A 60,948-nucleotide genomic window follows, 5' to 3' on the forward strand; every position below is an offset into this window, starting at 1 on the left:
TTTCCACTAAATTATATCCTAATTTAACACTAGACTCTATGTTTTTCCATGTCCTCTGAATCACTTGTCCAAATTTACTATCAAATATCCTCTATGTTTGTTTTCTTTTGAACCTTTCCTTTCAATGCCAAGCCTTTTTGACATGAATATTCTTTTCCTATTAAATTATTGAATTGAAAATTACCACAAATCGCTTAATTTCAATAATTAACCGAAACCTAGCTATGATATTATATCAGATGCTGGGATCCAAGTGCAAACAAAGAATCATTGAAAAATTAAGTACATGACAATTTAATCAAACAAATAAAAAAACATGAAACTTCGAGTAGATACAAAATTAATGTGGTTCGATTCAATTATTAAATCTATATCTATAGAGACAAAACTCTATATGTGAGAAAAATAGAAAAATCTAATTTAAATCCGACGCAATCGTATGATGACATTTCTCACGTAGCAGGAAGCCTTTCCCTTAGTCTCATTACATGTTACCACTTAAAACAAAAATAAGGCAATTTTCATAACAAGGTAAATTTTATTTCGTCCGTACACCACCTTTTTAAGAAGAAAAGTATAAGTATGACAATTGGTAAAGAAAAGTGTACGTAACTTGAAAGCTGGTGGCAACTTAAAAAATTCTTCAATAAACCAAACTCGTTTATTAATTTTTTAACACATGCCAAGCGTCCACCAACTAAGATACCCATAATGAAGCTATCTTGTGTGGGGATTTTAGCATTGCATGATTTATAATTTGCTTGAAACATATTTTAAGCCATTAAAATGAGAGAGGTAAAAGGATAGTGAGATCTTTTTCTTTTTAATTTTTTGATAAATTCTTCTGATGAGTTGCTTTGTTTTGATCAATTATTCATTAGTACTTGGAAGATTTTATCCTATCATCTTTTCGCAAACATTTTGATAGTTATTTATATACAATCAAAATTTGGGCAGACTTAATTTTCAGAAGGGATAATTTCACAAACCTCCCCTGAGGTTTATGACAATATCACTTGACTCCCCTCAAGTTTTACAGATTACACTAACCTCCCTTGTCACAATAAAATAACTATAGTGACCTTCACTTAATAAATAATTCATAGTATAATGAAATGAGATTAAAAAGAAAAGAAAATTGACCTCTTCGGAACAAGTTACACAGCCAATGACGATTCTCTTTCACTTATTGTCACTTCGTTCTCATCCATCAACCCTTTCCTTCTATAACACGTTTTCAAATTACCACCAATTATTGCTTATAATTACTACCAATCACATCATAAGTGATCTCTCAAACTCTACTATATATTCACATTCCTCCTTTCTTCCCTTTAAAATTGTCAAATCACAAGTTTAGTTGAGAGATTAGATTTGATGGTTGAAGTAAAATTCAATTTTATGGTCAAACTAAAAGGACATAAAGAGGCACACAATAATAATGGAACAAATAATGCAATCATTGGCCGAAAAAGGAAGAGGGACTGAAATTGGTAAATTTGCTAATTTGTCTATTATCCATTTGAAAAACTTTTTAAGATGTTAATAAGTACATTTATATTTCTTTTTATACTTGACAATTATTGGTTATGATTTCACTATGGAAATAGAGTTTCTTCTCTGTATTTAAGATGTTAACACGTTTGGAGATTTGATGGTAGGTCAGATTATTTTGTTTTGAGAAGGTGTGGGTATTGGATTTGAAGTTTGGGCTGTGATTAGTTGTAAATAGAATTTTGATTTTTGACAAAATGAATTTTTTGAAAATCTCTATAATCATAATGATGTCATTCCTTCCCTTAAACTTGATTAATCCCATTCATGCCTAAATCTCTCCTAAGAATTTTCTTCAAAGCCATAATTTGGCTCATGTAGTAGGAGTTAAGCCACTTATATGAAACCAAACCATGGCATCCTATGTTGAAAATTATGCAAATATAAGGGTAGTTGATTATGAGTTTGACCATTCCATGGAATCATATGGTAAGAATATTTCTGAAGGATGGAACGAATCTTCAAAATTGAATGCATGATTTGGGAGAAGCAATTTTATGACTGTGATGATAGAATTGCCTGGATTTAGAATTTGGAATTATATTGTTTGTTAAGCTAATTTGTTAGTATAGTAGGTTATGCTGAAATATGGAAGAAAGCAATTGGTAAAATAAATTTTGTACAAAAAAGGTAGTTTAGGACTTTTGAGAAAATATATAGCCTTTTGGACTTATATTGTCATATAAACAGTAAAAGTAAGAGAGGTAGGTGTAATTTAATAAATTTGAGGGGAGCTCTTTGCAATTATCAGTAATCTCAGGGGAGATTTCTGAAATTTTCCCTTTTCAAAATTCAATAGTTCAGATTACGTTACGCACCATTCACCAAGTAATATAACATAGGGCCTGTTTGGAACCTCAATTTTTTAGCAAGTTTGTATGCTACTAGTTTTTTAACAACTTTTGCTACAGGAATCTCAAAAAACTTATCAAAGTTTTTAACCTACACACTTCAAATCGAATACACAAAAAATTTCCCTTCAACTTTTCTTCTTTTTCCTCCCTCACCCAACCCACCACGTCCTTCGTCGCCAGCCATCACCTCCACCACCGCTCCTGGCGCCGTCACTTATTCCGGTACTGAAATCAGTGTCGGCCTTCCTCTTTTTTTTTTTTTTTTTCTCTTCCTCTCCCTCATCAGTGCCACCACCTAGAGGTAATCTCTAACTCATAAAGATGAGATGGTGACCTCTTCTACTCGTTACAAGTCTTCCGCTCGTATAATCAGCAACTGCATCAATAAACTAAGAAAAAATGGGAAAATACTACTTCTTGGACTGTGGCCGACACCCGAGAAGACTAGACAGAGATTTGCTAAGTCGAATGCCCACACCATTACAACTTCAACCCTGGGTACAGATTCGATTAGCTGCTGGAATGCGACCTCCCCGACCATCAATTCGATTCTACTATGTGCCGGTCAAGGTGTTCAGATCAATGCCATCTAGGGTTCGATCAGTGGTAGCTGGGGTCAAATTAGGGCATGCAGAATTGGGGCCAAAGTTTGCTAAAAGAACATTAGGGGGGACTGCGATCTGGTCGCCAAGGGAAGGAGAGGGTGGCGGGGGAGGGGGGAGAGAAAAAGCTAAAAAAAAAATCCATGGCTTCCATTACTTTGGCATCGGAGTGCAAGGGGGAGGGGAGAGGAGAGGGAGAGAGGGAAGGGAGAAGAGGGGAAAAGAAAGGAAAAAAAATTGCAGGTTTCCAATGGGCGACCAGATCGCAACTAGGGAGAGGGGGAGGGTGGCGGGAAAGGGGAAGGAGAGTGGGGAGAGAAAAAGGAAAAAAAAAAATCCATGGCTGCAATTCTCTGGCGTCGGAGGACGACGGGGAAGGGGAGGAGAGGGAGAGGGAGAGGGAGAAGAGGGGAAGAGAAAAAGGGAAAAAAATTTTCCCTTGGCCGGTGGCTCTGGAACTTCAGAGGTAGAGGTGCCGGGGGCGGTAGAAGGGAGAAGAAGAAGAGAAGACAGAAAAGAAAAAGGAAAGAAAGAAAGAAAAAGAAAAAAAAAGTTTTTCATCCTAAACATTTTTCTTACAACTTCTACAGTAATCTACAGTAAAATTTTAGATAAACACCCAAAAAACTCACCTTCCAAATTAGCCATAATTTGGACCATCTTTGAAACCTGGAGCTAAGTCTTTTATTTTATGCCGCTTTATAGTAAAATTGTATCGCATGAGTTGGCAAACAATAATGACATTTGTGTCGGTGAGGAAAGTTAAGGGTCTGCTTGGATTGCATTTTCCATCCGAAAATGCTATTTTCTGCAGAATGGGTCCCACAATTTTTCAATGGAAAGCATCCAACATTTTTCACAGCGTCGGAAATTACTCACCAAAAAACACTTGAACATTACAACTGTAGCAGACAAGACATATAACTGTGAAAGCCTCACTTTATTGCCTTTCTGCTAAACGGTCAGGAATCTTGCAACATCACCCATTTGGCTTAACTTTTGAATCAAAAGATAGCCTTTGAACCGTATTGCTTCTCCGCATCTAATTACTTTCCTCTTTGGAGATCTTGGCATCATTCACATCCCAAGATTTGCCTATCATCTTGCATCAGACTAGCAACCATTAAGCTTGGTCGGCTGTAGATTGTGCCGGGGGGAGCGTATTGAGCTTGGCGTGCGCTTGCTGCCACTGCGGCTCAAACGTTGCTACGTGACGGCGGTGGCTCAAGGCTGTTTCTGTGGCGGAGATACTACATACCAGGTAGGTAGCCCTTTTACTTCCATTAGATCGAAAACCTTCATTGTTGTTGAAGAGAATTACAACACTGCTGCACAAAGTGCATTCAGTAATTGTGAAAATTGAATGGGGGTGTAATTTGGGGTTAGGTGTACGGAACCACCGAAATTGAAGGCCATGCTTACCTTGGTTGTTTGGCTGCAAAAATTGATGATCCGTTTAACCAATGCAATGAGATGAGATCTTTGTATTTGTGGGTAATTTGGAGTGCACATTGTACTGAATGCACCTACATTTATGCTATTTCCCTATTGGTTCGTGAAACAAAGCTCCCTACCCTGCTTAATCCCCCATAATTTTTGGTTAGTTTGTCGATTGGCTTGGGTGTACATATCAAACTGTGGGAGGGAAATTTGCTGGTTTGCTCTGTAGTAGCGCACGATAATACTGAACCTATGTTTTGTTGTGGCCATGGGCTCTGACATACGAGTACCCCTTACGCGAGTGTGGTTACGGGTTGCAATTTTGTCTATGCTTTTCAGTACGAATCTTTTTATTACAAAACACAGATATGAAGCTTGATACGTAGAGTAGATTTGATGCCTTTGTTTGCCATACTCTTGCTTCTGAACACTCCAGTTAATGAGGTAAATCATGTTTTGTGTATTATGTGTGCCATGGATGTCCATTATTACTATCAATGCTTGTTAGCAAGTGTAAAGTAATACAACATTTTCATATCCTGAAATGTAAAAAAAAAAAAATTTATTCCATTGAACTGTGGATTCCCTTAGTGGATCCAGTTTAAGGTATTTTACAAAGTTTTTGGTTTATTTATCCAAACCACTGTGTAATGCATATCGAAACAGGCCAGATGGTTGGTTAATACTACCAATGACGTCTTTTGTTTGATGCCTTTCGGCAACAGAAAACTTTTTTGCAACATCCTTGTTTTGGTTGCATTCCTTCCAGGCATTGGCATACCCTCTGATCTGTGCTGCATCTATTTCGATCGCCTGTACACCGTTTGATGTCTTCGAGTCCCTATAAAATAAAAGGTGAAATACTTACGTTTGCCTTGTATTCATGGGATGGGATAATTAGTTTGCTTGTATATAAGTCACTGCTTTGGGTCATATTTACACGTACTTAACCTTATTTTTTCTAACAGTACCACCTATCATTTAGGAACCTCCCCTACGCCGTGTTCTAGTACGAGCATTTCTTGTCAATCAGAGAGTGGATCAAACGATCTTGACGGGTGCTTGAAGTACTATCACAATCGTACTTTAGTGCAGGTGTTTCAAAGACTGCCCTATTTGTTGTGTGGTTTTTTAATGCCTTTGCATATTGCCACTAATGGTCGACTGATTCAGCTTTATTTGGAAATTACGTGTTAGATGGCCCGAGGCAAGACTAATGATAGTGGGGGTTCTAGTGCCATTGCCAAGTGGGAATACGAAATAGAGTGCTATTATGTTCAGCTGTTGCAGGAACACAAGGAAGTTGGCAACTTGTCCAAAAATAACATAAATGCCTGTGTGTTTGAGGATGTCCGGAATAGACTGAACATGAGGTTTTGCCATAAGTCATACGACTGTGACCAAGTCAAAAGAAAGTACTACAGTTTCATGAGGGTTGCACGGCTATTCAAGGAAGTTGGTAACCAAACTGACGTAGGGTGGAATGAAACATTAAAGTGCTTCTCTGCACCAGATTATGTTTGGAGATACTATGGCCAGGTTAGGGACTTGCACTTAGTCAATCCATTTTATCAAATTGGGCAATTCATCGTCTATGTCCTGTCCAGAAGTGTCTTAATTTGATTAATTACTGTTTACGCCTAAGTTTCCACTTATATTTTGTTTAGGAAAAAGATATAAGTCTTATCAAGAATCGGCCCAGCGAACATTACTGGAATTTGGTTGAACTTTTTGAAGATATTGGTGCCCTAGGAACTTACGGCCAGTCTTCCAATGACCTACCTCTAACTGGGGAAGAGGCCCGATCAAGGCAAATGAACTATGGTAGAAATGGGGGTGACTGTACAATAGGTACTGAGGGGTCTACGCCAGGGTTGGAAATTCCAATTGATGTAGACGCTGAGAACTGCGATGCGGTCTCTGACGAGGAGCCACAACGCCGGGGTGGCAAGAAGGGGAAGCAGAAGAATAGTCGAGGTACCTCTTCTGTGCAAGAGGGTTCAAGGTCTTTGTCTGAGAAGAGAAAGCGTGATGAAATATATGATCGTGCTTACGAGGAGTTTGGCCTTGCAGCTAAGGCAAAGCGTGAATACTACTCCAGTAAGTCTGGATCATATAATTCTCCTGACCCCAATTCTCAGCACTCCGCCGCCAACTGTGTAAAAGAAGTGGACAAATTACAAACCTTCCTTCTTGAAGGCCAGGCCAATAAGGCATACGCTTTCTTTAAGGAAGATGTATGGAGGCAGATGTTTATAGCAATGTCCTCTGCCCAGAGGATTTCATGGATTAATAGCCTGTAACGTGATAGCCTGTAACGTGATCTTTGAAATCATGTTATTCTCCAGACGGAACCGATGACCTTGTACTTGAGAGCACTTGGTCTAGTTTTTAAATAGTCTGTTGTACGCTTATGTAGAACCGTCCCACGTACTAATTGTGGGTTTAGTCCAAACTTAGATGTTGTCCGAAGTTGTTGTTCATTGCTTTGTATGTCAAAACTGAAGTTTTAGAATTGGCAATGAAAGAAACAGAAGGATGGTATCTTGTGGTTAACTTAATGGCATGGCATGTTACACAATAAGTACTTCTATTACTAATGCGCAGCTGGCCTAATGAACTGGAGATGTAATGAATTTTTTCTTTTTTTGGAGTTGAAAGTCCTTTCAACATTGTAATCAGAATATTATACAACAGTAGGACTTCCTACGTCTTCTCTCTTCTTCTGGTTTTAAAAAAATCAGATGACTTCTAGCTCTCTTGCCTCTAGCTCTCTTGGCGCCGGTACTTTATGCTATTAAATCACCCAAAACTTTGCTGAAGCTGAGGAATAGAAAGTAACTATTGTTACTATGAGCATGCTAGTGCTTAAGTAAAGCTCAGAGAGTTAGTAAGGATATATCCCCTGCCGTACAAGACAAACAAGAAAAACTGGTCCTACCATATGAAGTCTGGGCAAATGCTGATATAGATCCAGTGATTTTAAGGCCTAGCATTACAAGCTTAATATACTTTTCAGACTCTGTATACAAACAACTTTAAGGGATATAAAATAGTACTAGTTTACATGAGCTTGGTTGGTACCTCAATTTGCTCGCTTCCATGATTTCCAGGTTAGATTCAGTAGTCAAAACATTGTTAGATTTAGTTGGAATTAGGGACCCCGCATAGTTTATTTGGGTACTTAGGTAAAGACTATCAATATGGCCAAAAAGAATAAACTTAGGATGCAACCCTAGTGTTCACAAATGGGTCGAGGAAATAGGACAAAACAAACTGAATAAAGGACTATATAACCGACTAAGGGTTGCAAGTTAATTTTCTTGTAAAGGACCACAGATAGTACATTTCACAGTTAGTGGCAAGTTAATTTTCATCCGAGCTACAACTATATAACTAAATGTGCAAGCTGTTTTCACATGTTGTTGCCTCTAGCTCTCATGGATTGCAATGTCCACATGTTGTAGGTTTAACTTACATATAAATAAATGTCCCACGAACTTGTTTTTATGGATTTCAGCATTGTCAGCTTGTACACTGGGTTTCCCTTTGTGCCTTATTTGTCCACCCAAATACATCTTTTGATCTCTCTCGGTTGGATATCCGTCATCTGTTGAACCTTCCAACGCGTGATGTTTAACTTTGTAGATGATAATCGGAGACCATATTGTTTGCAGATAAAAGCCACAATGCAGAATATAGTTGGAGAACAACATAGTGATTCATCGTCCGATGATGAAGAACTTGAGTTCTTAGCTTTGTTTGGTGTTAATGCACCTTTGAATGCACGCTACAATGTAGCTGGTGTGGGTGGCGAAAAGCGTCGTTTTTATGACGGTGCAAAAAGTGGACAGGACTGGATCGATGACCTTAAAGCAGGACATCATGACAGAATGCTAAATGCCATGAGGATGGATGTTCCTTCTTTCTTAAAGCTATGTGAAATTTTAGTCAACGGAAATTTCATTAAACAAGATTATCGCAAAAGGGTTCAGGCTGAAGAGGCTATAGGCATGGCTCTACATTGTGTGAGCCATGATGAACGGCATCGAAATCTTGCCGAGAGGTTTCTCCACTCCACTGAAACGATCCACAGGAATATTAAGGAGGCATTGCAAGCTATTGTGCGTTTAGCCCCGATTCTAATACGGCCGAGGAATGAGACTGGTGTGCATCCCAAGATATACAACAGCAATGCCTTTTATCGATGGTTTAAGGTTAACAGCTTCTATTGTCCTTCCAAGACCTTTTGTCCGTAGTCTTGCAAGCAATTTAACAGGATACTAGATTGTGTGGTTGTTCCCCGCTTCTAATACTAATATACACTTAGTTGTTTTCACATGGTAGGACTGTGTTGGCGCTATAGACGGAACTCTGATTCCCGCCAGTGCGCCACTAACTCGGCAACGTGTTTTTCGTAGTAGAAAAGGTGAAATTTCACAGAACGTGCTAGCTGCTTGTGACCACGACATGCGATTCACTTATATTTATGCTGGTGTTGAAGGGAGTGCTCATGATGCTAGAGTTTTTCAGCATGCTGTGTTGTCCCCTGATTCTTCATTTCCAATGTCGCCTGCAGGTTAAGTTATCCTTCCTAATGTTTTGTCTTTTCACAATTGTGAAACTGGTTTAAGTTCAACTGATTGTGTAAGCTCTCCGGGCCTAAGTAACATGGTTTCCCTTCATCTATGTCCTCAACTAGGTAAATACTATCTTGTTGACTCGGCTTACAAGAATATGCCTGGTTTTTTGGCCCCGCATAAGGGCCACAGATACCAACGAGACCAGTTTGGCGGGGGATCTGGTGGACCAAGAGGCAAGTATGAGCTTTTCAATCACCGTCACTCGCAACTCCGCGATGTCATTGAGCGGACCTTCGGCGTGCTAAAGGCTAGATTCCCAATCTTGAAAGGGCCAATGCCAAACTACTTGATGAATAGACAAGTAGAATTGGTAATTGCCTGTTGTGTATTACATAACTTTATCAGGGATGAGCATCCGCATGATGAGTTGTTTGCAAGGGAGTCCGGGGAAGATGAAGAAGATTATGCGGATCCGGGTGCACAACCCCAGCAAATTGACTTATCTGCTGCAGCACAGCGCAATTGGAATAGTTTTCGGATGGCCATAACTGATCACATGTTCGACCACCGGAATGGGAGATATGTTCCACACTAGTATGCCTGTGGTGTGCCAGTTTGATGCTCAAACTTAGCTTCAAGTGTTTTTGTACTATATGAAATATTTGTACGTAATGGCTAAAACTGTAGCGGGGAACTGATGTACCTTTTGCATTCCAATTTGCCTTTATTTTGGATATTCTGGACTGATCGCTATGTAACCTTGTGCTAAGATATGTGTTTTCTCTGTTTACACATGGCCCTAGTATTATGGTTTTGCATAACCAGATTTTATTCTCTGTTCGATTGCTCCACCTTTGCTCGAAACTGATTCAACAGTGTTAGGTCTCTTTGTCCTACTGGTAAACCTCGGTGCCTGCAAAATTTGTGATAGTGAATCTGTTTGAAATAGTGGAAATATGAGGGATATAATGAGTAATGCATCAGACTTACATTTGTAAATTTTTTGGCCATGTGATTCTCTACGCCACCAAAGGCCATTCATATTCCCAGACAAACATCGGCTCCGGTGTTTCATTTCGGAGTTGCGCCAGTGTTTCCCTGGAACGCAAAAGGCCATTCTTATTCCCAGTAAAACACCGGCGCCGGTGTTTCGTCCAGGAGTTTCGCCGGTGTTTCCCTGGAACCCAAAGGCCATTCTTATTCCCAGACAAATCTACGGCGCCGGTGTTTCATTCCGCTGTTGCGCCGGTGTTTCCCTGAAACGCAAAAGGCCATTCTTATTCCAAGGAAAACACCGGCGCCGGTGTTTCGCCCTGGAGTAGCGCCGGTCTTTCCCTGGAACCCAAAGGCCATTCTTTTTCCCAGGAAAACACCGGCACCGGTGTTTCATCTGAGGGTCGTGCAGGTGTTTCCCTGGAACACAAAGGTCAAAATACATAAAATAACACCGGCGCCGATTTTACTCTTCTTAAGATGCGCCGGTGTTTCTCTGACATACAGATAATGAACTTTGGCTTTCGAGCATTGGCTTTTGACCGAATTTCTAATTTCGACCGCAATTGTCTAAACCAAACCTTCAATATACTCTTCGCTTCGCCGCTTCAGTCTTCCTCGCTTCAGCCCAATTCATTTGTTTTGATTGTCATTTCTCAGCTGCTACCGATCAATTCAGCTCAGCTGGGTATTGGTAATCCCTTTTTCCCTTTTTTTCCTTTCATCTTCGCTGCTTCACATTTGGTTGCTGGGTTTGTAGCCTTCGCCGGTTCATAGCCTTCTGTCCTCTCCGCCCTCTTCCGTCCTCTTCGCCGTCGCTTCATTTCTCGGCTACTACCCATCTCAGCTTATACCAGGTTTGTTTATCATTTTTCCCTTTTTTTTCCTTTCGTTTTGGAATACTGGGTTTTGGTTGCCCTTCCGTCCCCTCAGCCCTCTGTATAATGTTTATGTACTGCTGTAATTTTTGGGCATATGATCCTTATTAACTTGTCATTGCAGCAGCAGCTAAAAGATTATATTGTAGGCTGATCTGCCTAAATCATTTTTTTTTTGGTTTGTCCTAAATTAGATAAGCTGATTAACCTAAATCAAATTAGATAAGCTGTCAGCCATCTTGCATCCCTGCAATTTTCATTTTTTTTGACTCGGTAGATAATTTGGTTGCCCTGTTGTTGAGTTGCGTCGTTGCTGAAACTGGAACTTAACAGGGAGGTAGACTCCCTGTTAATGTTTTTGGCTGACAATGAAAAATGTCAATTAATTGGTGGTCAGGTATTAGATGTTGGTACTAAACTGTTGAATTCCCAGTACTTCACTGCTAAATTCCACCAACGGCCTCAGTAAAAGTCTTTTTCTTTTCGTATTATCTGAAAACTGGATTAAAAAAAAAGGAAAAAAAAGTCCTCGGACTTTCAGTTGGACAGCCTATCATATGGTCCCTTGTGTCACTTAATTCAGTAATTGCTTTCCGTAGGCATTGTGGAGTTGTATTATAATTTGATATTGAAGCATGTAGAAAGTTTAACTCTGATTCAAGAACTTCCATTTGGCGAATTGGGATGAATTTTTGACACGTTTGATTACTTGGTGAAGTGAAGTGAGAATTTGACAGAAGCTTCCAAAACATGTTTTTCAGTTGTTGAACAAATCTTCTTGTTTGTCTTGTCAGGTTAATATAACAGGTTAACATAGATATAATAACCATGACTCTTTCAATAATAATCTCATACTACCATTTATCATAGTTGCCAGTCTTTCAATCTTTAGCTAATATAGGTAAACACTTAATCCTATAATTCGAAAACTGTAATAACCAAAGTGCAGTGACACAAAGATTCTATGATGAAACAGAATTTGATTTTCTGTACAGCGAGGTTCTTTTCTTTCTTTGGCCAAAGCTTTTTCTGCTTCTGTCTATAAGACAAAATGTTTATACATATCCGGTTTCTGTCCTTTTGGTTTATATTCTTCAAATCATCTTTTCTACAATCCAGCATTAGTGTATTTCACAGAAGCTCAAATGCTAGTCCACTTATTAAATAATATAAGTCCCTTGCTAGGCTCTTGCTACTAAATCGTTCCGTGACGTCCTGTTTCTGAAAGCCCTTTTACTTCCATTAGATCGAAAACCTTTTGTCCGTGGGTCACAATCGAAAACCTTTTGAGGAGATTAATTAGGTGTTGTTTGATTTAATCAGTTTTGGTCAACGAAGCAACGTAGCAAACTTGAGTCAGTTGACAATGCCACCTAGGAATACAAAAAGAGGCAAATGAAAGAGGAGTCGGGACCAAAACAGCGGTGCTAGCACCAGTGCAGGCCCAAACTTCGATGTTAGTAGGTTCAGTTCAGTTGAAAATCAAGATTGGTATGTCGTTCGTGCTAATAATACAGTTCTAGTTGAAGTGGACCTTGATCCTATCTTTGATGGGAAATTTCACTTTCGAGAACAGTTTGCAACAATGGGGTGGGACTGTATGTTGAATCTACCTCGACGGTATTACCTGAATTTGGTGCTGCAATTCTATGCTAACATCTCGAATAAAGGCAGTGTCAATTCTGTAGAACTACAGAGTTATGTGAAAGGGGTACATATAACTCTAACGAGACAGACTCTGTCTGAGATTTTAAGAGATGATGACGAGGGTCCCGTGTTTGAACATGGAAAGTACATAGTCCGAGGGGATCCAACATGGCAATTCGAGGTCACTCTCCCTAAGTATACCAGTAGCTTTAATTCTTTTAAAACCATAGCGGATCCTGTCACGGGGGACTTAAGAATGGAATTAGCACCTATTCCCACTAAGAGTCTTACGCTCCGGCACAATTTATTGGTATATTTGTTGAACCACAACATTCTGCAGGCTTCAAGCAGCAAGAATGAAGTCCGGGTAATGGATGTGTATTTCCTAGACAAATTAGAGGCTGGTTTAGGCAATGTATCAGGGATTCCGATATCCGCAATCATACTCGGTGCCATGTCAAGAACTGCAGTGTTTAAGGGGGCTAAGAAAGCACTACCCTATGCTAGGACACTAACGCGTATCTTTGAGCACTTCGGTGCAAATTTGATAGGTGAATCGTACAACACTGCATCAGCAATAGTGAACCAAGCCACAATCAACCGAATTGCCTATCGCAATGAAACGGAATTGGGTGAGAAAGAACAACAAGAAGAGGGCGAAAACAGGCAGGCCGCAACTGATGCAGGGTCTTCTCAGGCTACAAATGGGCGAACGATTCATGACATGATTGAAGCTGTGATCACTGAGATGCGTTCAATGCGTGAAGTGGTTGATCGGTTGGATGGAAGAGTAAATGCAGTCGAGGGGCGATTGTCTGCGATCGAAGACAGAGTGGAGGCATGGAGTGGCGGTCAAAACACAAGCCGAGTGGGGCGAAATGAACACGAAAATTAGTCACAGGCTATAATCTTTGTTTTTAGATTATTCTTTTGTAGCTAATGTGCTAGGCATATGTTACAAGTCTAACACAGTTGACATGTCAATATATTGATTTGCTATATGACATTAGGGACTAAAGGAATGTTGGTTATGAGCTGCTGCATATCCTTGCTTTCATTTGTAGCCTTATCCGTAGGTTGCAATTTTACTCCGTACTATGGCCAGGTGTAGAATGTCATGATGAAATGGCTGAACCTGAGGTATGAATAACAGACATTGTTATTTCAATGTAGGACTTATTTTTATATCTGCTGCATTTATCAATGGATTCCTGTCAATTTTTGTATGCCCCCGTTCATAATGGCCACTCATGCTAATTGACTGGGGCCTCTGTTTAGCTTTGCAACCAGCAATCTGCCACTTTTAAGCCAATCCTTTGTTGCACTTCGTAACATTGGGCCTGTTTAGCAACATTACCCAGGCAAAACTGCACCTTTTAGTTCCACGTCTATAGCAAACGCGAGGAATGTTCATAGGCAGTTTTGAAATGATCATTGCAATCTCAGGTCAGAAAACTACCCTATTCGCTTGGCGTGCCATTGTTTTATGTTCTGGTTTTCATAAAAGGCTCATGCAGGAGAATTTGGATGCTGATTTTAATTTAGTGCCCTCGTAGCCTTCACCTTTGCATATTATAGATCCAGATCATAGTCCCAATTCTCCTGACCGTTACAGCCTTTTATACTTATTTTAAATCGCTTGCTGAGACTATGTTTCAGATAAGGCAATTGATTGCCTAACCAACAATCAAAAGGTTGGCGCCATATTTTCCAGTGAAATTTCCAGCAATCCAAACAACATACTTGAACAAGTGCAATCCAAACAAGTTTCCATGTTTTCCGTCGGAAAACAATAGTGATTTTCCATCGGAAAATCGAAATCCAAACGCCACCTAAATTTGTGGCTACGATAAGGCGATTCTCAGTAGACATAGCAGCTTGTGGGACCTAGATAGAACTCTATCCAAGTGTATGAAGTCTAAAGTTGCTCTGGGCGGTGCCCTGAACGAGAGATAGGCCAAGCTCAATAGAAAAGTTGCAGGTGCTCCTAAGGCATCCTATCTTCTGCGGCCTGTTCTTGCTGCTAGTTTATGTTCAAGCATGTTCAAACCTTGTTATGGCTGGTTCCATAGTTAAGTTTCTTCCAGGATTTGAAGGACCCCTCCCCTTTGAACTCGAAACCGGGTGAGCCACTAAGCATAACATATATATAATAACAGTAGAAATTAACATTGATCAAAACTTAGAAGAAATAGTTGATCCATTTTCTGATATTATCAGGTATATTGGAGTTGGTGAATCAGAGGATGGGCAGCTCTTCTACGCTTTTATCAAGTCAGAGTCAAATCCTCAATCGGATCCTCTTATCCTTTGGTTAGATGGAGGCCCTGGCTGCAGTTCATTCAGTTCACTTTTCTTTGGGATAGGTGAATTCTAATGCCTTACACTTTGCATTAGGTGTCACCAAAAAAAAAAAGAACAATTGCGCCACTATTTTGATCTTGATTTTGTATAATCTTGAAACTCTGCAAATAGCTTTTCTGGTTGAAACTCTGCAAAAAAGACAAAAGACGTTGTCTGGTTGACGAAGCTTTATGTAAGGTTTTTTGTTTTGTTTTTTTTTTTTGGGTAAAAATATTAATTTTATTGAATAGCATCCATTTGTCGCCGGTAGCAACTGCTACAAACATCTGTACAATAACTAACTACACACTCACATCAAATTAAAAAGCCCAAAATATTAATCAAGCTCCAAAAACACGCACCTAAATATTTTTTCATATGCATTACTACAATAAAGCTTTTGAAAAACATTCCTAAAAACAGCTAATTCAAATGGAGCCATAATCTTTATTTGTCTTTAATGTTCAAGTGATGATGACTGATAAACTGGAGTGCCAGCATTTGATCAAGTCACTGGCCCGTGATTTTCTGTTGCAGGACCAGTAATTTTGGAGCCAGTGTCGTTCGATGGCACTCTGCCCAAGTTGGTATTAAATCCCTCTACTTGGACCAAGGTAAACTCAAGAATTGAGTTTCTCTTTTCTTTTATTTTATTTTCTTGCGAGAGAAAAAGAGATTTAAGTTGATGAGTATATCTTAAGACTCATAGAAGTGTTACATGAAAAGGTTATTGAGAAACATATATAAATAATATTCCAAATTTTTTCTTTTTTCCTTTTTTTTTTGAAATAATGTTCAAATAATCTTTATCCAAACAAACCTAATTTTGAAGATTAAGAATTCGAGTTGACTGCAAGGTTGAGAATCATTTCTTGTTACTTGTTAGGTTGTAAGCATCATCTTTCTGGATTCACCAGTAGGAACGGGTTTTTCTTATGCTAAGACTGCACAAGCTTCTCAATCTTCTGATTTACTAGCCTCTGATCAAGCTTATGAATTTATCAGGAAGGTACACGCCCATCACTCAGCTAATTAATGAATTGTAAGGCTTCATGGAATGTTGGACAATTACTAATCAGGAAAATGCCATATTTGTCTCTAGACCCTTTATTATGCAAAAAGACCAATGTACTATCATTTAATTATTTTCCTTCTGAATAGTGGAATCCTGCATGGTCTGCCCAAAATTGCCTCCATTGGATTCAAGTTCTCTATGAAAACGGTTTTGATTGTATGGAACAGTTGACAGTGGAAGATGAATAAAAGTGACATCAATAATAATTGGCTATGGTAGTTGATAGGGTGAAACATCTCAAGAGAGCCCATCAAAGAGTCCAATATGTAAATTAGGAATCCAACTCTAACCCAAAAGTTTAAGTCATTGGATCTTGGGCCCTTACTTATATATTAATCGCTCTTTCTCCATCTCACGGATCATTGTGGAACGTAATCTTTTACTCATGAACTTAACAGTAGTTTCCGCAGTTAGCGTCATGGGAGCTATAGTAGAGGAGGAGGTTAGGCATGTGGCTCTTGCATGGGGAAAGATCCCAAAGTCTCGTGAAAGGCGGCAATCTCTAGAATGGAATATCCCATTCACAGTGTTTAGTTAGTGAAATGTTCTGATACAGGCTCCTATGATAATTAGTTTAACATGTATAATGAAATATTCTATCTCTTGTACAAACTTGTCCCATATCGATAAACTTACAGTTTTACCTTAAAAAGATAGTGGAAGATGACTAATTTTGAATTTGATGCTTACAATTCAATTTTGGGTACAAATTTCAATAAGCGCGGCAATTTGTTGTCTTTTTGCATGTTGTTGTATCTTAATGTCTACAATTGGTTTGCTAGTGCCTATGGTACACAGTGCAATTACAATTGCCTTTTATAGAGGCTCGGGTGGGCGATATTTATTACGTTTTTACCAATTTGAACCTTGAGTTAAAAGCTTAATTTCCTTTGAAATGGGAAAGAAATTATAGTTAAAAAGATGTTTACCTTTTACAAGATTGCTTTTGATAGTTGATTATACTGCAGTGGCTACATGATCACCCAGAGTACAAGTCGAATCCATTCTATGTTAGTGGAATCTCGTATGGGGGCATTCCTGTTCCAATATTAACTCAACTTATATCAAATGGTAAGATTTTTTCAATGTGGCTCTTTACCCTGGGGAAGTTTTTTGGTTGTGTTACAATCTAATTATTGAAATTGTTATGCATCTACACAGGCATTGTAAGAGATCTGAATATACTATAAATGCTCTCTGTAAGCTTGTAGTATATGCGAAGTCTCTTTAGGTAGGAATATAGTTGCCACCTTAAGCTAAATGGGTTTTATTAATATAATGCAGAGCTTTAAGAGGGGGAAAAAAGGTTAAAAGTTCCCTCAAAAATTTGCAGGCTTTTTATTCTTTTCTGTCCAATGTTAAGTAATAAGATGCTCCAGAACAAAGCAAGAAAACATTTCTTTGACCAGTTCAGAGTTCTACACTATCTCCTGCCACAAGATGATCAGTTGAAGTTTGCTAAATACAGAGAGTATAGGATCAATGCTTTGTTGCTCTATGACTAGTAAGGCACTAAAACTTGCATGTATTTTGGTGTTATTCCAGGAAACGAGGACGGCATTGAACCATGTATTGATCTTAAGGTTTGTACCTTTGTTGATCTTCTCTTTTCTAGTCTACCTAATCTTGATTGATTACATACTATTTGGAGAAAAATTTATCATCCTGAGTTTAAAACTGAGACGTTTCCATTTATGGTTTCAGGGATACATACTTGGAAATCCAGTGACGAAAGCTTCAGGACTTCTGAACTATAGGGTTCCGTTTGCTTATGGGATGGGGCTGATATCTGAGGTAACTTATTTCTTTTGTTTGTTACCTACTGATATTTTAGAACACTATCATTTGTCACGTGCATTCTTACAACGTAAAATTACCCTGATTTTCTTATTGACCTGTATATTTACAATGCAGTCCTTGAAGGTTAGCTGTAAAGGGGAATATGAAATCATAGATCCTAGTAATCCAGTGTGTTCGAAAAATATGCAGGCATACAATGAGGCAAGCAATCATATCTATGCAATTTTTATGTGACTCTATTTTCAAAAATTAGGCAAGGCCTAATGGATTTACTTAAAGCGCCGCCTAAACTCAAGAAAGAGGGTCAGAGTTAAGGATTTTTAGTATAACCGTTTCTGAATAGTGTAATATCATTTGAAGAAGCAGTAATTCATTGTAACTTACTCGTACAATTTCGTAATAGAGTTTCAGTTAATGTTAGGGGCTTACACGAGCACTGATCGAACATCATATTTCTGTTGCGAAATTGTAAAAGTTAACAATGAATTACTCTAATTTATTCAAACAATAACACACTTTCCAGAAACGGTTGTACTGACAATTGGTTCCTACCCCTTCCCTTTAATTTGTGGGCTACAAAAGGTGGGAAGAATCAGAAAAAAGGAACAGGCAACCAGAATGATGGTGTTAATAATTTTCTTTTGCAGTTGGTTCGTAATATTGACGATGAACAGATCTTGATTCCCGTATGTCATCCCCTTTCACGAGAGCCAAATAAATTATTTACTGGTGGGAGATCCATTATGCAAATGTTGTATGAGAAGTTTGAAGAGCTAGACGTTCGGGAATCTACTCCAGTCAAATGTCGAGTAAGATACTACTAGTATCGTTCTATGTAAACTCGCGGATAAGAGCATCAGTTCTTGGTAGCACAACTGATCGCCGTTTCTTTTGTTCACTGGCAATCGTAGATGGAATGGGTTAAGCTCGTTGAGCACTGGGCTAACAACAAAAGTGTCCAAGAGGCCCTCCATGTGCGAAGGGTATGTCTAAATCGAGCACTATGGTATGTAGCATTTGAATGCCGAAGCAAGCCTGAACTGATTTCTGTAATCACATTGCAGGAAACTATCGGACAGTGGTTAAGATGCAACGATACCTTGCCATACATAGAAAATGCAGGGAGTGTTGTATCATATCATGCAAACCTTAGCACTAAAGGTTATAGATCCCTTATATACAGGTTTGGTACCTAACTCTAAATCTTGATGCATGTAGATTAACAGCAGTGATTTTAAGTACCGAAAGTGGAGTACTTTGTGATGCAGTGGTGACCATGATCTGATGGTACCGCACATTGAAACTCAAGCATGGATAAGATCTCTACATTACCCAATTATTGACGATTGGAGGGAGTGGATTCATCAAGGCCAAGTTACCGGGTTGGTTCAAGATTGAAAATGTTCCTTTCTTGATTACCATTAACACGAGATAAAAGATAACTTTACCCAACTCATCTAAATTTGTTCTGTTTTCCTGCTCCCAGCTATACAAGGACCTATGCAAATAGGATGACATTTGCAACAGTGAAGGCAAGAAATTCCTGTTTCTATTGCTTCAATGCAAGATTTGTTCACATGGCAACAACTAACAACATGGTTAGAACATTCTTGGGACTAACTAGCACCCCTTTTTCTTTTTCTTTTTTTGGGTGAAGGGAGGAGGCCATGTTGCTTATGAGTTCAAGCCTGCCGAATGCAGAACTATGCTTGAGAGAAGGATATCGTATCAGCCTCTCTAATCAGTTGGCATATGGATATGAACATCTTTGATCACTTCCGAGCATCAAATGTTCCACTCTTAAATATAAATTGTTGTGACTTTGGGTCATGAGACGCTTCTACTCCAAGTCTCCAATGGATTGCCTTCTTATCGAGATATGATTAGCAGAAAAGTGAATAAAATGTAGTAGTTAAAATGGGAATCACGTTAGCCTCCAAACCTTTCTATATGACTGTTGAAGCTTTTACTTTGAAAATGTGTCATTGAATTAAATTTCCTCAATTTTGCAATAAATAAAATTTTGAATTCACAGGAAAGTACAGGTTTGGCAAAGAATTCAAATATTTTTTTTAAAAAAATTGTTACTCCATTAAACATGAATGGAGGGAATCTACCAAAGCATTTAAAAGGTGCAGAGGAGTAGGAAAAGGAATTTCTTATTCATAATTGAAAAGCAATTTTCTTGAGAACACTTTTAAAAACTAAAGAATATCAAAAGAATAAATCCCTCATGTCTAGGATTGTTCTAATTACTTTTTCAGCAAAACTATAACTCAAAAGTACCTTAAAAGCTTCTTTTTTTTTTTTTTAAGATAGCTCCAAATTACCTGTTTGTGGTCACGGATAATCTGGTCATCAAAGGATTACACTTGACTTACACTTGAGTAGATTCAATCTTTAGAAATTCAATAGGTCAAATTGTGCTACCCATCTCAAAAAGTGGTGCGACTTAATCTAGACTATTGAATTTTTAAAAATCGGATCTTCCAAGTTTTGGCTGAACGTGTTAAGGGTATCAGGATCTCTCTATTTATGATGAGCTTGGCAACATCGTTCAAATCCTGCTAGTGCTAAGGGGAATGGGGCACATATGGGTGCACGGGCTCAAGTTTTTGCCTACTCATATGGGAAGGAGGAATGCCAGGCTCAATCAATATGGGAAGATGAGACGTGCCCAATCAACAAAAACCTCGAGGAGAGATAGAAGGTGAAGCGTGACGGAGAAAACAGAGAATAGAGTTTGAACATGTATTGGGTGGACTCTTTCTGTGTATGAAAGAAAGAAGGCAAGGTATGATGCAGAAAAGCACAGAACGGATGGCGACTGAAACATGGTTAGACCTCAAGGTCCTCAACTCTTGATCTGTACTTTGATCAAACTTCAAAGGAGGTAGTGCAAATAACCCTTTAATGTTTTAAACAAGTCATTTTCTTTTCTTTTCTTTTTTTTGTTATTTGAAGGAAAACATTTACAACAAAAAAGAAAAAAATAGTTATGTAAGTGAACTTTACATGCGTTACAGTTTGTGAAATTCGTCAATTCTCTCTAGAATTCTGTTCGGTGGATTGAACATAAGCGCAACATTCCACAACATCATCTTAGTAACACCTAATCAAATAAACTTCTACTTCTCGTGAAAATCAATGTTCAAAAGCACATCGGGTTATCAGATGAACTTCCACACAAGGGTAAAATATATCTTGACAGATAAAAGGTATTCTAACAGTTCAAAGAAATCTCAAGTCTCCAATCTGCATAATCCAATTAAGGAACTAATTATTAATGGATCATTGCAAGAAGTCTGATTTTGACCTGAAATGATGATGGACGACCAAAACTATCAAGTACAAAGGCTGATTCATTCACTCTGCCTCTGACCCAAAACTGGAATATCTTCGTAACGCTTCTGTAGTGCAATATTTATGAATTTCAGTTAAACATCCATGAAGACCACGACGAAGGTAAAGCAGACATATCTATCATTACATAAAGCAGGAAAGTAAAAGACTAGAAGCATCCATTTCTAGAAGCAGAGAAGAATATTGACTATAAAAGACACAATTTACAGAACACGAGCCAAATAACATGCAGGTTTAATTTCAAATGCTCACTCAATTATGATACTTACCAACCCAACTCGAATAGGGACCAAATACAGTTCTAGACACAATTTTCAAAGCTTACTTTAATCCGGCAAGTACCTATGATCACTCAATAGAAACTTTGATGGCAGATTTTGAAAATAATAATTAGCATGATATCATAAGCATTTCAGCTATAGCATCACACATAAAAATCTTAATCCTGTTTTGCATGATCTAATAAAAAACTTATCTGAACAATTCTTACTAAGAAGCAACCATATAAAATTAGAGTTCAATCTAATTCAGTTGATTCACTGCATGTTCTTTAGTAATCAACAGTTTGACTTGGTCTTTAAGTGTTCATGAATGTTCAATTAGTCAAATAGCTAACTAAAATCAGAAAATAAATCTTTGAAAAGATGGATCTAAATTCAAAGGTTCCTATACATCAATCAAGCATGGTACAAGTCTAAGGACAAGGAACACATGGTAAATCATCATTTGGTGCCACACTGGATAACATCGTTGTCACGCCCCGAGCCCGCACGTGCCCGTCACATGACACCCGCCGTACTCCCAAGTCCCACTCAGGAATACAAGGCTACATTAACTAATTTAACTTTGACAGTACTAAACAATTTAACTAAATAAAGTGCGGTACGAATTACATATAAAAGGACGTCTACGAATAATCAAGACGTTGTACATTTATTCTCCAATTGAAACAGCGGAAACAAAGGTAAATAAAACCAACAACTGGATGTAGCCAGCCTGCCAACTTCTATTCATCTAAAACTAATAAAAGTCATCTTTAGGGTCTTCTACGTAAACCAATTCATACTCTTCAGAATCTGCAAAAATGATAAGAAGTGGGTTGAGCGACACATCGCTCAATAGGTAATATTTACCCCTCTGTTGGACCATGCACTCTTCGTTTTATAGATACATATACTGTTAAGAGAATATAAGTATTGTTGTAAATAATAAATTAGTAAGGGTATTCTTGTAAATAGTTTGTTAGGTTTGTACTCCTATAAATACTAGTTGATCACTCATAATACGGTGACTAGATGTTTTCCTCCCAAAATACCGGTTAATATGGTATCAGAGCAAAATTCCTAGGGTTAGGGTTAAACATCTAGTCAAAAGTACTGTTCAGCTGCACTGTTCACGCCGTTACTGTTCACGGTGCAGTACTGTTCACGCCGTTACTGTTCACACATCACTGTCATCTCGAGTTTTGACCCTTTCTTTGGTTTGACGTGCTATTCGCTATGGTTGAAAGGTTTGTTAATGCGGTTAACAATGACCAAATTGAATCGAATTTTTCAGCACATGGGTCCCAGAAGACTGTTACTATATCTGAGAAAGATTATGTTAAATTCCTACAATACCAATCTACAAATCACGCATCTCTTCCCTCTACTTCTTTAGCACAAAAAGGTAATGACTCATGGATTATTGACTCCGGGACTACTGATCATATGTCAGGTACCTATAAATTTTTTTCTAATTTTCAAGAGTCTACTCCCTTTCCTCATGTTACTTTAGCTGATGGATCTAACACTAAAGTTAAAGGACTAGGCACTGTAGAAATTAATCCATCACTTCCGCTGTCTTCTGTTCTTTACGTACCCAATTTGCCCTTTAATCTAATGTCTGTTAGTAAGCTCACTAAATTTCTACAGTGTACAGTTACTTTTTCTCCTGATTTTGTTGTCATTTAGGATTTGAAGACAAAGAGGACGATTGGTGGAGGGCATGAGCATAATGGTCTTTACTTTCTCAACTTCAATGGTCCAATAGCATGTCCAACTACTGTTTCTCCTCTTGAAATTCACTGTCGTTTAAGTCATCCGTCTTTACAAAATTTGAAAAAGTTGGTTTCTACTTTGAGTCAATTATCTTCGTTAGAATGTGAGTCTTGTCAGTTAGGAAAGCATCATCGTGTTTCTTTTGCTCCTAGAGTCAATAAACGGGTTTCTGAACCTTTTTTGTTAGTTCATTCTGATGTTTGGGGTCCTAGTCGAGTCACTTCAAAATTAGATTTTAAATATTTTGTAATCTTTATTAATGATTTTTCAAGAGTTACATGGTTTTATTTAATGAAAGATCGTTCAGAACTATATTTCATTTTTTGTGCATTTGTTGCAGAAATAAAGAATCAATTTGGTTTGTCGGTACGTATATTTTGCAGTGATAATGCGAAAGAATATTTTTCCACTCCTTTTAATACCTTTATGAGTAAGTCTGGTATTATTCATCAGTTCTCTTGTCCTCACACTCCACAACAGAATGGAGTTGCTGAAAGAAAAATTGGACATTTAATCGAAATTGCTCGAACACTGTTGTTGCACATGAATGTGCTCAAACAATTTTGGAGTGATGCAGTTCTAACTGCATGTTATTTAATTAATCGCATGCCATCTAATATTCTTGGAGGTCAATTACCTCATTCCATTCTTTTTCCTCATGTACCTGTGTTTAAATTACCTCCTCGTATTTTTGGATGTGTGTGCTTTGTTCATCAGCTTACTCCCGGAGTGGATAAATTAGATTCTCGTGCTATTAAGTGTATTTTCTTAGGATACGCACGAGCGCAAAAAGGGTATAGATGTTACAGTCCAGTTTTAAATCGATTTTTTACTTGTGCTGATGTTACTTTCTTTGAATCCACTCCATATTTTATCAAACACAGTATGCCTTGTGAGTTAGACCAGTGTCCCTTATTACCTGAGTTATCTAGTCCACTAGATTCCATAGCTCGATTATCTCGTCCTCATCTTCAAGTTTACTCTCGTCGTTCCATGGTTGAGAAAGTTCCTGATATGCCACGCACTTCACCAATTAACTCTCAATCTTCAAATCCAGGTATGACGCCCTCATCTGAGTTAGATCTTCCTATTGCTTTACGCAAAGGTAAGAGACATTGTACTTCCCATCCTATTTCTAATTTTGTTTCTTATTCTCGTCTCTCTATGTCATATTCTTCTTTTGTTGCTTCCCTTGATTCTATCTTCATTCCTAAGTCTATTACCTATGCTTTTAATCATCCTGGTTGGAGATTAGCTATGTAAGAAGAGATGTCTGCTTTGGAACAAAATGGTACTTGGGATCTTGTCCCTCGTCCTTCAGGTAAGCCTGTCGTTGGTTGTAAATGGGTGTACACTATAAAAGTACAGCCTAATGGTTCTATTGATAGATTGAAAACTCGTCTGGTAGCTAGAGGATTTACTCAAGTGTATGGAGTAGACTACTTAGAAATATTTTCTCCTGTTGCAAAGACTACCGCGGTTCGTCTTCTTATCTCTTTGGCAGCAACTTACAATTGGCCATTGCATCAGTTGGATGGGAAAATTGCATTTCTGCATGGAGATTTGGAAGAAGAGGTATATATGGAACAACCTCCTGGATTTGTTGTTCAGGGGGAGAATTCGCGGTTGGTTTGTCGTTTGAAAAAATTCTTATATGGATTGAAACAGTCTACGATGGCCTGGTTTGGCCGGTTTAGTAGTGTTTAGTGTTGTCATGGAATTCGATTTGACAAGATGTGGAGTAGATCATTCTGTATTTTATCGGCATTCTAATGTTGGTAAAATTTTATTAGTTGTTTATGTGGATGATATTGTGATTGCAGGTGATGATGTTGTGGGGATCCAGAAACTTAAATCCAATTTGCAGGCGAACTTTCAGACAAAGGATTTAGGTCATCTACAGTATTTTCTGGGTATTGAGATAGTTCGGTCTAAATATGGAATTTATTTATGTCAAAGAAAATATGTACTCGATATGCTGAGTGAAACTGGGATGTTAGGTTGCCGACCTGTGGATACTCCTATGGATCCTAATGTGAAATTAGTAGGAGATCAAGGTACATTACTAGATGATCCTAGGTAATATCGAAAACTTGTGGGTAAATTAAATTATCTCACTGTAACGAGACTTGACATTTCGTTTGCAGTGAGTGTTGTGAGTCAATTTCTTGATACCCCTCGTACTAGTCATTGGGATGCTGTTATACGGATTCTCAGGTATCTTAAGAGTGCTCCTGGAAGAGGGTTGCTGTATCAAAATCATGGACACACTGATATTGAAGGATATAGTAATGCAGATTGGGCTGGTTCTGCCTCAGATCGAAGATTGACCACAGGATATTGTGTATTTATTGATGGTAATTTAGTGTCGTGGAAGAGTAAGAAGCAAACAGTTGTCTCCAGATCAAGTGCAGAATCTGAATATCGCGCTATGGCTCACACTGTGTGTGAGTTGGTTTGGTTGAAGAGCCTGTTACTCAGCCTATGAATTTAGTGTGTGATAATCAGGCAGCTGTTCATATTGCGTCTAATCCAATGTTTCATGAAAGGATAAAATATATTGAAGTTGATTGTCATTTCATTCGAGAGAAATTGCTTGACGGAGTTATCAAGACATCTCATGTACCGTCTGTAGATCAATTGGCTGATGTGTTTACCAAGAGTTTAGGGGGCTCTAGGGTGAAATACATTTGTAACAAGTTGGATGCTTATGATATATATGCTCCAACTTGAGGGGGAGTGTTAAGAGAATATAAGTATTCTTGTAAATAATAAATTAGTAAGGGTATTCTTGTAAATAGTTTGTTAGGTTTGCACTCCTATAAATACTAGTTGGCCACTCATAATACGGTGACTAGATGTTTTCCTCCCAAAATACCTGTTAACATATACAAATATAAGTATAACTCAAATCGTTTGCATATCATTCACATCCATAATTTTGAAAGTAACGTCATTTGTAAAGCAATCAGCAGTAAATAAGGACAAGCAATTTAAAAGCATCTTATTGATAGTTGTACATGAGAAATTGTAAAGTCATAAATCATTTCGTCTCAAGTCACAAATCTCTTCATATCCATTCGTAAATCAACTCATATCAATTCATAAGTCTCATTTCAAATCAGTTCATAAATCATTCCATCAGATCAGCTCATAACAAGTACATGAAATGACCGGCTACTGAGTACTCAGCCTAGAGATTAGACCCCTTCTAGGTGGGCGACCAATAGATTTCATGACTATCGATTGATCTCATTTCATTCTTGGGTCAATCGGCCGGACTTTATACCAGACTAACATGACCTTATCAATCGACTGGATTTTATACCAGGCTACCATGACTTTGTCAATCGGTCAATCGGCTGGGTTTTATACCAGGCTACCATGACCTTGTCAATCGGCTGGGTTTTATACCAGACTACCATGACTTTTTCAATCGGTCAATCGATTGGACTTTATACCAGGCTACCATGACCTCCCCAATCGGTTGGGCTTTATACCAGGCTACCATGCGCGTTAGACAGGACTATAGCCCCTACCGTCTATTCCATGACTGCTCTGAGTTTTACTTGTCAAAATTCATTCATATACCGTATACATAACTCTTTGCTTTCATAAAAGATTCAGCTCATTTTGTATATAAGAACATATCCAAACATTTCAAATAAGTCACATGGTCCATTTTTGTATAGTAAAATATAACTTTCATAAGTATCCAAGTAAAGCATTTAATCAAACACCTTTCAAGTCAACTAAACAAAATCGGATTGAAAACAAGAATTTCGTTTTGCACATTTGAAATCTCAGAAGGGTAAGTACCACCTACCTTCATCTGGCTGCTCGAGTGAAACTATCTTAGATCTTTTAAACTGGTACCATACCTATCAAATGCATAGGTTTCCTAATTAGTTGTTATTTCCTATAAATGCATAAATATACAAACTCTGAGTAAGTCAAATATTCGTGTCTAAACTATTATATGAATCCTAATAACATCTTCATTAAATTGATGATTTCTATTTTTGGAAAGTTTCCTAATTTGGAAAGTTTCTATTTTTAGAAAGTTTCTTAATCGGAACGGCTCTCCTTTTAGTAAAGTTTCCTAATTTAAAAGAGAATAATTACTCATAAGCATGCTTATTATTTTGACTACTATCTTACTATATCAATTTATAATTTATAATTATTCATTATTATTATTATCGCCCTTGTTGTCGCTACTTTATTTTATTACCACTTATATATATTTATTAATTAGTTATTATTACCTTTCGCTTTATTTTCACTTTTGTGCATGTGTAGGTGTTATTTATATATATATATATATATATTGGTTTAATATTATAATTATTGACTTAGTTTACTCCACTTGTATTTATATTTTCATTTTATTTTCGCTTTTATCTTTAATTTACTTTATCTACATCTATATTGTTATTATTATTGTGATTATTTTAAGCATTTAAAAGAAATTTAAAACCTATCTTATATTGCATAACTTTATCTAATAGTGATAGATTAAAGTGTCTTAGATTTCTACTTAAATACCTTAGGCTAATTAAATAAGCCTGACTGACGAAATCTTTTAAAATATTCACTTAATTTAGGTTGGGTCTTGAAATTTAGTTCCTACGTTAGTCCAAAAAGGTGGGTTGATTATGCCTAAATTTTAATTATTGGACATTCACTAAACCCATACTATATATATATATATATATATATATATATATATATATATATATTAGAATCTATCATTATTAATATAAGGTTTTTTTTTTTCCTTTACTTGTTCGAAAGATTTGGGCCAACCTTTCTAATGGAGCCTTTGTTGCCAGCACTTGCAGGCAGCATTTTTTTTTTTTTTCAATTGGGCTAACCTTTCCTCCGTACCAAAGTCGCAGCACTTGCGGACGACTTTTGACTTTTTTTTTTTTTTGCATCGCTGAAGCTTGCCTTCAGCAATGGCAGAGAACAGCAATGGCGAGTTCTTTTCTTCTCCTTTTTTTTCTTAATAACTTTCCAATCGATTTGGGTAAACCCTATTCATTCCATAATAAAATTTAATACCTTAATCCTACTAATCCAGATACGAATCCTCCTAAATCTCATATACCAGCATACATCTCTCTATATATAATATAATACATATCCGTAAAATCTTTAGAATAATTAATCCGATTACTAGAACTTAAAAAGAAGTTTCACGTGAATTTGGGACTTACAGGTCTAGGGGCCTAGTCGTCTGATTGATTGACGGCGACACTTGCTTCTCCTTCTCTATTCTCTGATGGCTCTTGCCCTAAGGGGAGGTAGACAATGAAAGGTAGGGAATAAGTTTTTTTTTTTTTATTTGATAGAAGTCTTAAACCCTAATAACCACCCACTAGTAGATGGGTTAGATAAGAGTTTTAACTGCTATGAACTTTTACCCTATCTTATCTCATTTCTATCCCTCAATAATCCTTTAACCTATCCTACAATTTTTTATTTTTATTTTTTACTTTTACTCATGATAAATATCCATTTAATTAATTGGCAAATATAAAAATTGAGCCAAAAATCGTGGGTTTTACAATCGTAGTCATGAGAAGAGTGACAAGCATCTTAAATCATCAAAAGGGTGAATTTAAGCAGATGACTACTAAACAATACGCCAAAACTGTAGACAATACAAGGCGCAAGAAAGACTAAATAATAGAATTCCTTTGTTTGTATATGATACTTGTTTGAGCCTGTAAGATCTATGCCGTACAGTATCTCAAATGAATTTCAGCTGCATCGAGTTATAATCCTACACTATCCAACATCTATCATGAGAAGCGTGCACAAAACACACTTCAAGCATCAGTTCAGAATTACCACAATGACTATTTTCTTCTCTCTCTCTATTTCCTAAAACAACAGGAAGTTGAGCCTAGGCATTTCAGCTAGTACCATCTAACTTGTATCAGTTGGCTGGGTTAATTGTCCAGTGTCTTGTTTATATAGCATGCTACAATCTTGCACAAAGAAATTGCAGAAACCTCTAAAATGATCAAAAATTAAGTGACTATTCACATCATATTTAACTCGTCCTTCTCAATTTCCAACAGCCCCTAAAAACTTTCCTTTTCCCCAGGAGAAAATACAAGTTTAATCTCCACTGTATTTCCACCTCATATTCAACTCTCACTTTTCTCAAAGAGAAAATGCAATGAATAATTAAAGGAAAACATCCCTCCCTCCATTGACAATGTATCGATTAGCATTATTTGAAGTAAATAAAGCAAAGGAACATTAGACAGTAAACCAGAAGGGGAAAAAAGTAGAACTGATCAAAATACTTCCAAACAACAATCTTTCCTAATTTCTTATAACTAGAGGTGCCAAAATAGGTGATTTGGGCGGGTTGAGTTGGTTAAAATGGGTAATGGGTATAAGTGAGTCAACCCATTTATACCCTTTTAATTAAATGGATATAAATGGGTAAGTCAAAAAATGAATTGGGTAACCCAATTATCCATTTATAACCCATTTATTTTAACTTTTCAAAAACTCATTTAAATTCATTTTTGTAAACTATGTTATCAATTTGTACCACCCTTTGCACCCATCATTAGTTTTAAATATTTACTTATAATGTTCAATAAACATAATTACCAATTTTTTTTCATCCGTACTCTATGTCACAAAATTACATACTATTTAATTATTGAACAATAAGAATATAAAAATTTGACCTAAGTACTATAAAAAGTTAATATAAAAACTTGATTCAAAAATTTTGAAATATTTTTTTCGTGTGTAAATTTAAAATTTCATCTTGAAAAGGTAGGAAAAGATGTTAAAACTTGTCATAAATTGATAATGCTGAAAAATGAGTAACTTAACAAACTAAGAGAAAATAAAATGATAAGATAAAACTCATAAATAATAATAATAATGAAACAAAAGTAGTTAACATCATGACAAAATGAAGAATCTGAAAAAAAAAATGGGTGGGGGAAGAGAGGGGGTTTAGGGGAAGACAATTCTAAATGGGCTAATTGGATTTGATACGTTATCCAATAATACCCATTTATTAAATGAATATTATCAGGTAATCCATTTATACCCATATACAAAAACTTAAAATACCCATATCCTTCTATTCATTAGCGGATATGGATAAATTTAAATAAATGGGTTTGTTTGACAGCTATACTAATAACAATCAAAATCCACTTTTATGGCTAAGTATCATACATCACTTGACTATAGGACATCTTCGTTTAATGTCTATCTCTGCCATCTGTCAAACAAATATACCTCTCCAAGCATGCTTCATCCCTTATTTATATATCATGTACCTCTAGTATCAAAGCCATTCTGCAACCATGATTTTGTTTTTTTTTTTATCAACCTTATAAATGGTCCTAGGAAGATTCTAAAAACTGGCGTGGCCAACGTGTTAGATTAAGGGAAGAAGGGTCAAGGCCACCAACAGTACTATCTTTAAATTTAGCTGGAAAACAATTACAGAAAAAGGAACTATCTACATCCTGTAAAATACCAAAAATTATATGTACCAAAGATTCAGGGATCCATCCCAATAGCTGCATCACAAAAAAATGCTAAAGAAAATCATTTCCTTCCAATTGCTCATGACCCCTCAGAAACCAAATATAACTAACAATACATTCTTTATTGCCCTATAAAGGATATTAAGCTATAAAGGAGTCAACATAAACAAAATAGAAACAAAAAAGCACTCAAGGTCATCGAAGATTTTTTTAAAAAAAAACTGCTAGGAAAGCATATCTAGCCACTACCTGTTCAGATTATTGTTATAGTTTCCCTAAATCCTTTACCCCAAATCTTCTTTCTTTTGTCTGAAAATGTTACTGTCAGTGCCCAGACCGTACAATGTCATATTGAGTCTATGTATCTGGGCGATTTTGAATTTTTCAAAACTGGGGTATCGGTACATGGCCAAAGATCTAGAATCAGCTAGAGGGGGTCTATCTTGTATCCCATCTGTAAGTAGCATATTAAATACAACTTAAATTATGAAATGGCTCATACTTAAAAGAAAATTTCTAAATGATCCAAAAAAAAAAGAAGACAAGAAAATTAGCTTAAAATAAAGAAGAGGGAAATTTGGGGCAAAAATGATTACGCAACCAATTTCTAAATGGTATAAAGCTTTAGTGACAAATTATAATTCATCGTATACAAGACACAAGTTATATAATTTCGTAACAGTGACATGAAATAATAAGATTGTTCACAATTAAAAGTATGTGTTATGTTATTGTTACGTAACATTATCTGAATCCTACTTCTCAAAAATTTATTTTGTTGGCAAAGTTTAAACTGTTTTGATCGATCCAAAAAGGAAAAAGTACACAGTTGAGATCTACTCTCTCTCTCTCTCTGGGGATATTCCAACCATGTGCAATGTAGTTTGCTAATGACAGTTTCCTCTGGTAAAGAAAAAAGAAAATTGATGATGGGAGAGCTTTAACAAAATGACAACCACTATAAGAAAAACCCTAACCGCTAATCTATTTGTCATGCATGCAGACGAAAATCTCCACTTATTTTTGTGTCCATGTTAAGATCTGAAACCATATGCTTTTGAGAATTTTGAGAGTTAAAGAGAGTGTTGGTAATAAATAAGCACATAGTTCACACAAAATTTAGAGTATTGTGGAGCCAAATTTATTGGTTCCAATGGATTGAGACACAGGGTCAGTCATAAATACTACAAGTCCAACACGGAAGACTTGGAAAGTTGGCGGGCAGTGATTGGCGTAAAATATGATATTAATCATGCAATGAAGACGTTGACGAATTATAATAGAGAACCAATCTTACAGTGAAGACGTGGACGAATTGTAGCTAGGAGTCAACCATACAATCAAACCGTGAACAATTCTTCAGCAGGACAAAGAAGATTATGTACGTTAGTCTAATTTATATTTCAATCTCCAGCAAGCTTAAGTTCCAGCATGGGATTGATCCGATTTTAACCTATTTTATATCCTTTCAACTAGATTGGTCCCCTGTTTGCTTCTGTTTCAATCGGTTGAACTGACCTGTGTAGTCCAATTTGTCCAAAAAATGAGTTTGGTTGAGATATGATTGAAGAATTACACAACAAACTTAAAATTTGTGGGTCCAACGTACCAATGGGATAGAAGGAATTGTACTCTTGGTGGCTGTCAAACTATCAAAAATAAAATTTATATTAGACCTATTACCGAAACTGAATGAGTATAGTGGTGTGTAGGGTCGTCTACTTAGGGAACTGGTAGACTTATCACACACAGATAATTGGGAGATTTTTGGAAGGGAGATAAAAGAAACAAATTAAAAATGGAAGGTTACTAAACAATTGCAAGAAGTGCAATAACTAAAGAATGTAATAAACAATTCATTGACACAGCCTAGTCAAGGAGATAATCTCGGCACCGGGTCACGCAATTGATCATAGATACCTGAATTATTTCACACGTTTGCAAATAAATTGATTCTAACAATTTAACAACCGCCAAACTACCAATCTCTCCTTAATTATATGGTAGTTCAGAGATGCTCTTAAACTACCCCTTTGTAAAATAGATAACCCTAGAGACGTTCGAAAGATTTAATCTATTAACAGTTTTAGGAATTAGAGAGACCCAATTCTAATTAACAAACACACATGCGGGTTCATTTAAACTAGATTAATTATTCCTACGGCACCGATTAGACTGCTTGCGAGGTAATGAAATTGTCCTGTTCGTCACTAATTTAAGATAATCAAGTGATACGCACCCTTGTCCTGATTGGCAGTATACTATTCAGATAATTGAACAACTGGCCACATTGATCCAATAAATCCAAACAATAATAGGCTGTTAAAACAAAGAATAATTAAATACCCACGAACGCGGAATTTAAAATAGAGTAAAACAATTAAAACGATCTCACAATTGATTGTGCACCGGATCTTGATTATTCCTCAACTAGATAAAAGCATTTAGCTTTGCCGCATAACGACGAAGCAATTGCAAGCTTTCATGGACTTTAGTCGATTGAAGAAAAGTAAAGAGCGGCACAACCGCTAGTCTAGAACTCACGTTGAGAACGAAAAGGAAAACAAAGATAAAAGGTCCGAGATTTTGAAGATAAAACACCCAATCTATTGTTGTCCTCTTTTATAGCGTTTGCACAGCCAATCTCTTTACCAACCGAGAGTTTGTTTCTATAAAGGATAGCTTCCTTATTTTCCTCCTTGAGTTGTTACCAAAGGTCTCCTCTGAAGATGTTTCCTAATCCCACGCAACTTCAAGATACGTCTCCCAAGAACAGCGGCAGCTTCCAGGAATAGGTCCCGCAGTCCGTCTTTTTAACGCAACTCTGCGGTATCTGGCGTGGGCACACTCTGGAATGACTAGTCTTCTGGAAATTGGCCTTTTTTCATCACTTTTGACACCAACCACCTACAACTGACACAAATACCAATTATGAGCAGAAGCCTATTACTTTGCATGATAAGTGGTTAAAATTGAGACCAAATACCATCAAATAAAATGCACAATTGTCTCACTATCAAATCTCTCCACACCAAAACGGTGCTTGTCCTTAAGCATCTCAAAGCTCAGAGGTACAATTATAGCTACACACACGAAGCAGTCCAAAATGCGAGTACAAGTGTCCTATTCTCCTAACAATGTCATCAAATTCAGAAATTTCAAGACTTAACCCTCTCTTATAGAATGGTATATGACTGCTCACCACTTCGACATGAAACACAATGAGGTCACACTCACCACACGATAAAATGATGTTACCATATGTTTGCTAATATATCACATCGCCACCACTGAAACCGAATGTAATGCAAAAATCAAAGGATCTTGATGCGGGTTGTAATGGGGTTCAGGTACGGGTTGGATCAAACGGATAATTTAGGTTTATTATGTCAAAGGCAATACCATCGACCTACTGCATGAATTCCAATTTCCTTCTTCATTCCAATGATCTTTCCAAAGCATACCCATAAATTTTTCAAAAAATTAGCAAGTGCAAGCACAACCAAAGGTTTCACCCCACTATCTCAACATTGCACATATTGATACCACCACTTTGCAACTCTTCTTTTTTTTTTCTTTTTTCTTTGTTTTCTCTTTTTTTTTTCTCTTGTTTTCTTCCTTTATTTTTTTCTTTTTCTTTTCTTAGTGTGCTCCTTTTCTTCTCTTTTTTCGCTTTCTTTCTTCTTCTCTTTTTTTTTGTTCAAATACGCACAACCACAAGGAGCTATAGGCACACTCGCTAATTTCAATCATTCCCTTTCACACAATTCGAAATCATCATGCACTAAAATCAAGGCATTCCTTTGACACGGGATAAAAATAAAAAGGATTCAAACACAATGGAGTTAAGGGTGACAAAATGAGCTATTAAACAAAGAAAAGGTCTAGGTTCAACCACGGTCAACTAAGGGAGATCTGATTAAGGTTGGTTTTTAGAAAGCCCAAAATGGTTAACCTAAGTGCCTTTATCATTTTAATGCATCAAATTCAAGAATGTGATCTTCATATGTGAAGATCACAATCAACCCAATAAGCACAGGTATCTCCCAATTTAAAAGGGTAGTGCACAATAAATGGCCCACCAAATTAGTAATGTAAAGCCCTGAGCAATTTACGCCCAACAATTCAATCAATACCAGAAAATCACCCCAAACAATGTAACAGTTAAACTCCATGGGCCATGGACGTCCAACCAATTTCACTCGAACAAACTAGGAGCAATGCGACTGATTAAACAAAGCAACAAATTTCAGCAATTGGACACATATCCACCCAAAATCCCAACAAATGCCCCCAAGAATTCAGCAAGTCCAGTAATAGCAGGTCAGAATTTAGGCAATAACAACTTAGTCACAAGCTCTGAGCTTTCAATCAAGCAGCCAACCAAAGAGAATGAATAAATGTTAGGCAAACTACCACAACCAGTGCCACTGGTATACGCATAGAGAAGAATTAAATCAAACGGCAAACTCAATTCACTAAGAAACCCCAAACAATCACTAAATAGCACTAGAGATGAAAATGGGAAATAATTGGCTAGCAACTCCCAAAACAACTCCAAACACCTCCCAAATAAATGAAATGTCAGAGGAGCCTTCAAAAATCAAATACCAACAAATGCAACCGAAGCTCCTAAATAGTTCAACGGGAAGGGGAAAATCAAGCAAACCACTTCCTGTTTTTATCCAACAAGAAACCCACTAAAAAGGCACAAATTTCAGCAAATGAGGATTCAGGGAAAATACTAAACGAGGGGGAAATTTCAATACCTCCACCTGTCAATTTTTCGACAGGTGGTGACGGCGCGTGGGGCAGCGATGGGCGGCGCGGCAAGGACGGCAACAACGGCACTGCGTTGGCGGTGAAGGGAGAGAGAGGCGCAGGCATGCAGCGTGGCTCTGTGGAGGCGCGCAGAGGCACTCGTGCAAGGTGAGAGAGGAACTCGCGATGGCGCGTCAGCTGCGGGAGGGGAGAGTGGCGGCGTGCGCATTGGGCAGATGGTTCGCGATAGGGGAAGGCCTTTGGAGCTGGTGGTGAGCGAGGTGAGCTGGTGAGGTGGTGGCGGGCTGCGTGGACTGGCGGTGGAGCTCGGAGCTTGGCGGCGAACTTTGGAGCTACTGAAGGTGGTCCGTGAGGTGGAGATTGGAGCTCGGAGGCGGCGGCGATGGAGGCTGGTCAGCGGCGTGCGGCAATGGATGAGAAAAGGAGACTGGTGGCATCGGAGAGAGTGAGGGAGATGATGGCGAATAAGCGAAAGAAAAGAAGAGAAGGGATACAGGGCAGCGGGGAAGAAGAGGAAGAAAAGGGAAAGAAAGAAAGAAAGGAAAGAAAGAAAAGAAGAAAAAGGAAAAAGAAAAGAGAGAAAGAAAAAAAGAAAAAAAGAAAAAAAGAAAAGAAAATAAAATGATTTTGGGGTTTTTTTTTCAATTTTTTTTTCGAATTTAAATTTTCAAAATTTGAATTTTTGAAGAAAAAGAAAAAAAATGCCTTTCGAATTTTTGAATTTTCTCAATGTGAAATTTTAAATTTTTTTTTTTTTTTGGATTTTTGGTCGTCAAACACCGCGTGGGCACGGCAAGATTATAAAACGTCCACTGATCTCAGGAGACACAAACACCGCGTGGGCACGCCAATTGGTAACCGTCCACTGACCTCAGGAGACGCGGTGTGATTGCACTTCCTGGCCACTGTTAAGGAAAATGTTAATACCGATACTATCCAACGGGGAAACGACAAAACAAAAGAAATGAATAACTAAAAACAATAAAACCAATATTTGGGTTGCCTCCCAAAAAGTACGTTTCTTTTATGTCTTTGGCTAGACATTGTCATATTTGTTCAGGGAGGATAAAATCTTGTAGCTCGTCTTAATGTTTCATCCTCTATATGGTCCTGATAGCTCTCGTAAATAGAGTAATTCTTGGGCACACGAGCTACGGGCTTCCATGAACTAGCAGATGGCGCCAAATCGGTCAACAATAATCTGGATTCTTCACTCACTCCTCCATCGCGTGCATTTATTGGTTCAACATATTTTGCCATTACCGCTCTTAACTTATTCCTGTCATGAAATTTAAAATTTTCTGGTATAATAAAATCAATCTCAATAACAGGAGTTGAAGAATAGAAGTCAGGAAAATATTGATTAAAGAATGGAGAAGATGTCACCGCATTTGGAAATTATTCACTGGATTCATTCACTTGAACGAGTTGATGTTGGGGTCTCATTTCTTGCACTTCAACTTCTTTTTCAATTGCATTTTTAGATCCATTTTCTTGAGACTCTTGTAGCTCCATGTCACTTGTCAGAATAATTGCACTCTCATCTTCTTCAAGGTCGACGATGGTTTGTGAGGGCAATTTTTCAAGGTGAGAAGCTAATCGCGCTATCTTGGATGTCAATTGTTTCATTTGATCCACCAGGTCGCGAAGGCTCGCTTGTGTCTCCTGATGAAATCGATATGTATTAATAGCAAATAATTCAATCAATTCCTGAAGAGACATACCTGACATGGATGATGGTTGTTGAGACTCTTGCTGTTGAAAATCCATTGGCCCGGTCGCATAATTAAAATTGGAATTATCAAACCATCCTTGATCATACCTGTTTGGGTAAGGGTCATACCACGTTTGAAATCGAGGTGGAAAATCTCCAAAAGTATCAATTGGAGCTCTTAGATTATCTTGAAATGCGGGGCATGTGTCAGTTGAATAACCTGAATTAAAATAAGTTCCACAATTTGCAACAGCACATTGATCATTAGGAAAAACATGAGTCTCATAACCCCATTCAGGAATAAAATCCAGTCTATCATCAAAATATGGAATGTTAGCAGCCATAAACTATATAAAAAAAATAAGAGAAAAATAAATTAAAAATGAAAATAAGGTGAACTCAAAAAGGAACAAATTAATCTGGCACCAGTTCCCCGGCAATGGCGCCAAAAATTGACAGGGTGTCGAGCCTGTGCAATAATAATTACCTACTCGAGAAAAATACAGATTTTGTATATAGCGGTGAGTAGGGTCAAATCCACAGGGATTGGGGATAACTTATTTCTTTTAGAGTTCGAAGTATGGGGGATTTTTTGGAGAATATAAAATAACTAATTAACTAACTAATAAAACAACTAATAGAAATAAATAAAAATTAATCAATAACCAATATGATTCTAACCAAAGGTACAACTTTTCAGACACGGTCCATGCAACTGATCATCGATGCAAAGATAATTCAATTACTCATTAATAGACTGGTTATAGTTGTCATACACGCGATGAACAACCAATCTTTCCTTAATTTCTCGATAGTTAAGGTACGACCGTTAACTATTTCTCTAATCAAGAAATAACCCTAGGTACGACCGTAGGATTTAATTCCCCAATTGCACTAAGATCTAGAAAAGCCCAACCCTAACCAACAAACACGCTACGAGGGTTTGTTTAAGTTAGATCATACGTTTCCCTAACATGAAACCAATCACGCTAGTCGCCACTGGTATTAATCAATTGAACAATTACGGATTCAGTCAATTAATTTGGCATTAGATCATTAAGTTAATTCAAATATCGGGCCCTTGACATTCAAATAACATAACAAGCATAAGCAATTAAATCAGGAAACGCACAAATACCAATAAATAAAGAAAATAAGTAAAATAATTAGATCTCACAGATGTTCGGAACCGAGTTCTCAAATTGACCTTCGACTAGAAAAACTTAGCCACGCCTCATGAGAAAATCTCCACGTAATTTAATTGAGATCCAGGCCATCAAAGGAACCAAGAAAGAATAAAACTAAACAATGCTAAAAGCTAAGCTAAAACTATTGATTCGAAAACCTTCAGCACGTTTGTCTTTTTTTAAAGCCAAAGGGCAATGACTCATACTATCTAGTGGTCCCCATGGATTAGGAGTCAAGGAGCAAAAGAATTGGAGCCCTGCCGAATTAGGAGTCAAAGTCCAAGAAGGAAACTCTGCCGAATTGAGAGAAACCAAGTCCACAAGATGGGGTCCTGCCGAGTTGCTCCTTGTTTCCTATTACCAGTAGAGCTCTAATCTCCTAATCAGCAAGCAAATGCAGTCCGTCTCTTCCTCTCCTTGTGGACCAGGTCGATGGAGCCTTCTTGAAGTCTCCCACTTATGGAGCAAGTCCCTCCTTTTTTGTAGTTTCTTGCTCCAATCCCTGAAATTAAGTCCAAATACCAAATATAAGTAAATGTTACTAATTAAAACAATATTTGGAAAGGACCAAGGGGAAATTAACAATAAAATAACCAACAATTAACACCCTATCAGTGCCCTTATCATTTTAATGCATCAAATTCAAGAATGTGATCTTCATATGCATAACAAAGTAAGTTCTAGAACAATCAAGTCATGTGCGATATCACTCAATGAAAGAACATAGAGCAGTTATCAATACAACGCTCATTGGCTCAACAGCTCACAAAATGGTTACTAATTGCCTAGTCTTGAAAAATTCATCATTTAATTTCATTATCAAGAAGACAAGACATTTAACCCACATAATATAACTGCTCATGTTTATAGAGTAATTGCAATCATCATAGCATCAAGTTCCAACAATTTTCAACTGTAACCAAACGAATTCATCAAATATCTATTTTTTTTTCAATGTAAAGAAGTAGAATTACTCCCCTCCCCCACACCAGAAACCTACATTGTCCTCAATGTAGCAAAGAAAAAATAGAAATAAAAAAGAAAGGAATTAGAACTTCCCTGAGGCTGAAAGAATGCGACGAAAGCACCATGGGGGAAGAGGATAAGGCAGTTTAAAGCCATCATGGGCCAAGAAGACAACCAGATTTTGTGTCTGAATGGAAACATGGACTTGCAAAGCTCTCTTTTTTCTTTCTCACAATGGTTGGAAGGCGTGGGCACGCTTAAGAAGTGTAAGTCATCTGCCCATTCTTTGTAACGGTACCTATAACATTCTCTGTGAAGCGTGGGCACGCCTTGGAACCCGTAATCTTCTGGTTATCAAACTCTAATCCCAGTAAAACGTCACAGAATACACCCAGGACCAAAAATAAAAATTTTCTGTCAATAAAAATCCAAAACAACCTGATCTTAAACACAAAAAATATGAAATAAAAACATAAAAATGACTAAAAATTGAAACTCTTGGGTTGCCTTCCAAGTAGCACCTTTCTTTAACGTCTTTGGCTAGACAATACCACGCGCTCAATCTGGATGTAACTCAAATTTCTTGGCAACTCTTGACATCTCTTGCAATCGATTACAACCTTCAATGCATCTCTACCATTTAATTCAAACTTTGCTGCATAAAAGGGTCAATTACATCTATAACAAAAACAAAATGTGTGTGACGCCCCGAAAGAATGAGTATGAGAACTCGAAAATTGTATATATTTTCTAGACATTATTTTGTTTCCTTGTCTATAATTTTATGCCTTTCTCCAATATATTAATTTCCTATACACTTTTATAAAGGAATATAGTTTTCAAATCATTTTCTTGATACAAGTTAGTCCACGTTGAGTTTGAAGTGTATTATGAACGTGGGACCCGCTAGTACGGTAAATGCAATATATTTTTGACCACTTGTAGGAGGTTTGTATTAAGTAATATTATTTTACAAGGTACTAAGAGATAATTCGAAGTTACCTATATGGATTAGTATTAGAGAGACAAAGAGATAAGTTTTAAGCTGAAAGGTGACAAGTGTTACCATTCAATTCATCCTTGGACTTTTGACCAAGATATTTTTTACCTTCTTAAAGCTAATTTTGGCCAATTTATGTCTTCATTTTTAGCTCCTTTGGCCGGCCCTCTCAACAAGAAAAGAAAAGAAAGTTCTCAACTTGTTTCTTCCATTTCTTGCCTTGATCTCACAAACCAACCGTTAAAACTTTGATTTGCTCCATAAAAACCTTTCTCTTGGTAGGATTAAGGTGAGTGGTGAAGTGGTTTGAGAAGCAAAGGTGCTAAGTTGCTTGTTGTCTTGAGGTTACAAGGTGAGTTGTTAAGAATCTTTCCCTTTAGCTTTGATAATGTTCGATTGGTAGCTTTAGTGGTTTAATATGATGCATATGGTGTGATTATGGTTTGTTTATGGTTGGAAGTGAAGGTTTGATGAATTTTGATTTATTCTTATTATTTTTCTGTTTTGTATGAGGATTATGGTTTGATCATGGTATGATGGCTGGTAATGGTGTAAAATGATACTTGTATATGTTAGTTGAAGTTGGTTGCGGAAATTTCTGGTTTGATACGAAATTCCAGGTTTAGGGTTTCAAATTGCCCTGTTCTGACCGGATTTATTTGAGCATGTTAGAGGCCGAATCAGGTTTCGGGTAAAACATGAAAGTTGTAGAAAATGGTGTTAGCTAGTTTCCTACAAAATTTCAGCTCAATCCGAGTACTGTAGCATATGAAATGACCGAAATACCCTTGACTGCCCATGAACCCTGTTCCGCGCCCAGATTTCTGTTTTCGTGGAGTTTTCCACTTTTGACCATGAAAATGCATGATTAGGCTTTTGAGATCTTCATAAGAATTGTAGGTTTATATCTTGGCTTCGAAACGCCATAAGATTCGTTTCAATTCGATAAGGGTAGTTTCAGTTATGGATATTGTGCCGAAAGGTGTTAAACGGAACTTTTATACGTTAATTGCGATCGTTGCGGAAAATTTACGCTTAAGGGAATGAATTCCGGTTTCTAGGGATTAATTGGGGGTTTTTCTAATGATGGCTCTTAAGTTTCTAATTAGATTTGATTGAAGGGTTTTGTGGCCTAATTGGATGTGTTTTATTGTTTATGAGTTATATGTATGATTGTGGTTAAATTGCTATGAAAATGAGCTTTTATTTGTAGGTTGGAAATGAAGCATTTATGGGGAAATGCTGTCCGAATTTTGAGAATGTATGATTGCTTTGAGTTTGTGATTTAGGGTTTGGACTCGGGCAAAGTAATGATATATGATGGATGGTTTCTGAGTCGTGGAGGTGAGTGACCCTAAACTATTTCCAAAGTACTTGTGAAAAATTTCTTGCATTATTTACTCGATTGCATATCATGCGTGCTTGCATGTGGGTTCATGACATGATTTGGCTTTAAGGAGTTCTTGGGGTGTCTTGTGCTGAACACCAACGTCTCCACCCTATTTATTGTTCATGACATGATCTGGAGCACCAACGTTGCTCCCTCTTATTGTTTACCGTTAAGTGATCTATTTGAGCGTTGGGTGTTTAAGTGCAATGATTTCACTGGCTCACGAGAGCAAAAATACGTACATTTGATCTTGGAATCATGACATCATCGAAATGTATTATTGTGAAATATATTTGATTACTGATTTTATTGGTTACTCACTGAGCCTTTAGCTCACCCAAAAATATTTTATTCCCCTCCACAGAGCTCGTGGCGAAGGAAGGCTTGTAGTACTTATTCACGTGATTGGATGGCATATATCTCGTACAGTTTGGATTTGGAATCATTTTATGTATAGTTGGGAATTGTTTCCGCTTCGCTTATGACATGTAATTATTGGAGAATTTGATGTAATATTTGGAATTTATATTGTAATCTATTTGAGGACTGTAGTGAACGACTGAGTCACGGCGAGAGCTGAGCAGGCGGCCCGCCGAACCCTTTGATTCGCCTTAGGATGAGGTGGGGCCGTCACAGTTGATATCAGAGTTTAGGCATCAGATCTCTGTAGTGTATCCTAGACTTAAAGTTTAGGATGCCGGACTGTGGATTTGGTTTGAAATACCAGAGATTCTTGCGGGATGTCTTGACTTGATTGGTACAAGATGGAAGTCGAGGACGACATTCTTTTAAGGAGGGGAGTTTGTGACGCCCCGAAAGAATGAGTGTGAGAACCCAAAAATTGTATATATTTTCTAGACATTATTTTGTTTCCTTGTCTATAATTTTATGCCTTTCTCCAATATATTAATTTCCTATACACTTTTATAAAGGAATATAGTTTTCAAATCATTTTCTTGATACAAGTTAGTCCACGTTGAGTTTGAAGTGTATTATGAACGTGGGACCCGCTAGTACGGTAAATGCAATATATTTTTGACCACTTGTAGGAGGTTTGTATTAAGTAATATTATTTTACAAGGTACTAAGAGATAATTCGAAGTTACCTATATGGATTAGTATTAGAGAGACAAAGAGATAAGTTTTAAGCTGAAAGGTGACAAGTGTTACCATTCAATTCATCCTTGGACTTTTGACCAAGATATTTTTTACCTTCTTAAAGCTAATTTTGGCCAATTTATGTCTTCATTTTTAGCTCCTTTGGCCGGCCCTCTCAACAAGAAAAGAAAAGAAAGTTCTCAACTTGTTTCTTCCATTTCTTGCCTTGATCTCACAAACCAACCGTTAAAACTTTGATTTGCTCCATAAAAACCTTTCTCTTGGTAGGATTAAGGTGAGTGGTGAAGTGGTTTGAGAAGCAAAGGTGCTAAGTTGCTTGTTGTCTTGAGGTTACAAGGTGAGTTGTTAAGAATCTTTCCCTTTAGCTTTGATAATGTTCGATTGGTAGCTTTAGTGGTTTAATATGATGCATATGGTGTGATTATGGTTTGTTTATGGTTGGAAGTGAAGGTTTGATGAATTTTGATTTATTCTTATTATTTTTCTGTTTTGTATGAGGATTATGGTTTGATCATGGTATGATGGCTGGTAATGGTGTAAAATGATACTTGTATATGTTAGTTGAAGTTGGTTGCGGAAATTTCTGGTTTGATACGAAATTCCAGGTTTAGGGTTTCAAATTGCCCTGTTCTGACCGGATTTATTTGAGCATGTTAGAGGCCGAATCAGGTTTCGGGTAAAACATGAAAGTTGTAGAAAATGGTGTTAGCTAGTTTCCTACAAAATTTCAGCTCAATCCGAGTACTGTAGCATATGAAATGACCGAAATACCCTTGACTGCCCATGAACCCTGTTCCGCGCCCAGATTTCTGTTTTCGTGGAGTTTTCCACTTTTGACCATGAAAATGCATGATTAGGCTTTTGAGATCTTCATAAGAATTGTAGGTTTATATCTTGGCTTCGAAACGCCATAAGATTCGTTTCAATTCGATAAGGGTAGTTTCAGTTATGGATATTGTGCCGAAAGGTGTTAAACGGAACTTTTATACGTTAATTGCGATCGTTGCGGAAAATTTACGCTTAAGGGAATGAATTCCGGTTTCTAGGGATTAATTGGGGGTTTTTCTAATGATGGCTCTTAAGTTTCTAATTAGATTTGATTGAAGGGTTTTGTGGCCTAATTGGATGTGTTTTATTGTTTATGAGTTATATGTATGATTGTGGTTAAATTGCTATGAAAATGAGCTTTTATTTGTAGGTTGGAAATGAAGCATTTATGGGGAAATGCTGTCCGAATTTTGAGAATGTATGATTGCTTTGAGTTTGTGATTTAGGGTTTGGACTCGGGCAAAGTAATGATATATGATGGATGGTTTCTGAGTCGTGGAGGTGAGTGACCCTAAACTATTTCCAAAGTACTTGTGAAAAATTTCTTGCATTATTTACTCGATTGCATATCATGCGTGCTTGCATGTGGGTTCATGACATGATTTGGCTTTAAGGAGTTCTTGGGGTGTCTTGTGCTGAACACCAACGTCTCCACCCTATTTATTGTTCATGACATGATCTGGAGCACCAACGTTGCTCCCTCTTATTGTTTACCGTTAAGTGATCTATTTGAGCGTTGGGTGTTTAAGTGCAATGATTTCACTGGCTCACGAGAGCAAAAATACGTACATTTGATCTTGGAATCATGACATCATCGAAATGTATTATTGTGAAATATATTTGATTACTGATTTTATTGGTTACTCACTGAGCCTTTAGCTCACCCAAAAATATTTTATTCCCCTCCACAGAGCTCGTGGCGAAGGAAGGCTTGTAGTACTTATTCACGTGATTGGATGGCATATATCTCGTACAGTTTGGATTTGGAATCATTTTATGTATAGTTGGGAATTGTTTCCGCTTCGCTTATGACATGTAATTATTGGAGAATTTGATGTAATATTTGGAATTTATATTGTAATCTATTTGAGGACTGTAGTGAACGACTGAGTCACGGCGAGAGCTGAGCAGGCGGCCCGCCGAACCCTTTGATTCGCCTTAGGATGAGGTGGGGCCGTCACAGTTGATATCAGAGTTTAGGCATCAGATCTCTGTAGTGTATCCTAGACTTAAAGTTTAGGATGCCGGACTGTGGATTTGGTTTGAAATACCAGAGATTCTTGCGGGATGTCTTGACTTGATTGGTACAAGATGGAAGTCGAGGACGACATTCTTTTAAGGAGGGGAGTTTGTGACGCCCCGAAAGAATGAGTGTGAGAACCCAAAAATTGTATATATTTTCTAGACATTATTTTGTTTCCTTGTCTATAATTTTATGCCTTTCTCCAATATATTAATTTCCTATACACTTTTATAAAGGAATATAGTTTTCAAATCATTTTCTTGATACAAGTTAGTCCACGTTGAGTTTGAAGTGTATTATGAACGTGGGACCCGCTAGTACGGTAAATGCAATATATTTTTGACCACTTGTAGGAGGTTTGTATTAAGTAATATTATTTTACAAGGTACTAAGAGATAATTCGAAGTTACCTATATGGATTAGTATTAGAGAGACAAAGAGATAAGTTTTAAGCTGAAAGGTGACAAGTGTTACCATTCAATTCATCCTTGGACTTTTGACCAAGATATTTTTTACCTTCTTAAAGCTAATTTTGGCCAATTTATGTCTTCATTTTTAGCTCCTTTGGCCGGCCCTCTCAACAAGAAAAGAAAAGAAAGTTCTCAACTTGTTTCTTCCATTTCTTGCCTTGATCTCACAAACCAACCGTTAAAACTTTGATTTGCTCCATAAAAACCTTTCTCTTGGTAGGATTAAGGTGAGTGGTGAAGTGGTTTGAGAAGCAAAGGTGCTAAGTTGCTTGTTGTCTTGAGGTTACAAGGTGAGTTGTTAAGAATCTTTCCCTTTAGCTTTGATAATGTTCGATTGGTAGCTTTAGTGGTTTAATATGATGCATATGGTGTGATTATGGTTTGTTTATGGTTGGAAGTGAAGGTTTGATGAATTTTGATTTATTCTTATTATTTTTCTGTTTTGTATGAGGATTATGGTTTGATCATGGTATGATGGCTGGTAATGGTGTAAAATGATACTTGTATATGTTAGTTGAAGTTGGTTGCGGAAATTTCTGGTTTGATACGAAATTCCAGGTTTAGGGTTTCAAATTGCCCTGTTCTGACCGGATTTATTTGAGCATGTTAGAGGCCGAATCAGGTTTCGGGTAAAACATGAAAGTTGTAGAAAATGGTGTTAGCTAGTTTCCTACAAAATTTCAGCTCAATCCGAGTACTGTAGCATATGAAATGACCGAAATACCCTTGACTGCCCATGAACCCTGTTCCGCGCCCAGATTTCTGTTTTCGTGGAGTTTTCCACTTTTGACCATGAAAATGCATGATTAGGCTTTTGAGATCTTCATAAGAATTGTAGGTTTATATCTTGGCTTCGAAACGCCATAAGATTCGTTTCAATTCGATAAGGGTAGTTTCAGTTATGGATATTGTGCCGAAAGGTGTTAAACGGAACTTTTATACGTTAATTGCGATCGTTGCGGAAAATTTACGCTTAAGGGAATGAATTCCGGTTTCTAGGGATTAATTGGGGGTTTTTCTAATGATGGCTCTTAAGTTTCTAATTAGATTTGATTGAAGGGTTTTGTGGCCTAATTGGATGTGTTTTATTGTTTATGAGTTATATGTATGATTGTGGTTAAATTGCTATGAAAATGAGCTTTTATTTGTAGGTTGGAAATGAAGCATTTATGGGGAAATGCTGTCCGAATTTTGAGAATGTATGATTGCTTTGAGTTTGTGATTTAGGGTTTGGACTCGGGCAAAGTAATGATATATGATGGATGGTTTCTGAGTCGTGGAGGTGAGTGACCCTAAACTATTTCCAAAGTACTTGTGAAAAATTTCTTGCATTATTTACTCGATTGCATATCATGCGTGCTTGCATGTGGGTTCATGACATGATTTGGCTTTAAGGAGTTCTTGGGGTGTCTTGTGCTGAACACCAACGTCTCCACCCTATTTATTGTTCATGACATGATCTGGAGCACCAACGTTGCTCCCTCTTATTGTTTACCGTTAAGTGATCTATTTGAGCGTTGGGTGTTTAAGTGCAATGATTTCACTGGCTCACGAGAGCAAAAATACGTACATTTGATCTTGGAATCATGACATCATCGAAATGTATTATTGTGAAATATATTTGATTACTGATTTTATTGGTTACTCACTGAGCCTTTAGCTCACCCAAAAATATTTTATTCCCCTCCACAGAGCTCGTGGCGAAGGAAGGCTTGTAGTACTTATTCACGTGATTGGATGGCATATATCTCGTACAGTTTGGATTTGGAATCATTTTATGTATAGTTGGGAATTGTTTCCGCTTCGCTTATGACATGTAATTATTGGAGAATTTGATGTAATATTTGGAATTTATATTGTAATCTATTTGAGGACTGTAGTGAACGACTGAGTCACGGCGAGAGCTGAGCAGGCGGCCCGCCGAACCCTTTGATTCGCCTTAGGATGAGGTGGGGCCGTCACAGTTGATATCAGAGTTTAGGCATCAGATCTCTGTAGTGTATCCTAGACTTAAAGTTTAGGATGCCGGACTGTGGATTTGGTTTGAAATACCAGAGATTCTTGCGGGATGTCTTGACTTGATTGGTACAAGATGGAAGTCGAGGACGACATTCTTTTAAGGAGGGGAGTTTGTGACGCCCCGAAAGAATGAGTGTGAGAACCCAAAAATTGTATATATTTTCTAGACATTATTTTGTTTCCTTGTCTATAATTTTATGCCTTTCTCCAATATATTAATTTCCTATACACTTTTATAAAGGAATATAGTTTTCAAATCATTTTCTTGATACAAGTTAGTCCACGTTGAGTTTGAAGTGTATTATGAACGTGGGACCCGCTAGTACGGTAAATGCAATATATTTTTGACCACTTGTAGGAGGTTTGTATTAAGTAATATTATTTTACAAGGTACTAAGAGATAATTCGAAGTTACCTATATGGATTAGTATTAGAGAGACAAAGAGATAAGTTTTAAGCTGAAAGGTGACAAGTGTTACCATTCAATTCATCCTTGGACTTTTGACCAAGATATTTTTTACCTTCTTAAAGCTAATTTTGGCCAATTTATGTCTTCATTTTTAGCTCCTTTGGCCGGCCCTCTCAACAAGAAAAGAAAAGAAAGTTCTCAACTTGTTTCTTCCATTTCTTGCCTTGATCTCACAAACCAACCGTTAAAACTTTGATTTGCTCCATAAAAACCTTTCTCTTGGTAGGATTAAGGTGAGTGGTGAAGTGGTTTGAGAAGCAAAGGTGCTAAGTTGCTTGTTGTCTTGAGGTTACAAGGTGAGTTGTTAAGAATCTTTCCCTTTAGCTTTGATAATGTTCGATTGGTAGCTTTAGTGGTTTAATATGATGCATATGGTGTGATTATGGTTTGTTTATGGTTGGAAGTGAAGGTTTGATGAATTTTGATTTATTCTTATTATTTTTCTGTTTTGTATGAGGATTATGGTTTGATCATGGTATGATGGCTGGTAATGGTGTAAAATGATACTTGTATATGTTAGTTGAAGTTGGTTGCGGAAATTTCTGGTTTGATACGAAATTCCAGGTTTAGGGTTTCAAATTGCCCTGTTCTGACCGGATTTATTTGAGCATGTTAGAGGCCGAATCAGGTTTCGGGTAAAACATGAAAGTTGTAGAAAATGGTGTTAACTAGTTTCCTACAAAATTTCAGCTCAATCCGAGTACTGTAGCATATGAAATGACCGAAATACCCTTGACTGCCCATGAACCCTGTTCCGCGCCCAGATTTCTGTTTTCGTGGAGTTTTCCACTTTTGACCATGAAAATGCATGATTAGGCTTTTGAGATCTTCATAAGAATTGTAGGTTTATATCTTGGCTTCGAAACGCCATAAGATTCGTTTCAATTCGATAAGGGTAGTTTCAGTTATGGATATTGTGCCGAAAGGTGTTAAACGGAACTTTTATACGTTAATTGCGATCGTTGCGGAAAATTTACGCTTAAGGGAATGAATTCCGGTTTCTAGGGATTAATTGGGGGTTTTTCTAATGATGGCTCTTAAGTTTCTAATTAGATTTGATTGAAGGGTTTTGTGGCCTAATTGGATGTGTTTTATTGTTTATGAGTTATATGTATGATTGTGGTTAAATTGCTATGAAAATGAGCTTTTATTTGTAGGTTGGAAATGAAGCATTTATGGGGAAATGCTGTCCGAATTTTGAGAATGTATGATTGCTTTGAGTTTGTGATTTAGGGTTTGGACTCGGGCAAAGTAATGATATATGATGGATGGTTTCTGAGTCGTGGAGGTGAGTGACCCTAAACTATTTCCAAAGTACTTGTGAAAAATTTCTTGCATTATTTACTCGATTGCATATCATGCGTGCTTGCATGTGGGTTCATGACATGATTTGGCTTTAAGGAGTTCTTGGGGTGTCTTGTGCTGAACACCAACGTCTCCACCCTATTTATTGTTCATGACATGATCTGGAGCACCAACGTTGCTCCCTCTTATTGTTTACCGTTAAGTGATCTATTTGAGCGTTGGGTGTTTAAGTGCAATGATTTCACTGGCTCACGAGAGCAAAAATACGTACATTTGATCTTGGAATCATGACATCATCGAAATGTATTATTGTGAAATATATTTGATTACTGATTTTATTGGTTACTCACTGAGCCTTTAGCTCACCCAAAAATATTTTATTCCCCTCCACAGAGCTCGTGGCGAAGGAAGGCTTGTAGTACTTATTCACGTGATTGGATGGCATATATCTCGTACAGTTTGGATTTGGAATCATTTTATGTATAGTTGGGAATTGTTTCCGCTTCGCTTATGACATGTAATTATTGGAGAATTTGATGTAATATTTGGAATTTATATTGTAATCTATTTGAGGACTGTAGTGAACGACTGAGTCACGGCGAGAGCTGAGCAGGCGGCCCGCCGAACCCTTTGATTCGCCTTAGGATGAGGTGGGGCCGTCACAGTTGATATCAGAGTTTAGGCATCAGATCTCTGTAGTGTATCCTAGACTTAAAGTTTAGGATGCCGGACTGTGGATTTGGTTTGAAATACCAGAGATTCTTGCGGGATGTCTTGACTTGATTGGTACAAGATGGAAGTCGAGGACGACATTCTTTTAAGGAGGGGAGTTTGTGACGCCCCGAAAGAATGAGTGTGAGAACCCAAAAATTGTATATATTTTCTAGACATTATTTTGTTTCCTTGTCTATAATTTTATGCCTTTCTCCAATATATTAATTTCCTATACACTTTTATAAAGGAATATAGTTTTCAAATCATTTTCTTGATACAAGTTAGTCCACGTTGAGTTTGAAGTGTATTATGAACGTGGGACCCGCTAGTACGGTAAATGCAATATATTTTTGACCACTTGTAGGAGGTTTGTATTAAGTGATATTATTTTACAAGGTACTAAGAGATAATTCGAAGTTACCTATATGGATTAGTATTAGAGAGACAAAGAGATAAGTTTTAAGCTGAAAGGTGACAAGTGTTACCATTCAATTCATCCTTGGACTTTTGACCAAGATATTTTTTACCTTCTTAAAGCTAATTTTGGCCAATTTATGTCTTCATTTTTAGCTCCTTTGGCCGGCCCTCTCAACAAGAAAAGAAAAGAAAGTTCTCAACTTGTTTCTTCCATTTCTTGCCTTGATCTCACAAACCAACCGTTAAAACTTTGATTTGCTCCATAAAAACCTTTCTCTTGGTAGGATTAAGGTGAGTGGTGAAGTGGTTTGAGAAGCAAAGGTGCTAAGTTGCTTGTTGTCTTGAGGTTACAAGGTGAGTTGTTAAGAATCTTTCCCTTTAGCTTTGATAATGTTCGATTGGTAGCTTTAGTGGTTTAATATGATGCATATGGTGTGATTATGGTTTGTTTATGGTTGGAAGTGAAGGTTTGATGAATTTTGATTTATTCTTATTATTTTTCTGTTTTGTATGAGGATTATGGTTTGATCATGGTATGATGGCTGGTAATGGTGTAAAATGATACTTGTATATGTTAGTTGAAGTTGGTTGCGGAAATTTCTGGTTTGATACGAAATTCCAGGTTTAGGGTTTCAAATTGCCCTGTTCTGACCGGATTTATTTGAGCATGTTAGAGGCCGAATCAGGTTTCGGGTAAAACATGAAAGTTGTAGAAAATGGTGTTAACTAGTTTCCTACAAAATTTCAGCTCAATCCGAGTACTGTAGCATATGAAATGACCGAAATACCCTTGACTGCCCATGAACCCTGTTCCGCGCCCAGATTTCTGTTTTCGTGGAGTTTTCCACTTTTGACCATGAAAATGCATGATTAGGCTTTTGAGATCTTCATAAGAATTGTAGGTTTATATCTTGGCTTCGAAACGCCATAAGATTCGTTTCAATTCGATAAGGGTAGTTTCAGTTATGGATATTGTGCCGAAAGGTGTTAAACGGAACTTTTATACGTTAATTGCGATCGTTGCGGAAAATTTACGCTTAAGGGAATGAATTCCGGTTTCTAGGGATTAATTGGGGGTTTTTCTAATGATGGCTCTTAAGTTTCTAATTAGATTTGATTGAAGGGTTTTGTGGCCTAATTGGATGTGTTTTATTGTTTATGAGTTATATGTATGATTGTGGTTAAATTGCTATGAAAATGAGCTTTTATTTGTAGGTTGGAAATGAAGCATTTATGGGGAAATGCTGTCCGAATTTTGAGAATGTATGATTGCTTTGAGTTTGTGATTTAGGGTTTGGACTCGGGCAAAGTAATGATATATGATGGATGGTTTCTGAGTCGTGGAGGTGAGTGACCCTAAACTATTTCCAAAGTACTTGTGAAAAATTTCTTGCATTATTTACTCGATTGCATATCATGCGTGCTTGCATGTGGGTTCATGACATGATTTGGCTTTAAGGAGTTCTTGGGGTGTCTTGTGCTGAACACCAACGTCTCCACCCTATTTATTGTTCATGACATGATCTGGAGCACCAACGTTGCTCCCTCTTATTGTTTACCGTTAAGTGATCTATTTGAGCGTTGGGTGTTTAAGTGCAATGATTTCACTGGCTCACGAGAGCAAAAATACGTACATTTGATCTTGGAATCATGACATCATCGAAATGTATTATTGTGAAATATATTTGATTACTGATTTTATTGGTTACTCACTGAGCCTTTAGCTCACCCAAAAATATTTTATTCCCCTCCACAGAGCTCGTGGCGAAGGAAGGCTTGTAGTACTTATTCACGTGATTGGATGGCATATATCTCGTACAGTTTGGATTTGGAATCATTTTATGTATAGTTGGGAATTGTTTCCGCTTCGCTTATGACATGTAATTATTGGAGAATTTGATGTAATATTTGGAATTTATATTGTAATCTATTTGAGGACTGTAGTGAACGACTGAGTCACGGCGAGAGCTGAGCAGGCGGCCCGCCGAACCCTTTGATTCGCCTTAGGATGAGGTGGGGCCGTCACAGTTGATATCAGAGTTTAGGCATCAGATCTCTGTAGTGTATCCTAGACTTAAAGTTTAGGATGCCGGACTGTGGATTTGGTTTGAAATACCAGAGATTCTTGCGGGATGTCTTGATTTGATTGGTACAAGATGGAAGTCGAGGACGACATTCTTTTAAGGAGGGGAGTTTGTGACGCCCCGAAAGAATGAGTGTGAGAACCCAAAAATTGTATATATTTTCTAGACATTATTTTGTTTCCTTGTCTATAATTTTATGCCTTTCTCCAATATATTAATTTCCTATACACTTTTATAAAGGAATATAGTTTTCAAATCATTTTCTTGATACAAGTTAGTCCACGTTGAGTTTGAAGTGTATTATGAACGTGGGACCCGCTAGTACGGTAAATGCAATATATTTTTGACCACTTGTAGGAGGTTTGTATTAAGTAATATTATTTTACAAGGTACTAAGAGATAATTCGAAGTTACCTATATGGATTAGTATTAGAGAGACAAAGAGATAAGTTTTAAGCTGAAAGGTGACAAGTGTTACCATTCAATTCATCCTTGGACTTTTGACCAAGATATTTTTTACCTTCTTAAAGCTAATTTTGGCCAATTTATGTCTTCATTTTTAGCTCCTTTGGCCGGCCCTCTCAACAAGAAAAGAAAAGAAAGTTCTCAACTTGTTTCTTCCATTTCTTGCCTTGATCTCACAAACCAACCGTTAAAACTTTGATTTGCTCCATAAAAACCTTTCTCTTGGTAGGATTAAGGTGAGTGGTGAAGTGGTTTGAGAAGCAAAGGTGCTAAGTTGCTTGTTGTCTTGAGGTTACAAGGTGAGTTGTTAAGAATCTTTCCCTTTAGCTTTGATAATGTTCGATTGGTAGCTTTAGTGGTTTAATATGATGCATATGGTGTGATTATGGTTTGTTTATGGTTGGAAGTGAAGGTTTGATGAATTTTGATTTATTCTTATTATTTTTCTGTTTTGTATGAGGATTATGGTTTGATCATGGTATGATGGCTGGTAATGGTGTAAAATGATACTTGTATATGTTAGTTGAAGTTGGTTGCGGAAATTTCTGGTTTGATACGAAATTCCAGGTTTAGGGTTTCAAATTGCCCTGTTCTGACCGGATTTATTTGAGCATGTTAGAGGCCGAATCAGGTTTCGGGTAAAACATGAAAGTTGTAGAAAATGGTGTTAACTAGTTTCCTACAAAATTTCAGCTCAATCCGAGTACTGTAGCATATGAAATGACCGAAATACCCTTGACTGCCCATGAACCCTGTTCCGCGCCCAGATTTCTGTTTTCGTGGAGTTTTCCACTTTTGACCATGAAAATGCATGATTAGGCTTTTGAGATCTTCATAAGAATTGTAGGTTTATATCTTGGCTTCGAAACGCCATAAGATTCGTTTCAATTCGATAAGGGTAGTTTCAGTTATGGATATTGTGCCGAAAGGTGTTAAACGGAACTTTTATACGTTAATTGCGATCGTTGCGGAAAATTTACGCTTAAGGGAATGAATTCCGGTTTCTAGGGATTAATTGGGGGTTTTTCTAATGATGGCTCTTAAGTTTCTAATTAGATTTGATTGAAGGGTTTTGTGGCCTAATTGGATGTGTTTTATTGTTTATGAGTTATATGTATGATTGTGGTTAAATTGCTATGAAAATGAGCTTTTATTTGTAGGTTGGAAATGAAGCATTTATGGGGAAATGCTGTCCGAATTTTGAGAATGTATGATTGCTTTGAGTTTGTGATTTAGGGTTTGGACTCGGGCAAAGTAATGATATATGATGGATGGTTTCAGAGTCGTGGAGGTGAGTGACCCTAAACTATTTCCAAAGTACTTGTGAAAAATTTCTTGCATTATTTACTCGATTGCATATCATGCGTGCTTGCATGTGGGTTCATGACATGATTTGGCTTTAAGGAGTTCTTGGGGTGTCTTGTGCTGAACACCAACGTCTCCACCCTATTTATTGTTCATGACATGATCTGGAGCACCAACGTTGCTCCCTCTTATTGTTTACCGTTAAGTGATCTATTTGAGCGTTGGGTGTTTAAGTGCAATGATTTCACTGGCTCACGAGAGCAAAAATACGTACATTTGATCTTGGAATCATGACATCATCGAAATGTATTATTGTGAAATATATTTGATTACTGATTTTATTGGTTACTCACTGAGCCTTTAGCTCACCCAAAAATATTTTATTCCCCTCCACAGAGCTCGTGGCGAAGGAAGGCTTGTAGTACTTATTCACGTGATTGGATGGCATATATCTCGTATAGTTTGGATTTGGAATCATTTTATGTATAGTTGGGAATTGTTTCCGCTTCGCTTATGACATGTAATTATTGGAGAATTTGATGTAATATTTGGAATTTGTATTGTAATCTATTTGAGGACTGTAGTGAACGACTGAGTCACGGCGAGAGCTGAGCAGGCGGCCCGCCGAACCCTTTGATTCGCCTTAGGATGAGGTGGGGCCGTCACAGTTGATATCAGAGTTTAGGCATCAGATCTCTGTAGTGTATCCTAGACTTAAAGTTTAGGATGCCGGACTGTGGATTTGGTTTGAAATACCAGAGATTCTTGCGGGATGTCTTGACTTGATTGGTACAAGATGGAAGTCGAGGACGACATTCTTTTAAGGAGGGGAGTTTGTGACGCCCCGAAAGAATGAGTGTGAGAACCCAAAAATTGTATATATTTTCTAGACATTATTTTGTTTCCTTGTCTATAATTTTATGCCTTTCTCCAATATATTAATTTCCTATACACTTTTATAAAGGAATATAGTTTTCAAATCATTTTCTTGATACAAGTTAGTCCACGTTGAGTTTGAAGTGTATTATGAACGTGGGACCCGCTAGTACGGTAAATGCAATATATTTTTGACCACTTGTAGGAGGTTTGTATTAAGTAATATTATTTTACAAGGTACTAAGAGATAATTCGAAGTTACCTATATGGATTAGTATTAGAGAGACAAAGAGATAAGTTTTAAGCTGAAAGGTGACAAGTGTTACCATTCAATTCATCCTTGGACTTTTGACCAAGATATTTTTTACCTTCTTAAAGCTAATTTTGGCCAATTTATGTCTTCATTTTTAGCTCCTTTGGCCGGCCCTCTCAACAAGAAAAGAAAAGAAAGTTCTCAACTTGTTTCTTCCATTTCTTGCCTTGATCTCACAAACCAACCGTTAAAACTTTGATTTGCTCCATAAAAACCTTTCTCTTGGTAGGATTAAGGTGAGTGGTGAAGTGGTTTGAGAAGCAAAGGTGCTAAGTTGCTTGTTGTCTTGAGGTTACAAGGTGAGTTGTTAAGAATCTTTCCCTTTAGCTTTGATAATGTTCGATTGGTAGCTTTAGTGGTTTAATATGATGCATATGGTGTGATTATGGTTTGTTTATGGTTGGAAGTGAAGGTTTGATGAATTTTGATTTATTCTTATTATTTTTCTGTTTTGTATGAGGATTATGGTTTGATCATGGTATGATGGCTGGTAATGGTGTAAAATGATACTTGTATATGTTAGTTGAAGTTGGTTGCGGAAATTTCTGGTTTGATACGAAATTCCAGGTTTAGGGTTTCAAATTGCCCTGTTCTGACCGGATTTATTTGAGCATGTTAGAGGCCGAATCAGGTTTCGGGTAAAACATGAAAGTTGTAGAAAATGGTGTTAACTAGTTTCCTACAAAATTTCAGCTCAATCCGAGTACTGTAGCATATGAAATGACCGAAATACCCTTGACTGCCCATGAACCCTGTTCCGCGCCCAGATTTCTGTTTTCGTGGAGTTTTCCACTTTTGACCATGAAAATGCATGATTAGGCTTTTGAGATCTTCATAAGAATTGTAGGTTTATATCTTGGCTTCGAAACGCCATAAGATTCGTTTCAATTCGATAAGGGTAGTTTCAGTTATGGATATTGTGCCGAAAGGTGTTAAACGGAACTTTTATACGTTAATTGCGATCGTTGCGGAAAATTTACGCTTAAGGGAATGAATTCCGGTTTCTAGGGATTAATTGGGGGTTTTTCTAATGATGGCTCTTAAGTTTCTAATTAGATTTGATTGAAGGGTTTTGTGGCCTAATTGGATGTGTTTTATTGTTTATGAGTTATATGTATGATTGTGGTTAAATTGCTATGAAAATGAGCTTTTATTTGTAGGTTGGAAATGAAGCATTTATGGGGAAATGCTGTCCGAATTTTGAGAATGTATGATTGCTTTGAGTTTGTGATTTAGGGTTTGGACTCGGGCAAAGTAATGATATATGATGGATGGTTTCAGAGTCGTGGAGGTGAGTGACCCTAAACTATTTCCAAAGTACTTGTGAAAAATTTCTTGCATTATTTACTCGATTGCATATCATGCGTGCTTGCATGTGGGTTCATGACATGATTTGGCTTTAAGGAGTTCTTGGGGTGTCTTGTGCTGAACACCAACGTCTCCACCCTATTTATTGTTCATGACATGATCTGGAGCACCAACGTTGCTCCCTCTTATTGTTTACCGTTAAGTGATCTATTTGAGCGTTGGGTGTTTAAGTGCAATGATTTCACTGGCTCACGAGAGCAAAAATACGTACATTTGATCTTGGAATCATGACATCATCGAAATGCATTATTGTGAAATATATTTGATTACTGATTTTATTGGTTATTCACTGAGCTTTTAGCTCACCCCAAAAATATTTTATTCCCCTCCACAGAGCTCGTGGCGAAGGAAGTCTTGTAGTACTTATTCACGTGATTGGATGACATATATCTCGTACAGTTTGGATTTGGAATCATTTTATATATAGTTGGGAATTGTTTCCGCTTCGCTTATGACATGTAATTATTGGAGAATTTGATGTAATATTTGAAATTTATATTGTAATCTATTTGAGGACTGTAGTGAACGACTGAGTCCGGACGAGAGTTGGGCAGGCGGCCCGCCGAACCCTTTGGTTCGCCTTAGGGTGAGGTGGGGCCATCACAATGTGCCTCACTAGAACATTTAATGGCATCACAAGTATTGAATTTTATTATTTCACCATCAAATTCCATTGTCAAGGTTCCTGAATAAATATCAATTTTTGTTTTAGTTGTCATTAAAAATGGCATGTCTAACAAAATTGGGGGTGAAAAGGAAAAATCATCATCTATATCTAACACATAGAAATCTGCAAGAAAAATCAATTTATCAATTTGAATTGGAATATCCTCCAATACCCCATCAGGATATGCATTAGACATATCAGCAAGTTACATTATGACACTCGCTTCTTTTAATGGTCCCAGATTCAGAGAATTATAAATGGAATGAGGCATAATATTTATTACAGCTCCTAAATCTATAAATGCTTTTTTGACCTTAACATTCCCTATTTTGCAAGGAACAGTAAACATACCTGAATCTTTATGTTTAGAAGGTAATTTCTATTGTAGGATCGCTGAAACATTTTCTCCCATATAAATCTTTTCAAAGCCCTTCAACTTTGTCTTAGTAGTGCACAATTCTCTAAGAAATTTTACATATCGAGAAATTTGTTTAATGGCATCCAGAAGGGGAACATTTACCTCAACTTTGCGAAAAATGTCAAAAATTTCTTGCTCTTGCTCCTCTTTCCTGGATTTTGCATCTCGACTGAAAAATGGAGGAGGGGGTGTCACCACTACTGGGGGTTCATCTCTGGGTTCTTTCCTTGGAAGGGATTGAGTTGGAGATTTCATTGTTTCTTCCTCAACTTACTCTTCAAGATCATGCTTAGATACTCCTTTTTTATACTCTTGCAAGTCCTTACCACTTTTTAAAGTAATTGCACTCACATTTTGCTTGGGATTGGGAGTCACTTGAGCTGGTAGTTTCTCTTTACCACTCTCAAGGTTGCTTATTGAAGACGCCAGCTGTGACATTTGCGCCTCCAAAATCCTAATGCTTGCGCGAGCTCTTGTTGAAATCTCTACGAGTCCTGTTGAAATCTCTGCGAGTCCTGCCGCATTTGACAATTGCTGTCAGCTAATGATTTAACCATATCTTCCAGGGACATACCTGCATTAGATGTGGACGGTTACTGTACCGATGGTCTCTGTTGGAACGGTTGTTGGAAATCCGAAGGTTTTTTAGCATAGCGAAATTGGGGTAGTTCCACCATTCTGGATGGTATGTGGGTGCATACGGGTCATTTCTCCATTGGAGTGGTCCAGGCAAACCTCCCATGGCGCTGGCTTGCTCGTGGGGGTATTCTTGAAGGGTCGGGCACATATCGGTCGTGTGTTCAAGAGCAGCACATATTCCACATGTTTTGCCTGCCTGTACTTGTCTTATAGCCATTTGACGAAGCGAGGTAGTAAGTTCAGTTAATCCATTTGCAAGGTTTGAATGATTTACCTCATTGACCCTTCTAGTTACCCCCTCAGATCTGACTCTAAACTATTGAGAGTTCTCAGCCATGTTAGAGATCAGCCGTTTAGCTTCATATGTTGTCTTATTTACTAAAGCACCTCCACTCGCTGCATCGACCATGCTTCTATCCATGGGTAGCAGTCCCTCGTAAAAATATTGGATCAACAATTGGTCAGGGATCTGATGGTGTGGGCAACTGGCACACAGCTGTTTGAACCGTTCCCAGTATTCGTAGAGAATTTCTCCATTGACCTGCCTAACTCCACATATCTCCTTTCTGATGTTAACGGCCCTAGAGGTTGGAAAGAACTTCTCAAGGAATTGCCGTTTCATTCCTTCCCAAGTAGTAATGGACCCCGATGGCAAATAAAATAACCAGTCCTTAGCCTTGTCTACTAAAGAGAAAGAAAACGCACGCAGCTTGATTTGTCCTTCCGTAACACCCTGAGGTTTCATGGTTGAACATACTACATGAAATTCCTTCAAGTGCTTGTATGGGTCCTCTCCTGCAATACCACGAAAAGTAGGTAATAAGTGGATCAACCCAGATTTTAATTGAAAAGCTTGCTCAGTATCAGGATAAGAGATGCACAGAGGCTGTTGGTTAACATTCGGGGTTGCCAACTCCCTCAAAGTCCTTTGGGTTGCTATTGTTTCGTTTGGACCAGTCAAGTCTATTTCCAATTCAACTGATGAATCACCAAAGTGAAAATTTTGTTCAACTCCGGGAGGTAATGTCGCTGAAGCTTGTTGCTTTTGAAACTTAGTCTCCTTTGTCAACCTCCTTGCTGTTTTCTCGATATCTGGATCGAATTCTAATCTTCCTGTACGGGAAAATCGAGGCATAAAACATAGGCTAAACAAAACCTGTGCAATAAATCACTTCAAATACCAAGTCACTGGCAACGACGTCACTATCAAAAATAAAATTTATATTGGACCTACTACCAAAACTGAATGAGTATAGTGGTGAGTAGGGTCCTCTCCTCAGGGAACTGGTAGACTTATCACACAGATAATTGGAGGATTTTTGGAAGGAAAATAAAAAAAAATAAATTAAAGATGTCAGGTTACTAAAAAATTGCAAGAAGTGTAATAACTAAAGAATGTAACAAAACAATTCATTGGCGCAACCTAGTCAAGGAGATAATTTCGGCACCAGTTCACGCAATTGATCATAAATACCCGAATTATTTCACACGTTCGCAAATAAATTGGTTCTAGCAATTTAACAACCGCCAAACTACTAATCTCTCATTAATTATATGATAGTCCAGAGACGCTCTTAAACTACCCCCTTGTAAAATAGATAACCCCAGAGACGTTCGAAAGATTTAATCTATTCACAACTTTAGGAATTAGAGAGACCCAATTCTAATTAACAAACACACATGCGGGTTCATTTAAACTAGATTAATTATTCCTACGGCATCGATTAGACTGCTTGCGAGGTAATGAAATTGTCTCGTTCGCCACTAATTTAAGAAAATCAAGTGATATGCACCCTTGTCCTGATTGGCAGTATACTATTCAAACAATTGAACAACTGGCCACATTGATCCAATAAATCCAAACAATAATAGGCCGTTAAAACAAAGAATAATTAGATGCCCATGAACGCGAAATTTAAAATAGAGTAAAACAATTAAAACGATCTCACAATTGATTGTGCACCGGATCTTGATTATTCCTCAACTAGATAAAAGCATTTAGCTTTGCTGCATAACGACGAAGCAATTGCAAGCTTTCATGGACTTTAGTCGATTGAAGAAAAGTAAAGAGCGACACAACTGCTAGTCTAGAACTCACTTTGAGAACGAAAAGGAAAACAAAGATAAAAAGGTCCGAGATTTTGAAGATAGAAGTCCTAGTCTATTGTTGTCCTCTTTTATAGCGTTTGCGCTGCCAATCTCTTTATCAACCGAGAGTTTGTTTCTATAAAGGATAGCTTCCTTATTTTCCTCCTTGAGTTGTTACCAAATGTCTCCTCTAAAGATGTTTCCTAATCCCACGCAGCTTCAAGATACGTCTCCCAATGATAGCGACAACTTCCAGGGATAGGTCCCACAGTCCGTTTTTTTAACGTAACTCTGCGGTCTCTGGTGTTGGCATGCTCTGGAATGACTAATCTTCTGAAAATTGACCTCTTTTCACCACTTTTGATACCAACCGCCTACAACTGACACAAA

The 60,948-nt window shown here is 37.4% G+C and overlaps 2 protein-coding genes, 1 non-coding gene and 1 pseudogene across 3 annotated transcripts; all 4 read left to right on the forward strand.

Annotated features, from left to right (window-relative positions):
- Window positions 1-5,647: 5,647 nt before the first annotated feature.
- On the forward strand, window positions 5,648-6,753 carry LOC140018556 (uncharacterized). The gene is made up of 2 exons (XM_072071515.1): window positions 5,648-5,989; window positions 6,118-6,753. Exons 1-2 carry the CDS (start codon window positions 5,648-5,650, stop codon window positions 6,751-6,753), a joined length of 978 nt encoding a protein of 325 aa, XP_071927616.1.
- An 8,668-nt stretch (window positions 6,754-15,421) lies between these two features.
- LOC113695128 (serine carboxypeptidase-like 18) lies at window positions 15,422-19,167 on the forward strand (the record flags this gene model as incomplete). Its single annotated transcript, XM_027214111.2, has 10 exons — window positions 15,422-15,508; window positions 15,781-15,903; window positions 16,938-17,040; window positions 17,515-17,552; window positions 17,674-17,763; window positions 17,884-17,970; window positions 18,417-18,578; window positions 18,681-18,752; window positions 18,834-18,952; window positions 19,038-19,167. Coding segments are annotated over 10 exons (1,011 nt in total), but the record flags the coding sequence as incomplete, so codon positions are not given.
- Window positions 19,168-24,440: 5,273 nt separating this feature from the next.
- On the forward strand, window positions 24,441-58,485 carry LOC140018587 (uncharacterized mitochondrial protein AtMg00810-like; annotated as a pseudogene).
- Window positions 58,486-58,937: 452 nt separating this feature from the next.
- On the forward strand, window positions 58,938-59,044 carry LOC113719333 (small nucleolar RNA R71). The gene has a single exon (XR_003454857.1). It is a non-coding gene; the product is annotated as a small nucleolar RNA R71 (small nucleolar RNA).
- The last annotated feature ends 1,904 nt before the right edge of the window (window positions 59,045-60,948 follow it).

This window comes from Coffea arabica, chromosome 1e, assembly GCF_036785885.1.
Source record: "Coffea arabica cultivar ET-39 chromosome 1e, Coffea Arabica ET-39 HiFi, whole genome shotgun sequence".
In the NCBI taxonomy this organism is placed as follows: domain Eukaryota; kingdom Viridiplantae; phylum Streptophyta; class Magnoliopsida; order Gentianales; family Rubiaceae; genus Coffea; species Coffea arabica.

Excerpts from the sequence above, each read along its gene's own strand:
- LOC140018556 (XM_072071515.1), top strand. The coding sequence starts at position 5,648 with ATGGCCCGAGGCAAGACTAATGATAGTGGGGGTTCTAGTGCCATTGCC. Across the intron at positions 5,990-6,117 it reads TTTGGAGATACTATGGCCAG|GAAAAAGATATAAGTCTTAT; the intron begins GTTAGGGACTTG and ends TATTTTGTTTAG.